Source organism: Cnephaeus nilssonii (genome assembly GCF_951640355.1).
Source record: "Cnephaeus nilssonii genome assembly, chromosome: 24".
NCBI lineage: Eukaryota > Metazoa > Chordata > Mammalia > Chiroptera > Vespertilionidae > Cnephaeus > Cnephaeus nilssonii.
Window position 1 is genome coordinate 15,900,940 of NC_137095.1, and position 62,947 is coordinate 15,963,886.

The following is a 62,947-nucleotide window of genomic DNA, read 5'->3' on the forward strand; positions in this document are numbered from 1 at the left end:
GCTAGCCGTTACGGCTCGTGTCCACCCAGAGACTTCAGGTGGTTTCGGATGATGGTTGCTCTGTGGTTAAGGGGAGATGCCAGGACCGAGCTTACCTGCCCTGCGATCTTGACCAGAACCAGGAAATCCTTCGCACACGAACACTGTGGGTTCAGGGCAGGGGCTGGAGGAAGGTGTGAGACGTGTGTTTAGGCACAGGGAATGGTGTCACTAGGTTCTAAAAAGCTGCCCGCGCCTGTGGCCAGTGGGGGAGTGAGTGACACCAGCCAGTTTTCCTGGCAGCCGTGGGCAGACTCAGGCCCTCAAATGCAGGGTGGGGAGAGTCAGTTACGGTGGTTTGTATGGAAAACAATGGCAATAATACAAGAAGGAACTCCGTTTCTCCCCTGCGCAACCGTAAGCCTTTTGCTCCGCCCTACGTGAGCGTCCTTGCACATGACGCTCGGGGCGAAGAAGGGTCCCGTCCCCCCGCCTCGGGAGGCACGGCGGCGGCAGTGCCAGGCGGGCAGGGGCCCCGGTGACTGTTCCCTGCCCGGCGGTGGAGCGGCCGGCCTGATCACTAACAACACTTCCTCTCAGAGCGTTTTTCAGGTCGTTTATTTTCCACTGTTTGTTCAGAGTCTACTCTAGAGCTGACAACCTAGACGCAATCACAGCACAAACGTCATACAGATGTCGTCACAGCAAGCGCGAACCGAGAGCACAGGTTTCGTCGCGGGTTCGTCACAGCCGACGCCCAGCCTCCTCACCGCCGCACACAGGCGAGGCGAGGCGGCTGCGGCCGCACGGGGTCCCTCGTGTCAGAGCCGAGCGCCCCCTCAGCAGGCCCATTACCTCCTCACGGTAGGGAAAGCATGTCCTCTTTTGCAGTAATGGTGGTGAAATGCCGCGGTTTTACCTGGCATGATGGTACAGAGCATTCTACGTCCATCGCTAAGGGAGTTAATTCTGAAAGACACCCTTTCCCGCCCAAGACTGGCTGTGCTGCTCCCGCCCGTTGCAAGCACAGCACCAGGTCGGTCTGTCGTCGTGATTGAGACGATCCAGGCACACGCCGAGCACGGCCCGCAGCTGCGGCAGAAGGACATGGCGTGTCTCCTCCGTTAACAAGACACCATCCTTTTGTTTTAAATGCCGTGAGAGAAACGAACACCATAGACACAGACTAGGGGGAAGCTACTCACTTCTGAACGTCCAATAACTTAAGCCTACTTGTACTCGCCGCGGGGCAGGGAGGGAGCACTAACACTGACGTCTCGGGGACACGGGACAGGACGGGAGCGTTCCCTCGCCTGCAGGCCTGCTCGCCGCGGCACTGAGGACGCTGTCCCTCCGGCGCAGCACCGGTCACGTGCCCGACGGCCGAGCAGGCAAGAGGAAGCCGACACCCAGGGAGGACTTTGGATTGTCTACTGAGATGCAGGTAAGAACTCGTCCACGTTTATTGTAAGTGCACTTCACATGCTTCGCGTTCAGACAACAAACTTCCTAACTTTCTTGCCGCCGGCTCCACGCACCATTTCTTTTGGCCGAATGCACTTTCCCCGGAAACTTAGGGAACCACAACCACGAGAACAAAAGCAGCCCTGCCCTAGGCCTGCCCGGAGGTGCCTGGCGCGGGGCGGGCGGGGCACACACTGGCACGGGGCGCTGGCTGAAGGAGAGTTCCGAGGTCTCCCTTCCATCTTTATTGATTCCAAGGTTTTGCACAGAAAGCTCTTTGGGGACTAGAACAGCAGCGAATGCATCACACTGTTTTCAAGACTTCAAGTTTCAAAAGCAAATTGTTTAAAAAAAATACAGTTCCTGATTGGAGTTAGATACAGGGACGCAGAGAGCACATACTTACTTGAAGGTCACATGGTCTACGGATGTGGCGCGCGTCCCTAGGGGAGCAGTTTGGTGGTACATGTTTTCTCAATACTCAAAAGGCTCAACCTCAAGCAGTAATAAACACAAGCAAAAGTGATTTAACAACCATTAAAATAAATATTCAGAAAAACCTCTCTGTACATACAGTGAAAGGTGAGGAACACTTCCACGCAGAAAAGTAAGAAAGGGTTTGTTCACAGGAGGAGCTGAAACCTGCCGTCCCCGCCTCAGGCCGAGGGAGGGAGCGCGGACACGGGGACTACCGCTCACCACTATCTGACCGCCGCCGCCGGACACTACACCACGGACACGCGGGACTCAGCCTGCACTTCCCTCCACGCCGCTCCTACAGCATGCCGAAGCCTTTGGCGTAAGTGATGGCCTTCAGCAGTCGCTCCTTCAGCTTTTCTTTGCTTGAATATTCCGGAAGTAAGAGGACGTTAAAGCAGGTGTGAGATGTGGGTAACCTGCAGAGAGAAGGGGGGGGGGGGGGGGCACAGTAAATCGTGGGAAAGCGCGCAGGATCACACGGTCCTCCTCCCCACGGTCTGTGCGCGGAGGGGCCGTACACGCGCGCAGCAAGTAGCAGGCGACGTGTGTTACGCAGAATACCAACAGGAGGGTCTGCATGTTGAAGCCGTGCAGGAGGATGCTGCCCGTCGAGGGTCCGTCCTCACCAGACCGTTAACTCACACGGTTAAGATGACGACAGCCCAGTGCTGCCCCCCCCCCCCCCCCAGCCTCCGTGTGACCGTCCCACAGGCCACAGACGGTGGCGTCCGGGGAAAGCGTCTGAGCCACAAGCGGGCTCGGGCCGGCGTGCAGACTTCACGGGCCCTGCAGAGGCTCTGGACCGGGCCGTGTTGGAAAATGTCCTCAAAACAGCAACAGCAGAACATTCTCTGACACGTGCGCGGGTGGCGTGGAGACCTCTGCATGCCCCCGAGTGTGCTCAGCGGCGTGGGACAGGTCACGCGTGCGTGGGGTAGAAGGCAGGCATGTCGGCGTGCCGGGTGCGGCCATTACCGTTCTGTGTCGGGGCCGTTCTTGGCGATGATCATCTTGAGCTTGCCGAGCCCGCCCACCGGCGCGCGGTCCGTGCCCGTGGTGAACTGCAAGAAGAGCCGCTTCTGCTCCTCGGTGAACGTGTGCACGATGTCCCAGAACTCCCTGTGGGGGAGAAGGGTGCCCGCTGACTGCCCGCGCTGTGAGCAGCATGGACTTCACTTCACGTGTCAGGAGAGAACCCAGGACTCCACGTAGCAACCTTTATCCCAAGGACATGTTTTAGACGCTTGTGTGCACTGTGACGTTATTTACACAGTAAAAGTGGGCACACCTACAGGACCAACACGAGGCGATAACTATGTAACCTGTGGCACATTCAGAACAAAAGACAAAACCCAAATTCCAGGACCAGGACCTTGATGAGGGCGTGCGCTGGGGGGAGGGAGCTGGTCTGTCTTCGCTCCCTGGCCTTCCCTCCAGGAGCCTCCCGGTGAGTCCGTGCATCAGGACCCTGTCGCCTTGCTCTGAGAGGCGCTCAGGCTGCCTGTGTGGGTGTGCAGGCAGCCGTCCATACATTCGGCAGATACACGAGTGTCACCCAAATGTGGCCTCTCTGTTAGCGCGACGCCGCTTCTGAGCGGCAGTGTCCGCGCTTCCCCAGCCCTCGGCTCCGCCCTCAGGACGGACCGCACGCAGGTCGGCTGAGCCCAGCCCCTGTCAGTCACCCTGGAGGGGCCTGGAGTGCAGGCGGCAGCCGACCAGCTGTTTCTTGGGTTCTTTCTAAAAAATTAGAATTATTTAGACAAAAAGTGGCTTCCACACGACGTGGTAGCGCATGGATCACGTCTCAGGCCCGCGTGGCACAATGACAGCGACGGAACGCGGGCATCCATCACCAGAGGCCCTGAAAGGAGAGGGGGCTGAAAACTGACATTTTTGGCAAAAAAAAAACCCCAAAACCCACACCCTCAGGAAACTAACCAAACCCCATAAACAACACTCCGCTTCAGGAACGAGGGGGAACGGCCGTGCCCAGAAGAGGAGAGCGGGGGCTCGTCACCAGCGCAGCTGACAGCCTGAACAAAGGAGGCAGATGGACGGGCAGGCGCAGGCGCACACCACAGACGCCCCCCAAGGGCTTCCAAATGGATCGGTGACTGACGAGCTGTAACCATTAACAGCGTCACGTTCGGGCAGGCAGCCGTTTAAAGGGGGAAAGGAAGAGCTGATGGGAGCAAGGCTGCCCGCCCCTCCCGCAGAGACGGCGGCATCCGCCGCAGATGCAGATGCAGCAACGCCCACACCCACCAGACACTGCTGCACAGGATGCACAGGACGGCATCGAGGGCGCGCGCGCACACACGCACACACACACACACACACACACACACACACACACACACGGGACGGTCGCGTCCATCAGACCGGAAAGAGAGCTGCCAGGCGTGAGGAGGGCCTCGTGCAGCGAGAAGGGACCGGGCACAGGCGCACAGGGCCGGGACTGCACGTGGGCGCTGACCCGGAGAGAGGAAACCGGCTCTCAAAGACCTGCCCACGGTACGTAGGGGCTTCATTGCCAAGGGGGGGGGGGAGCACCCCAAGGGCCCTGGGACGGGTGGAGGGTGACGCCTGTGGCACATCCGTCCCAGGACAGCCACGCAGCAGGGGGTGCGAGGGCTGCAGGGCACGAGCTGGCCGGGTCTCGAGGAAAGGAGGCTCAGAGAAGCCTAGAGCTGAGGTGGCCAACTGGAGGTCCGAAAGGTCAGCGGCCGCTGGCCCGGAGGGTTCCGCTCGGTGACACCCGCCCGATGGAGAAAGACACCCTACGATGTCACTTAATGTAGAATCTAAAAACCAACTCACAGACACACAGAGCCAGCTGCTGGCTGCCAGGCGGAGGGGAGGGGGAGGGGGAGAGGAGGAGCAGGGAGCTAGGAACGGCAAACCCCCAGGGACAGTCACGGGGTGAAGTGCGGCCGGGACCCCGCAGGAACATACTAGTGACTGGACGGGGGTCCCTGTCAGCTGAATGAGTGTCTAACCGCCAGGCTGCACGCCTGAAAATGACACAATACGTGACAACTGCAATTTCTAAACGTGAGCATTTTAAGTAAAACGATAGGGATTAAAAACTTTTTTTTTTAAAGCAACTTACCTAATCAGAACAGAGTCCCTGGAATAGCCACCGTCATATTCTGTGGTTTCTTCCAGCGCCTGGAAATCTAGATTCTGCAAATGTTTAAAAAATACATCTTAGCACCCCCTCAGCGCACCTGCCACAGCCACGCCACACGTGCGCTTCTCAGACCCCGCGTTCTTACCCGGCTCCCGCATATGAGCAGCTCGATTTCCTCCGGTCGGAACAAGTACTTCAAGGGGGATTCATTGGTCACCATATGGAAACCTCTTCGAAAAGCCTTGAACTGTTTTTCTACTGATTTATTGAGAATGTAGTCAGAATAGAGATTGACAAATTCCTGCAGAAAACATTAACCACAAGAGCTCCTTATATGCTGTACAAACCAAACACCACAAGCTACTGGGCTGCACAGCTTTTAGAACTATTTTTATATTTATATTCCCAAAGGAAGAATATTCAAAAGTATTTTATAAATCAAATCATGTACATGCCAAGGAATACACCTTAACGATTTCACAGCTGTGATGCGATATTAACCTGCAAAGAGGCCATGTACGGAAATCAATAAAGAGGTTTCAGTTCTGACGTTAAACTAAACTCAATATAAAAGCTGGGCATCACCAGTGTGAGGTTCCCTCAACTACGCAGGCAAACAGGAGACAAGAGCGTGCAAGGCAGTGCCCAGGAGCAGCCAGGAGTCTCATGGTCTCTAGCCAGAATATTTGGGAAGCGGCAAATACCTTTGTGAATTACAAACTTCTTGCTATGTTCTGGGTCATTCCCTTGTTTCCAGATGCTTACATTTTGGTCAACAGATGTGATTTCAGAATACTTCTGAGAAGTGTATTTAAGCCACACACACGTGCACATTACATGTGGTTCTCACTTGTGTGGGGCCCGGCCTCCCTCGCCTCGAGGCTCTGCAGGAGACCTCTGCCCCCGCTCTAGATCACCCACAGCGCCTGGCTCCCTCCCCCGTTTCTGAGGCCTTTAGTGTTCACCTACAGGTTCTCACACCACCTTATATCCCAGATTTAGAAAACGGTGGCTCAGTTACTTGACTTCTAGGGCTTTGCCTGGACTGTATTAGAAACTGCTTTTAAAACTACAAGCACTGTATGTTTTGAAATTCTGTTCATAGAGACAAAAAAATAATGCAGCAACAGGCACTACCTTCCGGTTCTCGTTGGTGATGGGGATTTTGTCACCGTTCTCCTTCAGGTCGTACATCATGGGGTTCCCGAACAGGTCCGTCTGGGAGATCTGGAACGTGATCATCATGTCGTCTTCCACGCTCCCCTCGTACTCCAGCAGGTCCTTCAGGCTCTGGAACAAAACCTGACGACAGAAACGGGACGTCAGGCTGCGCGGCGGGAGAACACACTTTGACCGTGAGATTAAAACACAGCGCGCTGGCCGGCCCTGCTCAGTGGTGAGAGCACCAGTCCGCACACCGGAGGGGGGAGGGTTCGGTTCTCTGTCGGACGGGTAGCAGGTCCGATCTCTACCCTCCGTCAGGACATGTGTGGGGAGCAACCAATTGATGTGTGTCTATCACATTGCTATTTCTCTCCCCCTGCCTCCGCCTCAGAAAAAAAAAAAATGGGAAAAATATCCTCACTTTTCGGGTGAAGATTAAAACAGTTCACAATATGGGAACTAAGATTGCCGGTGATGACCACTCTGCTCAGGAGCCCAGCCTGAGGCCACGGGGGTCCACTGGGCTGGGTCTCGGCTGGGAGGACGGGGGAGAGGAAACACACGCCAGCTGTGGCCACCACGCCCTTCTCGTGGCTTCCCCTGGTAATCACGGAGGACTGAAAAACACTTCCTACAAAGTCAGTCCTCCAGAACCTGCTTGCTGACAGCGACATCTAGAAAGAACCCCCTGAGGTTTTAAAGTGCTCGCGGCACTGGGACAGGAGGCAGGAGGCAGCGGGTGGTGCTGGGCGGAGGCCCTGCCCAGGCCGCAGGCACAGGCTCACCGGGTGGGAGTCGCCCAGGTCCCGGAAGGTGCCCTTCTTGCCCATGAGCTTCCGGTAGACCACCATGGGGAAGTGCACGTCCAGGATGCAGTTGTTGTAGATCGCCAGGCCCAGCACGATGCCGATGAGCGTGAACTGACCCTCCGTCTCGAAAGAGGACGGATTGAACCAAAACAACTTTGTGTTTTCGTCATAGGTGAACATGCCTGTAAGAAAAGGTTTTGTAAAATACAAAATATTAAAGACTGATAAACAATACAAATGTAAAATAATTACATAGGTAAACATATATAATAGGTATACAAAAATTCTTATCTGTTACATTAGCACCTAAAGCTCACATGTATGATGGATGATTGCAAATTGTGGCAAAGGTAATACTGTATGTAATTTTAAAGAAGCCAAGGAAACAAGCAATTTGGGGCCATTTACCAAAAAGTTAGATTCACGCTCTCTACTCCTCTACACAAACGAAGTTAATTTGCATTCATACTTTATCCACCAAATGGTTGAAAAATGCAAAAAAGAGAGCAAAGGCTAACCCATGTTGAAAATGGTTCACTTTAAGGACATCTGTAGCCCACACCCTGTTAAAGCAGTTCTGGATTCGTGAAGTCTGTTTTCCGGAAGTGCACGGGGGCCGGAAGTGTGTGAGCGCCTTTCTGACCAAGTCACATGGTGCCGAGTCCACACCCTTAGATTCTAAAGGCTCAGATGAACTTGATACACGCAGATTATGTCTACAACTCAGAGCTGTTTCATACTCACACTAATTCTGAGCCAGTAAATAAAAGTTGTTCCTATACCCAGTCCCCTTCCCGTTTTTATGGTCTTCACTATTCAAAATCCAAGCGTGGAGACCTTTTTTTGTATCATTCATTTAAAAATATAAATCTTTGGTTTTGCCTATCTCAGTAACCATTACTAAGGCAGAATTGCCTTCTTCCCTTTAAATGAACATCTAAGGACAAGGTTAAACAATCGTGTAATTGAACTTACAATATTTTATTTTACTAAAATGTTTTTCAGTTGCTATTGAAAACTAAATATAGTTTAAGAATTAAATCTGGAGCCCGGCTGATGTGGCTCAGTGGTTGGGCACTGACCTATGAACCAGGAGGTCACAGTTTGATTCCTGGTCAGGGCACATGCCTGGGTTGTGGGCTCAAACCCCAGTGGGAGATATGCAGGAAGCAGCCGATCAATGATTCTCATCATTGATGTTTCTCTCCCTCTCCCTACCTCTGTGAAATTAATATATTTTTTTAAAAAAATCTGGAAAAAATGGATAATTTCAAGAAAAACAAACTTTCAGAAACCAATACAGCACATAAATAAATCGTAAGATTTTTAAAAGCCTAAAATGCTTCATTTTCAGTTCGCTTGAGTTAAATATAAAAAGAACGCCTAAAGTAAGCTAGGACATTTTCCAATACAATGTTATGTTCATGTACAACAGTTTGAATACCACCCGTTTACACTTGAATGTCACATCTCTTCAGGTCCAAAGGAGCACACCTTGCATGGCATGCTAAAAGCTCCCTTTGGTCATAAACTCAGTATTGACAGGGTCAAGCCAGTCTACAGTGCTTGCAGTTAATTAACCAACTGCATGACATCTCACCAGTGGATGCCCTCGTCTCTAAAGCAGCCACTGCGGACGGCCTAGCGTGCACACGGGCGGCGGCCTCGCCGTGCAGGAAGGTGACGGAGAGCCAGGAGATGCGCTTGGCACAGCGCTCCCGGGGCTCGGGCACCAGGAACGGCCCCTAAACCCAAGGGTGTGGCTCTTCGGAAACGTCCTTTTTGGCTATTTCTCTGACCGCGTTGCATTCACCCTACATCAGGTAGAACGTGTCACGTACTTTTTTCTTAGTAGTTCTGCAAAGAATGGAAATATGTAGCTAATGTCTAACATTTCTAGGTACACCAGAAACTAGTGCTGAGGTTTGCCAAGCCTAGGAAGCTTACAAATTAATTTTCTATCTCAAATAGAGCATGATTTTGTGTGTCTTAGAGGTTTACTCTGAACACATTACTCACAAATGACACGGCTTCTATGAATTCACGACCGCTATAATGCAGATGGCCTTCCCACACCTGTGTTGTCACGAACTCCGTGTCCGTGCCGTTTGCACGTGCACAGATGGCAGGCTAAGCCCAGGGCCAGGAAAGCCAGCTCCGTGCGCACCGGAGCCCACAGGCAGCCCCTGCGGAGTCCCCTGCGTGACTCTGCGCCCCACCTTCAGGATCGGAGGGCACGTGAGTGGAAGCCTTGCCCTACGACTGTCCTGCATTCCATGTGACAGCGAGCAACTGGCCTGGCCAGTGTGGCTCAGTGGATAGTGTCGGCCTGCGGACTGAAGGGTCCTGGGTTTGATTCCAGTCAGGGCACAGGCCCAGGCTGCCGGCTCCATCTCCGGTAGGGGGCGTGCAGGAGGCAGCCGATCCATGATTCTCTCTCATCACGGATGTTTCCATCTCTCCCTCTCCCTCTCAGAAATCGATACAAACATGTTTAACAAACAAACAAGAGTAAGCACGTGGTTGCAGCGTGGACACGGAGCCAGTTCAAGAGCTGTCCGCTCCCCTGACTCGGAGAAACTCAGACTCTCCCGCAGGCAGCTCCGACGTCCCCACACTGTGCTCAGGGGAACTCTCCCGGGCGGCAGTGACCATCGGGTGCGGGGCAGGAGGGGCTTCGGGGGCTCAGAGTGGGGACTGCAGGGCACAGACCCAGCTTCCGGGGACCAGCCAGCTCCCACCCCGGCACGGGGCCCTCACTGGCCTGTGACACGTGTCTCAGAAATGCTGTGCGTCTGCCGATGTTTTAGACGAAGAGCAAAGGCCTCCCGTGTGCCCCTCTCAAGTGTGTCCCACGTGATTTACCCGAGAGATTATCCCCGTGTTACACGGGTTGGCCGGGTGATCTAAGGAAGAGCCTGATGAGTGAGTGAGGTGCCTCCGTCCCGGGAGCCCGCAGGCTCTGTCGGGGTTTGTGAGTCGAGGTGATTTGCTGCTGCTGTTCCTGCGTGAGGACACGGACACGCCCAGGAAAACAAAGTCTCCATCCCAGAAGACGGCCCCGGGGCACGGCGCGGAGTCCTTACCAATGTCAGGGTTGAAGATTTCCTCCACAACCAGCTGGAAGAACTCTTTGGAAACCCCTCCCTCGTCAACTCCTTGTTCTCCTTCAAACTCCACGTACAACTGTTTCTTCAGGTCAGCAGGGTTCTCCATGGCGATCATCTCTAGCTGGGGGCGAAAGGGAAGGAGCAGGTGACTGCGGCGTCAGGCACAGCAACGTGCAAACAAGGAGACGCAGACGCAAAGGAGGGCGAGGCAGCAAGGACGAGGCCCTGACTTTGGGGGAGCTTCAAATGGAAGGAAGAAGCCAGTGAAGGCAGACTTAGGGGGGAAATGAGACAGAAAAGAACCCTGCATCGAATGGTGAGAGGGCTCCTTTCTACTGCCTGACGGACGGACGTGAGCATACAGTAAGATTTCCTGTTCCTCGTATGCAAGACCCCTGGGCTATAGGTTAGGACAGTGGTCGGCAAACTGCGACTTGGCCCCTGGAGTGTGGCTCTTCCACAAAATACCACGGCCTGGGCGAGTCTATTTTTGAAGAAGTGGCGTCAGAAGAAGTTTAAGTTTAAAAAATTTGGCTCTCAAAAGAAATTTCAATCGTTGTGCTGTTGATATTTGGCTCTGTGGACTCTAGAGTTTGCCGACCACCGGGCTAGGACATAGAAGTCCGCAGAGCTCAGTCCTTACACTACTCACACTAAACCATTTCAGCAAAAGCAATGAAATACAGACGTTTGACTCCAAAACTGTTCACTATATAGTTTTTCACATTATAATACAAACTCAAGCATTAAGCCACAAGTGCAGTGAGTTCCAGTTAAACCACGCGCGCTGAGTAGGAAAGCCACTGACCTATCTGGCACTCGGTGTTACTCTCCGGTTAGAACGCAGCCCACGTCCACTCCCTCTTAGAAGAAGAAGCGACGCGCGCTTGCTCATACCCTTCTAACTTCTCACGTTATCGAAACCTACCATTTCCACTATCAACCTTTCCCAATATTTCTTTGTATATACTGAGTAAACAGTCATTATGAGATGAATCATAAAATCACACTAGATTCTTCTCTGCTCTCCCCCCAAAAAAACCAAAAACCCACTGGATTCTAATGTAAAATATTTGCACTGCAATTTGTTGTTTTATGTATCTGAAATTTACCAACAGCATGCCTAACGTACTAAATTAAATGCCTTCTGCTGTTAAAAACATTTTTTAATTTGCCAAGACAGAATATTGAAGGGTTTTCATGTTATTGGCAATTATTCCAACTAGAATTTTTTTTTAATTTATTGTCTAAAGTTTTACAAGTCTCCTTTTTCCCTGATTGACCCGCCCCAACTAGAATTTTAAGAATATTTCTGAGCAAGGCCACCATCACTGGAATAAGCGCACTGGGGTCCTAAAGCGACTGCTTTAGGTTAACAGCACCAGTTTGGCCGTTCAGGTAGCTGTACATACACCCACAGTAATGGTCGGGTCAGGGGCCCTGGACCAACGTTTCTCAAACTGCCACCTGCAGCTCGACAGTGGGGAGTGAGCCCACTCGGGTGTGCGACCAATGTGGGGACAGCATGCATTCCACACGGAACGGCACCTACTGTCTTGTGAACCGGTGGCTGCAGTTCTGTGTACGGAGAGAACAAAGACCGAAATGATGTGGGAACCTTCCCCTGTTGGAGACTCCGACTGTGAGTTTAGACTCTGGCGCTGAGGAGTGTGTCCTGTCAGCAGCGCTCCCTAACGTTCTGCCAGTCGGAAGCAACATCACTCACTCACTTCTGAGACAGCAGCTCTCGGCTCCCGTACTTGCCCCTCCCCAAGGACCGGCAGTCTTTTTAAACATCAGGAGTGGCTTTTATTTTCTTCTTTAACGCTTTCCGGTATTCTAACTTTTTTTTTTTTTTTTACAATAAGTCTATGTTACTTTTATAATCAGGAGCATTCAAATGTAAATATGTAAAAAGAAGTATTTGAAAACCAGGCAGCAACTGAATTCTGCTGGTGAAAACTTCCCATATTATCTGTCTCAGATTATCAGTCCGGATATAAATAAATGGGTCTGTAAAATACTGTACATTTACATACCCATGGGTAGCCTACCTTTAAAAAATTTAATTTACTTTTAATAAATGTGGCAACAAATAACATACCATAAAATTTAGCAACAAGCATTTAGACAAAGACCATTATTATGTAAGAGACTACATTTTTTACTTTTCTTAAAAGTAACCACTTTCAACCCATTGTTCAATTAGAGAATAATTAAAGAATTAAATTGTAAAGCTGTATCACTTTTAACAGAGACATCAAAAGCTGTCTGGAATGCAGGATATTCGAAAATTGGAAAAATTTGTCAATGAACATTCTGAAAAGGACAATCTGCTTACACCGTGAAATGAACTCAGCGTGAAATACACAGACCTGGATCTTCCTCTCTAGGTTTGTTAAAGCCAGGTATGTGTCACGTTAATTTAGTAGGGAGCCTGGCAGGAGAGTCTCCTGTGGAAACTAAGAGGAGGGAGGGGTGCGATGACAAGTCCCAGGGGAAGTAGCCAGGCCCACATGGGGTGGGGGAGTGCTTAAAATGACTCCGGCATCTATTTCTGGAAAGGCAGCTTATATTTTATTAGATTTCAGTGATCCTAAAATTCACATTTCTGTTTTCACATTTTAACATCTCTGAAATCTGGACATACAAGTGGCAGCATTTTTTCTTGTTTAGTAGCAATAAAATAGTGTGTCCTGCAATCAATGGTATCTTAGGTCTAATAAAATGCTGTAAAAACACAAATCCTTCTGCTGACATCAAAGACAGTTCCTCTAAGAACTCCAGCCAGGAAACAATTTGCTAGTCTAGTGTGAATTACATGATACATGAGAGCAGTGAATACATCGTCGTCTTCTTAAAATAATATTACTAGCGGCCCGCGGCATGAATTCGTGCACGGGTGGGGTCTGGCCCGCCCGCCCAATGGGGGCCGGGCCGGCGTGGGGGAGAGGCCGTGGGCGGTGGGCTGGCCAGCCCCACCCCCTGGTCGAACTCCCCCCAACACCCCAATCAGACAATTTGCATATTAGCCTTTTATTATATAGGATGAGTTGAAGTTCCTACCCATTCCTTTTCCTCCAAGCTTGTCAACCTATAATCAGTGACTGAAAAGACAGACCCAACAGAAAACATGCTCAAGGGCGTCACGTGCGTGGGCCTGTTCCTGGGCCTTGTCTGTCAGCAGTGAGCACACGGACACCAGGCCTTCGTAGCTACTGAAGGCGAGGGTCCTACGGCCGTACCTGCTGACGCTCAGTCTGGAGCTCACTGCAAGTGTCTCGTTTCCTCTGGTCTTCCCGAGTCCACTCCATAGTCCACAATTAACAGATCGTACAAGAGTGGTCAACAGGTTTGTCTGTCCAGCTGTGACGTAAGATGGAGGCGGCGGCTTTAAAAAGCCAAGCGTCTCCTTAGGGAGCAGGTGCCGAACACCCATGGGGACTTTGGACAGCTCACCTGAGAGGAGGGCCTTCTCCCGTTTGCTGTAAGCCCACTTCTTGTTGCTGACGCACACTGACTAGCACACCCTGGGAATCTCTCAGAGAAGCAAACGGGCCACTTAGGAAGGGAAAGGAGGCCGTTAGGAGTAAGATCTGAGATCTGCTCGGTGTGGGCTCCAAGGAGCCTGAGCAGCTCCCCGGGGCGGGCGGGGGGTCCTGGTCCGTGTGCACAGGTCACTTCTTAGCGAAGCGCCCCCCCCCCCCCCCCGACTCCAGGAGGGACTGCTCCTGGGGGCACACCCAGTGAACACTGACCGACAGCAGACCCGCTCACACTCAGTTTGGACGTATTAAGTAGAACTCATGTTTAAAACAACCTGTGAGCATTTATTTAAAAGCTCAATTCATCTTACCCTAACACCTGCTGCAAATGGAAGGCCTTCTAAACCAAACTGGGTAACTGTTTCCTCAAAATCCAAAAAGCCGTGTGAAAACAAAGCAGCACACCGATGAGAAAGTGCCTAAACTCTGCTGGCGCTTCGCGTAGGGGGGGGGGGGGGGGGGGGGAGAGGCTGCGTGGGCTGAGGCGGAGGGCAGACGAGGAGGGGACACCCCTCTAAACTCCGGGGGAACCCGAGGGCCCTTTCAGGGGGAGGTGCGGTTCTGCTCTGACATGACAACGGAAATTCAGAAAGAACCTCACTCGGGTCCGTGCACCACACCCTACACCAGCTTCCGACGTACAGCACTGCCTGCTGGCCGAGGGCTCCGTGACGCAGCTGAGCTGCGCGTGAGGCGGCGTGGGTAGCACGCGCTGCTCAGCCGGGTGCTTTGCTGCGACACTTCTCCCCGCCAAGGTGGCCGGACTCCTGGCCACCTCCACGCGGCCCCTGGTCCTGAACTCATCTGTCCCCAACATCCACTTCTCTTCTGAATGGAGCCACCTTGGGGGTTAGTGACCAAGCTTTAGAAAACCTGTTCTTTTTTTCAAAGAGAGGGGGGTCGTTATGAAAGACAACCAGTACTTTGTGGAACACAAAGTATACTACTTCTATTTACAATTTTTAAAAATGCCCGAGACTGGACTTGGGGTAGTGAACACACAATACAATCTACCAGGGATGCATTCTAGAACTGTATACCAGAAGCCTGTCATTTTACTAACCGACGTCACCCCAATAAATTCAGTAGAAAGGAAGAACATGCCCGTGTGTCCCCTTCCCTTTGTGTTTCAGGGCCACCTGTGAAGTGCGTTCGATCGAGTGCTGCTTTCCATCCACCAGCCCCACTTACCCGGACAAGCGCATCGTCTATGATATGGTCACGTCTGACTTTGAGCCTCAGGTACGGGTTCAGCTGCTGCCCCTGCACTAAGCTGTAAAGCACAGTGATTCTCCGCTCGCTGTACATGCGAATCCTATTGTCATAATACAGGCCCAGGTTCTTGGTGACAGCATTCAATATGAAGGGACAGGTCATAAAGGAGAACTTGTTCTCGGTCTCCACTTTGAAGAAAGTGTAGTCTTTGTCCATTTCCAGAACGTCGTTCAGCGGCTCGTTGATGAACTCCTCGAACGGGATGAGTGGCTTCCGGCAGTCCAGGGTCTTCACGCCGAGCTCCGTCTCCAGGGGGTCCACCCGGGGCCCTTTCTTGTTCCTCCGCTCCTCCCCCAGCAGCTCCTGCAGCGTCAGCTCGCTGGACTCCGGGAGGGGCTCGTCGTCGTCCTCCTCGTTGTGGTTGGTGTCCACGTCCCCGCCCACCACGTTGGCGTAGTAAACCATCTTCAAGCACTTGGAAGCAGCAACGATGGCATCGTCGTCATTCACGAGGTTCCTCTCGCTCCCTAGGTTCCGGTTGTTGAACTCGTTGCTTATGACCTTGTAAGTGATCAGCTGCTGGAACGTCTCCATCATCCTCCGGATCTGCTCGGCGCTGTACTTGGACCACAGTCTCACCAGCTTCCCTTGGGCTGCCAGGGGCAGCTTACTCATGGCTTTGCAGAAGAGCGGCAGCGCCATCTCCAGATACTCGGGGCTGTGGAGGTTCCTGTTCTCCATGACGATGATGAACAGATTCAGGTAGTTAGCATCTCGGGAGTACACGTTGTGATACGTCAAGTCACATTCCACGTTGGGTGACAAATACACAAGTGCGTTGAGAAAGGCAGTTTCTACTTTTTCGTTGGAGAGCAGCCTGCCGTAGACCCTCCGAATGGCCTCGATGTCCACAGACACGTCCTCGGGGCCCAGCCTCTGGGAGCTGCCGCCCGCGGAGCTGCCGCTCGTTCTGGAGGAACAGGCTTCGGAATCCTCTTCCATCGCGGCGGCCGCGGCGGCGGAGCCCGTGGCCTTCTCCTTCTCGTCTTCGTCTTTGTCTTCGTCCTTGGCTTGGAGGGACTTCAGTTCCTCCTTGGTGTGCTGCTTGACTTTCCGGAAGCTCTGCACCAGGGCCTCCGCGCTGGAAAACACTCGCCCGATCACCCGGATCAAAGGGGAGTAATCCTCTCTCTCTCTACATAATTCAAGAATTTCATATACGATTTCTTCGGTCAGGAAAGTCACATCTGGAAATTGGAGGGGAAAGGAGAGAACATTTATGTAGGTGTGTTTAGTGTCTTAAATACCGTGCGTTCAATGAACACCATTTATGACTGACAATCCTGTTAAAAGACTTCGACAAAATATTATGCTGACCTATTTTTTTCCATTTTTTTTATTAAGGTATTATATGTGTACATACCTTACCATTGCCCCCCCACACCCCACTCCCATACATGTCCTCACCCCCCAGTGTCTTGCGTCCATTGGTTATGCTTATATGCATGCATACAAGTCCTTTGGTTGATCTCTTATCTCCCCCACCTCTCCCTAACCTCCCGCTGTAATCTGACAGTCTGTTTGACGCTTTACTGCCTCTGTATCTATCTTTTTGTCCATCAGTTTATAAAGTTCTTTATTATCCACAAATGAGTGAGATCATGTGGAATTTTTCTTTCATTGACTGGCTTATTTCACTTATATGCTGACCTATTTTTAATAAACTGCTGGCACCCACACCTCACCATCTTTTCCTTCCTTCAGTACAACCTCACTGAGCTCCGCAGCTCCCCAGTCACTGTACACCGAGCGAGGCCCTCGCCCTCGCCACACACTGCCGCCTCTTTCACTCCTCTGCCCTCAAGACCCAGAGGGCGTTAGGAAAGGTCCCTTCAGCAGCCCCTTTGGAGCCCCCTTCTGGTTGCCCCAGGCGGGCATTCTGTGGGGATGAACAAGCTGAGGCTGTCAGACATGGCCACCTGCGGCCAGCCCTCAGGCCCGAATAAAGCGGCGCTCTAGCTCCTGTGTCCTGAGCCAAGAGCTTCCTCTTCTGAAATACAGTCACCTCTGCCCAGCAGCACGGCTCAGTGGTGAGAGTCGACCTATGAACCAGAAGGCCACGGTTTTTATTCCAGGTCAGGCTCGGGGGGGTGTGTGTGGGGGGGGAGGCGCCAGGAGGCAGCCTATCCATGTTTCTCTCTCCTCATTGATGTTTCTATATCTCTATCTTCCTCTCCCTTGCTCTCTGAAATCAATAAAAATATACTTTAAGAAAAAAAAAAAAAAAGACCTCCAGGGGCAGGCGATGATTCTTGGCAGCGGCGTGCCAAATGCCTGGGGGAGGTGAGCAGAACAAGGGAAGAAAGTACTAGAAGGGAAACAGAGTGACTTCTCGGGTAACTATTACGTTTGCCCTGCCTTCGGAAATAGACCACCCACCCTCCTTCGCCGCACCGTGCTGGGGTCCCACGCTCGTGCCAGATATGTGGCCTAGTTTAGGAGACGAGCTACCACTTAAGTACTACCTTTCTCCCACTGGAACATGTTTTCAAAGTTCCCACCACTCCATTAACAAAGACCCTGCTTCTCTAAGAAACCATTACAGCAGCAAACAGTCCAACCGCGGCTCAGTCACGGCCACAGGGAAAGTTCCCACCATGCTGTCCCTCCCGTCCTCGGAGTCACACAATGAGACCACACACACACACACAGCCCGACACATACTGAAACCTCCACGCTGGTTTTCAGTCAAAATTCCCCCTGGAAACGGAGCCCCGTACCTTTAAAATCATTTCTTGTTGCTAGTCCGTCCTTCTTGTTCATTTTCACGTCCGAGCAGGCGTTCGCGGCCCCTTTCGCGTTTCCCAGGTAAGCGGAGCTGGCCCCTTTCTTGGAGGGATGAGGGTCACAGAGTTTGGCATTGACCTTATAGAGCTCGAGGGCTTTGATAGCTGCCGCATTGTTGTCCATGCGCAGGAAGGACGGGCAGGAAGCGCAGCACTCATTCGTGCAGGCCTCGTTCCCACAGCCCTCGGTTAGCTGGTGGTAGTAGCGCTCTATCAGATGCTTTGCAGCGGCTCGCTTCCTGTCCAACATTCAAACAGTAAGCACAGTGGTTAGTGAGCTCCCCCCAAGACAGCGCCACAGACACCGGCAGTTAGTCAGGCGCGGGAGTCACGAACCTGCAGTTCGATGCGCTGTAAAAATGGAGACCCACTGACACAGGCTCCCTAACAGTGAGACAGCTGATGGCCGTTTCCTATGAGACTGACCAAGACAATGCCGACCAAAATCACTGCTTCCATAGAGGATGTTGTCCTTTGGTTTAAAGGGGGAGCTTGTTTGTTGGTAAATATAGTTAAACTGTTTATCATAACTGGTGACAATCACAAGGTTTATGGTAAGAATTTTAGTATTTTCTCACTTTAAAAATTAACATTAAGAAATGAGAGTCTAGCCCTGACCGGTGTGGCTCAGTGGATAGAGCGTCGGCCTGTGGACTGAAGGGTCCCAGGTTCTATTCCGGTCAAGGGCATGTACCTTGGCTGCGGGCACATCCCCAGCAGGGGGTGTGCAGGAGGCAGCTGATCGATGTTTCTCTCTCATCGATGTTTCTAACTCTATCCCTCTCCCTTCGTCTCTGTAAAAAAAAAAATCAATAATATATATATATATATTTTTTAAAAAGAAATGAGTCTATTTAAAGTATCAACCCAACTTTCCTTTATATAATCACCATGTTATTTCACCCATTTGTACAATACCTGCTTTACAGTTAACAGAACTTCTATCTAGAAGAAAACGTGTTTTCCCCTATCTTCCCTGTGGGGACTGTAAAATGAATTTGTAAGTGAAATAGCCAATACTGTGCTGTATCACACACTCTCGAACCTGAAACACGCTGTTACACTCCCTCATTAACCTCTGGCCACAGGCACAGGAAGTACCGTCACTCCCCTAGGCAAAGCCGGCTGCTCCTTCCCTTTGCGTGTGGATGAGGGCCCCCCCGTGACGGTCCAGCAGAGCCCCCGGTGACACTGCAGAAGCCCTACTCCAGGGCTGGCTCGGCCGAGACCCAGCACCATCACTGAAGCAGAGGCGGCTCCTGGATCAACAGGAGCTACTCATAAGCTTTTCCTTCTGGTCCCAAGTGCTCATACACAGGAATAAAAACCACCAAGAAAAATCAAAACCCTAAACAAATTTACCTAACTTAATTCTCAAACTGTTCCCATGATTATCTTACTACAATGCAGGACTTAACGGCCAATGGCATTCGAGTTTGCGTCTTGTTCATTGTGAGATGCATCTTGTTAATCATGACAGACTGAGCACTCACAGGAAGGCAGAGAAGCAGCAGGTAAGGGAGGGACACGTTAGTAAGTCCAATTTTCCCACAAAAGTAGGACTTGGTCTGAAACTGTCAAGGTGGCAAACAGTAACAATGCAAACACACCCTATTCATTCTGGCACTTCTAGTCTCCAACGTCCTGTACAGATTCACCCCTCACCATGCAAACAGAGAAAGACACACAGCCCCACACACACACACTTAAAAACGACAGGCACGTGACGTCAAGGGTTTTATTATATACTAGAGGCCCGGTGCACGAAATTCGTGCACGGGGGAGGGGGTGTGTCCCTCAGCCCAGCCTGCACCCTCTCCAATCTGGGACCCCTTGAGGGATATCCGACAGCCCATTTAGGCCCAATCCCAGTAGGATTGGGCCTAAACAGGCAGTTGGACATCCCTCTCACATTCCACTCACTGCTGGCTCCCAACCGCTCGCCTGCCTGCCTGCCTAATTGCCCCTAACTGCTTCAGCCTGCCAGCCTGATCACCCCCTAACCACTCCCCTGGCAGCCTGATTGATGCCTAACTGCTCCCCTGCCAGTCTGATTGCCCCTAACTGCCCTCCCCTGCCGGCCTGGTTGCCCCTAACTATCCTCCCCTGCAGGCCTGGTCCCCCCCAACTGCCCTCCCCTGCTGGCCCAGTCACCCCTAACTGCCCTCCCTTGCCAGCCTGGTCGCCCCTAAATGCCCTCCCCTGCAGGCCTAGTCACCGCTAACTGCCCTCCCCTGCAGGCCTTGTTGCCCCCAAATACCCTCCCCTGCAGGCTTGGGTCCCCCCCCCACAACTGTCCTCCCTGCTAGCCTGGGTCTCCCCCAACTGCCCTCCCCTGCAGGCCTGGTCCCCCCCCCAACTGCCCTCCCCTGCAGGCCTGGTACGCCCCCCCCCAACAGCCCTCCCCTTCAGGCCTGGGTCCTCCCCAACTGTCCTCCCCTGCAGCCTGGTTGCCCCCAACTGCCCTCCCCTGGGGCCATCTTGTGGTAGCCATCTTTGACCACATAGGGGCGGCCATCTTGTGTGTTGGAGTGATGGTCAATTTGCATATTACCTCTTTATTATATAGGATAGCTATACACAAGCCCATTTTTAAAAAGTAAAGATGACTGTTCTACATATATTTCCATGCAAACTATGCAAGTGACACGTGCCAAGGAGAGAGGGGCTCTGCACGCCAGTCCTCAGTCAGGGCGGGCGGGGGCTTTCTCTACGAGAAGGGAAGCGGTGTGTACCTCCTTTCGGGAGGAAAAGTAGGGTCCGTTACCAAGGTCTTCAAAATAACCAGAGCGTGAACCATGCGAGTGAGAGATCCCACTTGAGGGAAATAATTGGACAATTTTTGGAAAATGCAGTCTCTATGAAATCTGAAGAAAATCAACATGCCTGCCAACAGATGATTACTTAAATGCTTACACTCACCCCGCAGAGTAAATAAAAATCACAATGGAACACAAAAACTTGGCGAGGAAGTGTTCCTCACACATCGCGAGCGAGAAGGCGGCAGGCCGGGCAGCCCGGGGACCTTAGCCGCCCTGCGGAACGGTGCGCACTGAGAACCGCGTGGCTGAGGAGCGAGCGAGTCGTGTGGTGTGTAGACAACAGTGCGCAGGGGAGGAGTCAGCCGCTTCCTCCTCACGTCGTCACCCCTCCTCAGTCTGCAGATGTGCACAGCAGCCTCACGTCTCATCAGAGATCTGACTCCAAACCTGGCCTGGTAACACCTGAGGAGGAGGGGGAGAGCTAACGCCGGTCCGGGAGGAAGAGGCCCAAGGACTTGGCTCTGCAGCTCCACTCGACGGGCAGAACGGGAGCCCGCCAAGCTGCCTGGCCATCGATGGGTCAGGCCTAGTGGGCGTTCTCCCGTTCTCCTCACTCGGGTGACACCCCAAATTACCTGTGTGCACTTCTGTACCCCCTCCAAGGTGGCGCATACCAAGGACCTGACGTGGGGAATGAGTGTGACACTGACAAGGACGGTGGGTAAGGAATGTACGAGGTGGATTCCTCTACAGTAGCAATCGTCAAATCACAGCTCGGGGCCATCTAGCCCCACCACCTGTCCTCAGCGCCTGACAGCTAAGAATGGTTTCTCCAGTTTTACATGGTGGAAAAAGTTAGGAAAAGGAACATTTTGTGACCTGGGAAATGACATAAAATCCACATTTCAGTGTCCAAGCTCATGCGTGCCCCGACTGTCCACGGCTGTGTCCACACTGCCACAGAGACACTGCGCGGCTGCAGAGCCTAAAATAAACCCCACCTGGCGCTTCACGGAAACATGCCTCAGGTCTTTATTTAGCGCCCTGCTCTCTGCCCTCCAGTGACACTTCCATCCAATCACACAGCTCCGCACGCTCTTCCCCTCCGCAAATCAGTGCAGCAACCCGGACGCCTTTCCCCAAATATAATCAGAGACAAAAAGGACAGGGAGGAGGGGGAAGAGGAGGGAGAGAGATCCACGCGTCCCAGTACTTAACGACGATAAAAAACAAAATCCCATCAGCCGTAAGGAGAATGTGAGAGCTGTAAGTGATGGTAACTACGCACACAACTCGCTTCACCGTCAAGGTGACACACACTAGGGAGTATGCTTAACGCCCCCCCGGCCCCCCGTCAATGGCCAACCACTAGGGCTAGAACCACAGAAGTAAGTGGCTGCCAACCACAGAGGAGGTGGCAGTCAAAAAAGATCTCAAATTGACTGTAATAGGCGGTCGGAAAATGAGCGATGAGCACAGGAACGAAGATGAGCCGTAAAAGCAGCAGCTGTCAGAGAGCGAAGACGTGTCAGTGAGTAATGAGCAAACAAGATGCAAATCAGAATTAAAACGACAGGAAAGAAACTGACTGACATGCAACATAAAAGTAATGGTGGGTAAAGCAGAGAACAGCAGAAGCTGAAATGGCGAAGTTCAGGAAGAGTGTGTGACTAAGGGAGCAGGGGCTGTAAGTGGAGACGCAGGCGGTGAAGTGGTGAGGACCGAGGAGCCGAGGGGAAGCCGGGACAGGCGGTGGGTCTGTAAAGGGATCGCAGCGTTGCCCGCGTTCTCCACGCAGGGGCCTCTGTTCCCTCGGGATGCTGCCTTTGCAAACACACCACCACCGTATTTAACGAGTCTGGAAGCGTGAGCAATGGCACCCTACATCGTATCAGGCCTGAGAGGAGGAAGCCCTCGGCCCTCTGCCGCAGCGCCGTGAAGGCTGGCCTGTCCCACCACGCGGAGTGCGCTGAGTGAGCTCCTAGGACCCTCGTCCGGCCAACAAGACTGAAACTAGGATGTAAGGTCCATTCTCCACTTAAACTTTTTAAATATGAATCAGTAATTTTACTGTTTGAAGTATGTTTAACAGAACAATAACCCCTAATTAATGACTTAGTGAGCTTTATAACCCAGAGTGCTTGTTACACAGTAAATACAAAATAAAATTATAGAACTAAATATGTATATAAAATCATTCACCTTCAAAAACATGTTAAGGTGTCACGTTTTACATTAGAATTAGAATTAAGACATGTACATATGCATCTCTCTCTCCAGCGCCTCCCTCACAGAGTACAGTCGGGGTAAGTGCTCGTGAAGACGTGGGGTGCCTCTCTGCGTGCCCTGGGCTGTGCACACACAGTGAACCCACGAACACACGGATGGCAGAGAATTCCTACGTGTCTGAAAGGGGATTATAGGGGCAGAAATCACCATTAGTGATGCATTCCCTCTAACTGGTATTTACCCATCTCTGCAGGCCCTCTCACTAGGCTTCCGTGCTAGTACGCAGTGAGCCACACAGACGACAAAGAACCAACCGGAAGCAAGTCAACTGACAGTCAACCCCGTGGAGCAGATCCAGGAGGGGGAGGGGCGGAGAAGAGAGCTGACCCTTCTCCGATGAGCCCGGGTCAGGGAAGGCCTCCTGACGAGGCGCCCCTCGAGCAGAGCCCTCGGAAGTGAGCGAGGGAGCCTGTGGCATCCCAGGGAAGGAAGGGCCCAGGACATCAGGCCGATGCAGACGAGACCAGCCGGAGAGCAGGGACGGCAGAGCGGGCGGGCGCGCGTGCAGGGCCTCGCAGACCTCAGAGGGGCCCGTGAGGGGGTGGGAAGTCTCGGAAAGGTTCAGAGCACCAGGAACATGATTTCACGCGACCGAGTTCACTGTGAGGGACAAGGAGGCAGCAAGACCCCTGGGACCAATCCCATCTTTTTGGCACAAGGTGACAGCGGTCATCAGTCACAGAGGAGAAAGGGTGTAACACAGGTGGTCACATTATCGGTGTTGTGAGGGTGGAGTCAACAGGACCTGCCGATCATCGGAGTGAGACAAGAAAGCCAGGGTCCTTCCAAAGCTGTAGCTCAGGGCGGGGAGCGTGCGGCCCACGTGTGAGGCCCATGAAACCATTTGGCCCGGCCCTGCCACGCATCGGAGGTGAATTTCACAGGGCAGGCTCAGGTCTGAGCTGACTGTATAACTAAAGAGTCAGCAGGAAAGAGGAAAGGTTAGGTTTTCTCATGAATGGAAAGTGCACTTACAGCCGTCCCGGAGGGCCACAATGCGCGTCAGCGCGGCAAGGTTTCAGGAGGAAAGGAGCTCCTGTCCGTGTGGGGCCACGAGCCCTTCTCGAGCAGCGCCGAGCCCCGTGACCACAGGGCAGACCTCCTCTCTCCCTTCGTTAGGGCCGGACTGACCGCGACGCCCCCTCTCGCCTACAAGCACATGTAACATCACCCCCCCCCCCATCTCTACCCCCCTCTTCACCTTTCAGAAGACGAGGGGGCGGGGGGGGGGGTCTCAGTTCTTATTCAAGAGCAATCCCTACACCTACAATCTTCTCTCCAACCCTTATGCCTCAAAAAACTTGCTTTAATAATTTTGGCCTCTCCTGTATCTTAAGCTTCTTAAATTCCCACAACTCATCACCAAAGCCTTACCTATTTCACTTTCTAAATATTTTTCTTACACCCAGACAACCCTACCTTGAATTCCCATTCTACCACGGCCCTAGATAAAGCGCCCTTGACTGAACCACCGAGGTCACCCCACACCACACATTTCTCTTCAGTCCTGTTTCCCTGCTGCCCAAGTTATTAAAAATGAGTCTAGCAAGGTTACTGCCCTTACTTACCAAATTCCTTCCTCACTCCCAAACACGGTCAGAGACAGGCCACGGCCCTGCACGGAGCATGCAAGGCCCCATGCTATCTCAAGTCTCATCTCCTGCACTTCCCGGCATTCGGTCGGCATGTGATCCAAAACTCCTCCGCTGCCCGCCCTGCGATACTCACGGTGCTGCTGCAGAAGGCGCTGCTGCATTACTGCCCGTGCGTCTGCCCAGCACGGCCTGCCCTCGCTCCAGCCACCTGCCTCCCAGTCACACTCCCAGATCTACCTCGGCCGCTCTGGCCACCCAGCTGCCCTGCCCTCTGGGCCGGGTGTCCTGCCTGCCTGAGTGCCCTGGGCCTCCTGGATGTCCCCGTCCCCCTCGGCCTCCTCCCCCCGACAGTGACGGAAATCACTTGCTCTGTCTTCCCACGGAGGAGGCTGCATTTCTGCAGGCTGGGAACGAGTCCTCACGCCTCTCCGTGTGCCTGGCACACAGCGGGCACGCAGCCCACGACCGTTACACTGAACTCGCTCCACACCACTCTCACCTCCCCACCGCTGCTCGGGGAGCAGGAAGACCTACGAGTCCAGGAGTGTGCGACTGCCCACTGAGAAGCAGAAATCTAGCGACACAGCACCACGGTTTGGAGGGATTTATTTGGTAGGAAAGCAGCGGATGCATTTCTGTCTCCCGGTTTACTTGTTAAAGCACCGCCCTCTTTGAGCGGAAGGTCCTTCCGAATGGGAGGCCCCTGAAGTGACCCAGAGCTCGAGGCGGGGCCCCGCCGCCCACTTACATTCGGCTGGCTTCAGTGTCGTCAGACTGCGCTTCTCCTGGCGATCTGTGAACGCAAGTGGGGAAAGCTCAGCAAACGCTCCACGCTCCAAAGGGGCAGGTGTTATTTGGGGAGACAAGTTTGAAAACAACACTTAATCGTTAACAGTTTTAAAAGGAATTCAACATGAGAAAAAAGTGGTCAGGTCAGATTGCCATACAACACATTTATTTAGGCCTGACTACTAAAAACTCAGTGCGTTTTTTTTTTTATCAAGGAAAGGAAACTGTAAAAACACTACATTTAGATACCAACATATAAACCAGCAGAATGTCCTCATTATTTCCCAAGTCAAATACTTTGGTGAAAACGTACAACATGAACTTTCTACCGCCAAGTTGGTCATCCGCCATCTGCACCGCCCCTGCGGGTCAGGGTCAGCCCACTGCTGCCTGGGGCAGGGCAGGGCAGGGCCTGTTGCCCCGCGGTGCTGGCGCCCCGGGGCCCACGGCCTTACAGGAGGGCTCTGCTGTGATAACCACCCGGAGCTCACATCCACCAGGAACTGCTGCAGTTACGTCCTATGCTGCTCTCTCATGGAGCAATTAAAAGCCCTCAGACACTAAGCTTGGGGCCTGACCCGATGCTGCCCGCCCGCCCCCACCTACCCACCTACCTACCTACCTACCTACCTACGCTGCTAAATTAACCCCTGCCACCCCCTCACTGTTGCAAACAGCATCAGTCAGTGTATACTAAGGTGGATCAACAGAACACTGGTTTCTAACACTTTCAAATTCTCAAAATAAGTAAAACATATTTTAGAGTTCAAAAGCTAAATGTTCACAATGACATTACAAGAACTTGATTTCTGAATTTATCACTGACTTGAGACTACAAATTTTGAACAACTTCAACAAAGGAATCTTAAAATCAAAGCCACCAACAAAAGAATAAGTGCTATACATATTTCTTGTCTTTAAAAAACTCATTTCTTTATCAGACTTTCAAAATTACCCCTCTCTACAGGTCAGAGTCTGGGGGGAAATTTGGTGGAAAAGGGACTCCGGCAGCTCAAGTATTTGTTTTAGATTTTCTCTGCAGTATATTTACATTTTCAATTTCGTACAAAATTATATCAGAACTAAAAATTGGGACATGCTGGAGGTGGCAGTGACTTGGCAGTGACACAAATGCAAAAATCTCACTCCACCCTCTCCCCCGGGGAGCAAGCAAATCACCTTGGTGACACACCTGGTCTCCACCAGCCTTGTGGGTAAGTACCCCAAGATTGCTTCCAAACTGGTATCTCTCAGACAGAAGAGCTAAAAACTGGTGATAACCCCATGTGCCAGCTGACTCATTTGTGAAAGTGCGACCCTCCAGCATCAGGTGTCATACTGTAAGGAGGCAGAGCAGGCTTGCAAAACAAAAAACAAACCTGCTGGCACTAAGGGAAGAGAGGCAGATTAGAAGCTTTCAAACATGGAGGTGGCAAAACTTTCAAATTAACAGGGAAGAGGAGGGGGATGAGGACAGTGACAGGAAAATTAAAATATGACAGCAAAAGGGAAAGACACAGCGAGAAGGCAAGTCCGAGTCCTGGAAGCACAGTGTGACTGCCGCCAGGTGGAGAGTCTGCAAGGGACAGAGGTTAGAGACATCGTCACATGTAACCACATCCCACTTCCCAAGTTCTGATCCCTCAACACGAGACTGTGCATATTATAGCATCGAACATCCCCCAACTATGCAAATATACTACATTGTCATGTAATATTAACAGGGTAAAGCAAGCTACTCAAAACCATTATAGGCAAACCAAGTGATTTAAAACAATTCAGTCTAAAAGAAAAATAAAATATTAAAAAAGATTGCAAGACTATTACCCTAAAGCAGATCTATTCTAGGTCTTATACATGGTTAACACAAGCTGTTTTCACTCAACATGGAAATTGTTCTTTAATCAAGAGAAAAGTGAATATACACAGAACTAGCAAAAATACTTTCTAGCAGAGAATAAGTAGCAGAACATATCTAATGAAATTTCTAGTCATTCTTTTTATAGCATATTTCTACAGTATTCTAAATAATTTACCAAAAAAATATCCCAAGGTTAGGATTCCAAACTCTCAAAACTATGAAGTATCTAACATCTCCAGACTTTATTCTTTACTGCCAGGTTTTTGAAAGTCGGGATCCAACACATGCTTGAGATTTCACCACATTCAGGAGAGATAATCAAAGGAAAAACAAAAACTACTGACTCTGTTTAACTTGCAGTTTGTTAGAATAACATCAGAAACAAAACTTTAAAACTGAAACAATAAGCAGGGAAAATTAAAAAAAAATAACAAAACAAAAATAAAGCTCGCAAGAGTCTCACTTTTAGGTCTTGATTTGGATGGCAGAAAATGTGGTCCCCAACCACCCACTAATCTGAACATAGAAAATCCCCATGGAGGCTCACTTGCAACCCTACTGTGTGCAGCTTCTCCAGCCTGCAAGACACGCTGCTACCTCCACTGAAACTCTCTAGGAGAGAAAAGTATACTCGTTTCATTACAGTTGTTAAAACTTCCAGAAACGTTCAGTTAAAACTCTCATAAAAGGCACACTTTAAAATGCATATTAATAACTTTTTCATAGTTTTTATAATGTTCAAAATAAAACGTTTATTAACATTTTTGAGAAGCATTTTCCTGTTTATTCATACAGACAAGTCTGGGGGAGAAAAAAGCATGAAATATTCTAGAAAGGATTTTAAGTGGAGAAGCAAATCAAGTTTGTGGTCCACTCTTCTTAGCAGTATATTCCTACCAACTACACATTTTCTTCATTTATTTACAGCCCACATTTCACTCTACAACGACAGCCTTTTAAAGGCTGTAAAATAACATTCAAAAGTTACCTTTTACAAGCTGTGGCCATTCGTTGACATCAGGGGATCACAGCTTTGAGTCACTGATTAAAAACAGGTTGTCACACCAGTCTAGCTGCTAACTTGGTCTGAGCGTAGATTTAATAACTCTAATAAATTAAACAAATCTTTAGTTAGAACACTTTAACACACACACCCGATTCACTGTTCAAACGTCATCTTCAAAGCTTCCAATTAGGTGTCAATGCAACATTCATCAGAGGAGTAATTACAGACATTGTTTAAAGGCTATTTTCCAGAATTTACTTTTCTTAAGTGATCTCTTCACGGGAGAAACGTGGCAACCATCCCTTGCACTTTTATGGAGCCTCAAGTTGACAAACACAGTCAACAGCATCTTGTTTGAGTCTTTGTGACAACTTACTTAGGCTCTCATCTAATCAGGGCAAACAGGATGGTGAGAATTTAAAATAAATAAGCAAGCAGCCTCAGAGCGATTAACGGACTTGCCCAAGACTTCAGGTTAGTGGTGAAGCTGGGACTAAAGCCAGACCTGCTGGCGTCCCACCAGGGTTAGAGCTGTCTGGCTTGTCTCATTCTCCTACACAAAGTCTCATCACTGAAACACAGGTAAATGAGTCAAGATTTACAATACGGACTGGGACCCACAACCTTGGTAATATTTAAATGGGACTAATAGTCGTACAGCTTCCCGGGTAGCCGGATGCTTAGGGGGAACAGTTACGTGTGTGCATATACACACAGTCACCGCGGCCCGGCCCGACTTCCTCTGTAGAGTAACCGAGCGTGCCACGTGCCAGCTCTGTCCCTGCTGTGAACGCCCTGCCCTCCCAGCCCAGGGTCTCTGGAGCCCTGCCTTGGCCTCGGCTCAGCGCCTCGGACAGCGCACCCTGCTGGGGTCGCACAGTCAGTCGGCTGAGGTCCAGGACCAAGGGCTCATTTCGTGCAACCAGTTCTTCCCTTGACGACTTCCCTAAATCTGAGAAGCCAACTCGGGAAAGATGGGCCATCAGGAGGGAGACAAAAAGGGTCCTGGCAGTTCCCGCCTTCAAGTGAAGGCCGGAGGTGGTTCGCAGCAAGGATCCAGACCCCGCTCTGAAGAAAGGCCAGGTGCCCGAGAGCCCACTCCTCTGCGGCCTATCAGCATGGGCTTCACATTCAGATGAGGCGAGGGCTGGCCTCAGGAGTGGGATGCAGAATCCCTGGAAACCACGCCCTTCCCCAGGTTTTCCTGTCACAGCTACCTGTCTCCTACTGCGAGCCTGGACATTCCTGAGGCCCGGGGGCGGGGGGGGGGGGGGGGGGGGGCGGGGAGGGGAATCCAGGGCGGTCCCCCTGCAATGCACAATGTTCCCTCTTGGGCTCTCATAGACGGATAGTCCATTTGGATTTAGAAGGTTCAGCAATTCTAACTTTCCCACCTGTCAACATAAAAACGAGAAAGCCACCCTACCCTTTGATTGATTAACGGAGGTGCACGAGCTCACTCAAGAGCGGCGTGGAGCTGGGAGAGGGCGTAGCCGAGTGAGTCCTCCCGTCCAGCCCTCCTCACGAGGGCCAGTGCGGGACCGACACAGCTGCGGGCCAGCCTGCACTCCCCTCCCTCTCTCACCTGCGGGCTGGGGCGTCTTGGGCAAGTGACTTAATCTCTCTGAGCCTGTTTCCTCGTCAGCAGAACCCAGACAGCTAGTCCCGGTGTCAGAGACTTCGTGGGGATGAACGAACGAACATACGGACGTTCAGAACTGTGCCCGCACACAGTCAGAGCTCAACAAATGGAAGCTATTTTTAACTCACAGCCTAACAGCCAAAGCCGCCTCCTCCGTCTTCCTGGGCACAGAGCTTTACTCCCACAGCACACTGGCCTCCTCTAGGCTCTCTCAGAACCCAGGTGGGCACCTCGTACAGGCTACCTGGTAGCACGGTGGCTTAGCGCCGAGCACGATGCTCTAACACTGACTGGCACCCCAATCTGCTGAACACATGTGTCATTACTCTAACCAGACATTCACATACACGTGCAATTTGGAATTCCAAAAAAATAAAATAGAAACATACCATATTTCGCCAAACTTCTGAGGAGCTGGTGGATTCTAAAATCAGGATCTTACAGCGTTTTAACCTAAAATAGAAAACACCTCACTCAGTTTTTTTTTTACATAGACAACAGGATAAACTTCCAAGAACATTTTTCTTACCATTTTTCCTACCATTCACTACAAAAGCAAGTTCATCCTTTGTAACGTTTATGAGCATACACACACACACACACACACACACACACACACACATCAAGCGACAGGGCCCAGCTGCTGCAGGAGGGCAGCACGGCGGTGAGGCCCGCGGCTCTCAGCTGGCAGACCCAGGGCTCCTGTTTGCACCCAGAGCTCAGTGCTGGTCCTCTCTCCTCCTACCTCCTCCACCAGGGCTGACGGAGGTGACAGCTAGCTGTCCTTCTCAGCAGCCCCAGGGCCTTGAGAGACCGACCCAGCCCCTCCCACCAGAGTGAAGACAAGAGGCCAACCCTGGGGGCATGCAGTAGAGTACTAAGGGCCCCGCCTCGTAGTTAGTGACCTCCAACTAAAGCCTTCTCCAGACACACCCTAATACAGCCTCGCGCGGATCAAGCTGACCAGAAGTGACTGCGCTGGCATCTAAAACAGACAGACACCAACAAAACTGTACAACATCCAATAAGAAATTACTAAAAATGCAAGTAAGAAATTTTGGCGCATAACTATCAGAAAAAACAATCAATAAAAAATCCTGCCCTAACCGGTTTGGCTCAGTGGACAGAGCATCAGCCTGCGGACTGAAAGGTCCCAGGTTGGATTCCAGTCAAGGGCATGTACCTTGGTTGCAGGCACATCCCCAGTGGGAGGTGTGCAGGAGGCAGCTGAATCGGTCGGTATCTCTCTCATCAATGTTTCTAACTCTCTGTCCCTCTCCCTTCCTCTCTGTAAAATATCAATAAAATATATATTTTTAAAAATCCTGAAATGAAAGATGGAATCAGGAGACAAGGACTTTCAAATTACTATAAACTCGCTCAAGGATTCAAAGGAACATCACATGAATAAAGAAAGAGAAAACCTTAAAACAAATCAAATGGAAAAACCAATCCAAAGAAATAAACTAAAGTACCTGAAGTATTGACACCAGAGGGAAAAGAACAGTGAAGGAGAAGACAAAGCAAAATGCAGCACAGAGAGAAAAAGATCAAACATAACCTGTCGATGGCCCGAGGACAGCATCACGTGGTCCAACATACATGTAACTGAAGCTCCATGAAGAGACAGCACAGGAGGGAGGGAGGTGATAGACGTATGTGTGAAGAAATAATGATTGACACTTTTCCAAATCTGATGAAAGCAAATTCACGCATTTTAAAAAAAAAAAGGAAAGAACTCAACAAATCCTTATCAGGATAATCACAAAACCAGTGATAAAAAGATCTTTTTTAAAGGGTGTAGAAAATCTTTTTTAAAAGATGTGTGTGTGTGTGGGGGGGGGGAGACGACTTTTACTAAAGGAAAAGAAAAAAAAGCACAGCTTTTCCTCACAAACAAATGCTCAAAGGAAAAGCAAGTAAACCTAGAATTATCTATCAAGTGAAAATACCCCTCAAACTAAGATACACATCGACCTCCAGGCTACTTCACAAAGACTGACAGCCCCAAGGCTGACCAGGATGTAGGGCACCTGAGCATTGTTGGTAGGCGTGTAAAACAAGGAACAGATTTGGGGGGACCATCTGCAAACGTGTCAGAACTGTCCTATAACCGAATGATCGCATTCCCAAACACATAACCAACTTTCACACTGTTCACTGCAGCTTTACTCGTAACGCCAAGCACTGCAACCGCCCACGTGTCCTTTCATGGAAGGAAGGTACACGCTACTGACACACGCATTAACATGGATGAACCTCAAAAATATTACGCCGAGTAAAAGAAACCTGATACCGCTAAGTACTACGACACAATGTATATGACATTCTAGAGCAAGCTACCCCCACCTAAGGGAAGAGAGATCAGGACACAGGCGGGGGGGGGGCTGGGGGGGACTGACGAGGAAGGGGAGAGTCTGTAACTCGTAGGGTTTGTGCTGCGAAGGTGTGCACTTGTCAGACTCAGGAGCTGGTCTGTGTGGCAGCTGTTCCCACAGACGGCCACACGATCGGACCGTCCACATGACCTTCTGAGGCCAACGTGGCAGCCAGTGACCTACGTCACAGCTTCCACTCCTCCGTTCGAGAACCTTCCCTGGCTCCCATGTGACCAAATGATCCGAACCCCACATCCTCTGGCTCTACTTCCCGCCGCTTCCTTTCCTAAAGCACACTGGCCACCTCGCTGTTCCTCACCCCGGACGCTCCCGGGAGACACTGCCCGAAAGGCTTCCCCACTCGGTGGCCCCCTCTCCTCAGTTCTTCACTCAAGTCACCCCTCAGTGAGCTTTCTCGGGCCACCCTGAAATCTGCACACATCCCTCCATCCATACACACTTTATATCCCATTTCCTTATTTTTCTCCTTAAAAACACCATGCAATACACAATATATTTTACACAGCGTGTATATAATACCTCTTTCCCTACCAAGTGTAAGTCCGTGAAAACAGGGGCCTGGGTGGGCTTTGTGCACTCGCATCCAGAAAGCCACCTATGACACAGCAGGTGCGCCATATGCATCTGCTACGGCGACGAGGTAGGCGCACACGCAGCCACCCACACCCAACACAGAGAGGCTCTGTAACCTGGTACAGAAAGTTATACACAAGCAATGAACAATCTGAAAATGAAATCATGTAAACAGTTCCATTAGCAATAACTTTAAAAATGAAATACTTAGAAATATATTTATATTTATATTGAACAAAAGTGTTGAGAAATGTACATTAAAAAACAAAAATTTTAAAAAATAAATGGAAAGACATCCCATGTTCATGGGTCAAGACATAAAATTAAGGTAGCAATACTCCTTAAATCTACCAATTCAGCATGACACCCAATCAAAATGCCAGCTGCCCTTTTTGCAGAAAAACAAACTAACCTTAAAATTCACAGAGAAATTCCAAAAACCCTAGGGAGCTAAAATAGTCTTGAAAAATAAGAACAAAGTTAAAATATTCACCTTTACCAATTTCAAAACTTACTACAAATATATAGTATTCGAGACAGTTATGTCGGTGGCTGAAGAACAGACATAGAAATCAATGGAAAAGAAAGACTCCAGAAATACGTTCTTACACTTACGGTCAAATGCTTCTCAACAAGGGTACCACGACCACCCCATGGGCAAGCACAGCCTTTCAACCCCTGCAGCCCCTGGCGCCGGAAGAAGTGGGTCTCCCTAAGTAAGAGGATGAAGCTGGCGCCCCCCCTCACATCACAGCACAAAATCTACAGCTCGTGTACTTCAAAGCACACAATTCATGCAAGTGCAAAGGCAACCTAAAGGATGGGAGGGGATATTTTGAAATCATATTATTTGACAAGGCACTTATGTCTGTAACATACTAGTAAGCAACACTTAAAACCCAAGATTTTTTTTAAAAAAAAACACCCCAATTTAACAACAGCAAAAGATTTTGAATAGATTTTCTGCAAAGATGGCGAATCAGCCCAAGAAATGACATCACCATCAGTCATTAAGCAAATGCCTATAAAACGACAGAGATACTTTCACACCCACCCAAATGGTTAAAATAAAAGGGACAGGGGTCAAGGGCACGTAGAAGGTGGTGAAGGGAAGATCAATGGTGATGGAAGGAGACTTGACTTCGGATGGTGAATACACAATACGATATACAGACAATGTACTATAGAATTGTATGCTTGAAACCTGTGTCATTTTATTAATCAACAAATTCAATAAAAATATATCTTAAAAATAAAAGGGACAGATAATAAGTTTTGGCAGGGAAGCAGAGAAGTCAGAAAGAACCCTCATACATTGCGGATACAACTATAAAATAGTGCCGCCACTTTGGAATGATAACAAGGAAATTTATAACCAAAAACTGGAAATAATCCCAACAGTTGTGTATACTCACACAAGGTAACATATTCAGCCACGAAAAGGAATGAAGTGATGTGAAATGCTGTAACGTGAGTGAACCTGGAAGAAAACACTGTGCTAAGTAAGAAGAACACCGCCTTTATGGCTCCATAAAGGCAGGCAGATCCATAGAGCAAGAACGCAGATGAGCGGCTGCCAGGCGCTGGAAGACGGGAAAATGGGAGCGACTGCAGGGTTATACAAGGGCTTCTTTTTGGGATGATGAAAATACCCTAAAATTAGATAGCAGTGCCGGTAGTGGAAGTGAACACACTAAAACCCACAGAGGGTCCACTTGAAAAGGGTGAACTTTATGGTATGTGAATTGTATCTCAATAAAGTTGGAAACTATACCAAACGTATGGCATGATTTCTGTGAACCACCCCCTCAGTAAAAAGGAAAATAGCTCCATGTATCTGTACTTACACAGATACGCCTGGTATTTGCCAGGCAGTTTTATGTTTTTCTAGACTTAATTTTAACAACTGTTACCTTAGAATTTGGGTAAAGAAAAAGAGGAAATTGTTACTTTTATACTGAAAAATACCCATTTATTTATTTTCTATATTTCCTCTAGAAAATAATTAATTCTACACCAGCATCTGCAGGTGGAGGGGGCAACTAACCACAAAACACAAGAGGCTCTCTGGAAATGCATGCTGCAATTCCTGGTTCCAGGACTCAGGGGAATAGCCTAACAGTCCCGACACCGGGCTGCGCTGGGAAACCCAGGCTGCGGGGTCCAGACCGCTGCGCCCCGGAAGAGAACTGGGCTCTCAGGGGACCTTGGCCCGCCCTCCCCGCCCCTGTGTTCTCTGACCATTTCAGAAAGTAAGTAACGATTAACCGCAGAAGGGAGGTTCAGATCTGCCAATACTAAAATGCTCTCTTTTACTATGTGGAATCTGATGTGAGTGTTGATCTAAAGTGTCATCTATGGAGATCCTTTAGAAATTCCAATTTACTGTGCCAATCTCCTCTCTCGAATGACAAATCACTCATCCTGGTCAATTCCAGAAGCACGTGCCACACAGCCCCGACCCATTACCGTGACAGCGCCCTCGGGCTCCCTCCGCACTGGGGCTCACTGGAGTTCCATCTTCCAGAGCAGAGCCCAGGGGCAGGCGAACCCCGAGTCCTGTCCTGCGCCTCCTCTCTAAAGCAGCCCTGGCCTGACGAGGACGCAGTGCACCCATCCAGCACTTGCAAGCATCTAAAACTGCACATGAAGAGAGAGAGACAGACAGACAGACCAACCGACAGCAGCAATCTATTACTGTCCTCACAGAACCTTCAGTCCAGAGTAAATTCTCTCACTTTGCTCAGGTAAGTGACCCATCTACCCTCCGGCTGAGGTCCATCTATTTTTAAGCTCGCCCTCCCTGCCTTTCATCTAGCCCAAAAGATGGGCATGTTCAGGGGGAGGGAGGGAGACCCCAGATTTCACTTTGTCGTTCTAAAGGTAACGTGAAGTACAGTACCCTGGGCTATGATTAAATGTAAAGAAATATGCGATGACCTGATTGAAATGCTGAAGTCTAGTTACCCGTGTGATTTCCCGTTTCCCCTCCGGATTGACATGCGGGCGTCCCGGTCCGTTCGGGCTGCTGTGACGACAGACACCGGCTGGGGCTCACCAACAGAACCCTTCCTCCAGCTCTGGAGGCTGCACGTCCACGACCACGGCGCCCGCAGCTCTGGCGTCTGGTGAGGACCAGCTTCCGCGTTCACAGACAGTGGCCTCGGGCTGGGTCCTCACGTGGCAGGAGGGAGGGAGCGCTCTGGCGTCTTGGGTAAGGGCACGGATTCCTGAGAGTTCATGGGACCCACCCATGCGGCTCACCGCCCTCCAAGGCGGCACCTCCTCGTCCCCCCCATGTGGGTTTGGAAGGACTTGAACACTCAGTCTGTAGAAATGTCACTGACGTAGCAAAATGTCCAAGAAACTAACATATGAAGGAAGCAACCTGAGTGATTAGGAAAACTTCTCTTGGACGGTATAGTTTCTATTACCAACGTGGAATATGACAGGTCATCAGCTCACCTCAGAAAACCATGAGATAAATTAATCTCTGGTGAAACAGGACTTATCCATTAGGACACGTCACATACAACAGGTGCCCAAGGGACAAGTACATTTTAAATTCCCTAAAGAAGAAGTTTAAACATGTACCAAAGATCAATACTTACGTCCTTATTATGGCGCACGGTAAGGTTATCAACACTGACACGTACTCAAACGCAGAGGCACGACAACGCAAACCCCCGAGAAAAAGTACCGAGATGGTTAATAGGCTGGTCGTGGCCCGCACCGCTCCCATGACCATCGGCTTCAGGGCGACACTGGGCATCTCACCCTTCCCTCCGAAGAGGCAGCGGCGCTTTGCCTCTGAGACAGGGGTGCGGGGTGCTTGCTGGCAGGAGGACAGGCCTGGCGTGGCACCTGCAGCACCAGAGCCCCGGGCCCAGAGGAAAACCACACCAGTCTCAGAGGGAGCGCGAGTCCCAGGAGGTGACAAACCCGTCCACACCTAAGGGTGAGCACATGGCTGCTATCCTGTCTGTCTGTCTGTCTGTCTAATATGGGGGAATTCAGAGCGCATTCTTCATCCCAGAGAACATAAAAACAGCCCTAGCCGGGTTTGCTCAGTGGATAGAGCGTCGGCCTGCAGACTGAAGGGTCCAGGATTGCGGGCTCCGTCCCAGTAGGGGGCGTGCAGGAGGCAGCCAATCAATCATTCTCATTACTGATATTTCTCTTTCCCTTTCCCTTCCTCTCTGCAATCAATAAAAATATGTTTTAAAGGACATATGAAAGCGTGAGTCAGGATGGTGGCCACAGTCCCCGAGGGTAATTCTAAGACCGCCGTCTCCCATTGGAGAGGCAGGCTCCGAGCAGGACGGGCCAGAGGCGTGGAGTGCAGCCCGGTCTCGGACGTGAGAAGGGACCCGTGAGTCACTGAAAGCACCTACAGCGGGCACACATTAAGAACTAGAGAGCTAGCAGCCTGCACACCACACAGAGACAGGTCTAAACACCTCCCATGCTTTATTTCTGTACCAGAAAGGGATCGATCTACCTGTGCGTGACTACCCTTGGGGGATCTGGAAGGCACAGAAGAGCAACTTCTGGAACACAGTGAGCTGCTAGGAGTCGCCCACCACACGGGACACCCCACGGCCAGCGCACGTTTCACTGAAGGGAGAGGTCATGCTGCTTGTGTCACTCAGGGCGCGTAGCCACCTCCATGCTTGTATTTGCACACGGGTACCGCCTCTCATCAACGAAGTCTCACGTACGAACGGTTCTCTTCTGGGGCCCACACACAATGTCGTGTGTGCGATTCCAGCAAATTCCTACAAGTGCGCTTCTGAAATAATCTTATCTCGTAGATCCTACATCTCCAAAACCGTTTTTCCTCCCAGGTCAGCCTTATGATTCACGTGCCATTTACCAAATTACCAGCAGAGGTCAAAGGTAAAGCCACTCCCAGAGGGGGTCTGACTCTGGGTTAATAACACTGAATAATGCATCACCAACTATTAAGGCCCACTGTTTACTTCAAACGTAGTTTCCAAGTTTAAAATACATCTGCCCTGGCCAGGCAGCTCAGCTGGTTAGAGCATCGCATCTTCCTGAAACGTCAAGGTTGCAGGTCAGGGCACAAACAAGAATCAACCAATGATGCATAAATAAGGGGAACAGCAAACCAACTTCTCCCTCTCCTCTCTCTAAAGCGAATAAATAAAATGTCTTAATTAAAGAAATTCACACTAAATATTTCCCCAAACACTTGTCTGTGAGAAGGTTAAAAATGTCGATGGAGAAAGCAGGAAAATACACCAAGGTTCCAATCCCGTCTACCACTAACCTACGTGTTTTCTTGGGCAAGTCACTAAGTCCGTTTTAATCCATTTTTTCGAGAATGATCACATTTGAAAAGCATAATCCTCTGAAACAGACAAAGCAAGCAACACCTTCGCATGACAGAAGGAACAGAACAAAGGCTGAGCAGCTAAATGACCTGCTCGTCACAGCGGGGGCTGAGGAGGAAGGAGGGACCCACAGGATCTCCTGACACCTCCACATTAGCTGCTGGGGCTTTTGTTCACTGAACCTGTTGAGGCCCTGAGGCACTTAAAATCTTACATATAATCTTCCCAGTTCAGTCACCAGGCTCAGAATCCAGCAGTGACAACTGTCAGCTGCGTGCAAATAGCAGTATTTAAAAGAAAAAGCACTAGCTTTATTTCATTCTCCGAGAGGCCTTAATAATCTCCTTGACTTGTCATCCACAATGGTATTTACTTGTTAAAGGCAACTTAGACGAAGCACTACAGGGGACATTTCTGACATTAAGTGGGAAGGAAAGCTCGAAAAGAAACTTATGTATTTATTCATAAGCAATTTCATTTGAAAATCACTCTCACAGCACCTTGAAGCATTTCAAACGTCTCACGCTTTAGACATGGGATGTAAGTTTCTGGATTAACCCCACTGCTATTCACTGTGATTTCACCTCATTTCCTTGATCAGAAAAGAAAGCCCTACCTCCTGCACTGACTGTCATGGTCAGGAGAGGTCCCCGATGGCGCCCGGTGAAAGCTGCCTCCCCGGAGCGCGTAGGGAGCACGCATCTCCAGCAAGGAGGCGGGCCAGCTGCTCCTCCTCCTCCAGGCAGCACACACCAGGAGGTGCGCAGAGAGAGGCCTGAGCTCGAGCCCAGAGACTCAGATGTAAAACTTCGACGAATAATCACACCTCAGAAAATATCCGGGTATTTACACGCAGCTGTTCAATGTTTTTTAGTTTTACAGACACAGTGTGCCAGACACGGGGTGGTAGAGCTGGGGCCGCGATGTGGGGATACGAAGCACCGGGCGTGTGTGAGACAGTCCTATAAAGGAAAGGGGTAGAACAGATTCTGCAGGATGGCAGCTGGGGGTGGGAGGTTTGGGGCCCACAGACTGGGAGGGAAGGGCGCGGGAGAAGGAGTCTCCCTTATGGGATGGGGCTTCACCAGGACAGTGTGCGAGGAGTCACCGACTAGCAGCTTCCCAAGCACAGGGCCATGGCACCCGTCTCGGAGCCCCGACCCCGGGGAGCTCAGCTCAGGGACCTCAGGGGGGACCTCATCAAGGTTGTGTGCCCACTGACTGACTGGCAGGAAACAGTCCTGCACCCCACGCTCTGGAGACACGCTCTCGTGAGCACGGGCAGTCCTGGCCCGCAGAGCGAGTCCACAGCAGGGCAGAGAGAAGGCGACACGGGGATGATGCGTTAGAAGCCCCTAGGCTGCCGATGCTCTGAGATCCCTCAGGAAACCTGGGCCGGAGGCCGCAAAGGGTGACCCTGTTTATTAAGTGCGTCTGTGCTCAACGCTTTCCATACGCTACTCCTCGCAGCAGCTCTGCATCAGCTTCACAATCCCATTTCACAGATGGAAACACCTGCAGCTCACCAAGATGAAGTAACCTGTCAAGGGCCAAACTACCACAGAAAGGGCAGAATTAAAAACAAAATCTAACCGAAACCGGTTTGGCTCAGTGGATTGAGCGTCGGTCTGCGGACTGGAAGGTCCCGGGTTCGATTCCGGTCGAGGGCATGTACATTGGTTGCGGGCACATCCCCAGTAGGGGGCGTACAGGAGGCAGCTGGTCGATGTTTCTAGCTCTCTGTCCCTCTCCCTTCCTCTCTGTGAAAAACCAATAAAATATATTTTAAAAAAAAATAACAAGATCTAATGCCCAAGCTATTCCCACTGCATCTCATGTCTTTCATTTTTATATTTCAACTTAACATTTGCAGCGGGGGAGGGGGCTATCAAAATCAGCCAAAATTCTGCTGTCCTGCATCATATCATGAAGCGAGTGTCTAAGGCTTTCCCCAAAAATTTTACTGGAAAAATCACTTGTGAAAATTTGTCCTCAATCATAAAAATCAGAAAACTAGTTCTTAACAGCTGCATATGTACTTTACGTTTCTACATTTTAACTCACACAGGCCTAGATCTAAACAAACTGCAAACACCACTGAAGACCATAACCAGCAATCATTTTTTTCAAAATATAATTTTTTATTGACTTCAGAGAGGAAGGGAGAGGGAGAGACAGACAGAAACATCAATGATGAGAGAGGGTCATGGATCGGACGCCTCCTGCACGCCCCCTACTAGGGATCGAGCCCACAACCCGGGCACATGCCCTGACCCGGAATCAAACCAGTGACCTCCTGGTTCATAGGTTGATAGGTTGATGGGCAACTGTAGCCCGGCCGTTGTGGCTCAGTGGTTGAGCATCAACCTATGAACCAAGAGGTGGCGGGTTCGATTCCGGGTCAGGGCACGTGCCCAGGGTTGCGGGCTCGATCCCCAGTAGGGGGCGTGCAGGAGGCGTCTGATCCATGACCCTCTCTCATCACTGATGTTTCTCTCTCTCTTTCTCCCTTCCTCTCTGAAGTCAATAAAAATATATTAAAAAAAAAAAAAAAAAGACTGTGACATTGTTTAAGAAAAAAAGAAATGGGGCGACTATAAACATCATTTCAAGTGCTTGGGTTGTGGATTGTCCCAGACTGTGGATCGAGAGGAACAGCAACTTGTCTTCTTTTGGGGGCTGCGGGTCGGAGGGTGTTTTTCGAGGGGCGAGAGGACAATTGCATGTGTATTTAATGTACAGTGTGTCTACATTTTAACCCCATACAAGCCGAGAGCTAAACAAAACTGTGCAAAAAACCACTGAAGGACACCACCAGCTCACAGAGCCCCGGGACAGGAAGCACACACGGACCGGCCCGCCGCGCCCCAGGACCCTGACCGAGTCCAGAGGACGGTGCCGATGAGCCAGCCCCCGGGCCGGTCAATATTGACACAGCCAGACTGTCCCAGCTCACAGCCCAGTTCTGCCAACAGGGTCACTACTGCTCGAGTCCATTTCATATTTCTGTCTCGTCGTGATTATTCGTTCTCGCACAGGGCTTCCCGCCGCCCTTGATTAATATTGTATTCGGTTCATTAAAAATGCGGCGAGTAGCTCAGATTTACAAGCAGGATCCAATTCCAGCGTGATGTCCACTCAATACCCAGGACAAAACCGTCTTCCTTTTTTATTCCCCCCCGCCCCTTCTTCTTCCTAAACTCTGATTGCAGACCCATCTCTTCAGGAAGGCTGCTTCCTCCTCAGCCTCCTTGTCCAACCCATTCAGCAATTTCACCACCGGGCACCTCGCGTGGCTGGAACCTAACTTTTTAGCAGTCGGACTTGTATCCCAAACTTTAGGTCGTTTCCACTCCAAGCCCTTTCTTCCCCTTCTCCCCCCCCCCCAAAAAAAAAAAACAAACACCTGGAATCATCTGCCACTTCTCTCAATACTGCAGGCAGTGCAAGGAGACTCCAAATTAGGGGGGTCCATGCTTGGGGGGTAACTCCAAAAGGCCCACAGATGCTACCGGCTTCCATTTCCGCCAGCACCCCAGCACCTAACAAAGATGCCCCCAAAACAGACTCTGTGATGACAACCCTTTTAGCTGGCCCATCGGGACGTGGTTGTGTGTGTGTGTGTGTGTGTGTGTGTGTGTGTGTGTGTTTAAATAAAAATAAAAAATAAAATTCAGAGGCGAAATGATCTTTCGAGGATTGTCAGCTTCACCAAAACCGCACCTGTGTTCGGCGACTCGGAACCATTTCAAGGACTAAAGCGTTCGCCCTGCTCCATTCTGACTTGACCACCAAGAACAAAACAAAAAAACCAACAAAAAACACAACAAAAAACTCCCACCACGAGCGAGGAGGGAGTCCTTTCCATGTTCCCCATTGGAAGCGGGGGTGGGGGTGGGGGTGGGGGTTGGGGGGTGAGGGCGATGGTGGGGGTGGGGGTGGGAGAAAGGCCAACAGTTTGCGGGTTTGCACGGAACCGAGTCTGCCCGACGCCAACAGCCCCCCCCCCCCCGCCCTGTTTCATTCCAAAATCCGTGAATAATCGGGAAACACAACCCTTTGCCTTTCACGTAGGGCTCCCTCCGCGCTCCCTTCTTCCACCCGTCACGCCCAAAAGAAAAGAAAAAAAAGAGAAAGACACACAAAAAAAAAAAAGAAAGAAAAAGCCCCAACCCACCCCAAAGCACACGTCTCCCCGCTCCCCGCTCCCCGCGCCGACCCCGGGGACACCCGGAAAAGAGCGAGCTGTGCCCTTGGCCGGGAGAGGCCGCCCCCCCCCCCCCCGGCTGGGCCCGGGGGCGGCGGCCGGGGGCCCGGGGGGCGGGGGGAGGGGTCGGCGAGCGCGGCTCCCGGCGGGGCCACCCCCTCCCCGGGCCGGAGGCGCCCCCCCGGGCCCCCCAGGCTCCCTCCGCCGCCCCGGCGCTGACAGTTACGGCGGCGGCGGCAGCAGCAGCCGCGGCCCCCCGTGGCCTGGTGCGGGCACCGGCCCCCCGGACCACGCGCCCCAAACCCTCGCCCTGCGGGTGTGGGGGGCGCCCCTGCCCTCGCCGAAGCGGCCCCGAAAAGGGGCGCCCCGGGCGGCGGCGGCGGGGACCCGGGGCGCTGCCCACCCGGCGTCCCGGCCACGCTGACCTGTGGTCGCCCCCGCGCCGGGGCTGCGGCCCTCGCCGCTGCGGCCGCCTCGCTGGTCGTGGTCGCCCTCGCCCGCCGCCTCCGGCCGCCGCCGCCGCCTCGTTCCCCGGTCGCTGCCGCTGCCGCCGCCGCCGCCGCCGCCGCCCGCGCTCATGCGGGACCCGCGCTCCCCTCACCGGAGACCGAGGCCGGGACCGCGGGCGCCGAGGCCGCACGACAGCCCGAGCTCGGTGGCCAGCCGCCCCCTTCCGACGCCGCCTGTCCGCACCGGGGGCTGCGGGGCCCGCCTGGCGCGGCTGGGCTGCGAGCTGCTACGAGCGCGGCCCCGAGGAGGAGCCGAGGGAGGCGCCGCCGCCCGCGGCCGTGAGCGCACGCCGGGTCGGCAGAGGTGACGCACGAGCGGGGGCGGCGGGGGGCGCGAGGCCGAGGAGGGCGGCGTGGCGAGCTTCCGGCCCAGAGGCGGGGAGACGAGGGGCGGTGAGAGGAAGAGGCGGGGGGCCGCTCAGACTCGGCCGCCTCCCGCAGTCACCCGGGAGCCCGGCGCCACCATCTTGGGAACAAGGCGGATCGCGCGACCGCGGCCCGAGCCGGGAGGACTGCCGGGGCGAGCCGAGTATCCCGGCAGGCAGCGCGCGCCGCGGGCCTGAGGAGGGCTCCGGGCGGGGGGGACGCGGCGACGCAAGGGGCGACGCCGCGACGCCGCGCTCGGCGACGCCCCCTTCGCCGCTGGCCAGCGTCGCCGGCGCAGGGGCCGCTGGGAAGGGGAAGGGGCTCCGCGGCGCGCGCCGAGGCGCCCACCAGGGTCGGCCGCCATCTTGGGGCTGGGGCGGAGGGGGGGTCGTGCCTCTGGGCAGCGTGTGCTGCGCGCGGTCCGACCGAGAGGAGGGGGCGCGCTGTGGAAACCTCCCCCTGGAGTCTCCGGGAAGAGGTGGGACAGCCCCCGCCTTGCTCGGCCTAACCGCTCCCCGTTGTATTGGGGGGGGGGGGGGACGGATGCGGTGACAAGGGAGCAGAAGGGGACACGAGGTCTCCGACCGCCACTCCTCCCCGCCCCGCGGCCTCGTCAACAAGGCAGAGGCAGCCCCGGAGAGCCTGGGCCCCCGCGTTCAGGGGCCCAAGGTCATGGCCGGAGGCTCCTGCCAACACGTGGTGTCCCCGCTGACAAAAGGGAGAGCCGGGCTCCCGCCGGCCTGACCTTCAGGAGGCTGTGCTCGGAGGGGACGCGGCCTGCTGGCCGACCCCCGCGGGCGGGGAGGCTGCGTTTCGATCCGTAGGACAAAGAAACCCTCACAGCTCATCCCAAAGCACCCCTTTAACTTTTTAAAACACGTCTATTTATTTATTTCGGAGACAGGGAAACGTCCATGCGGAGAGAATCCGCGATGGCCGGCTGGGCTGCCTCCTGCATGGCGGCGGCTGCTGCCACCGGGGCAGGTGCCCCGACCGGAAGTGGAGCCGTGACCCCTGTGTGCATAGGTCAAGGTTCAATCACTGAGCCACACCAGCCAGGCCCAACGTCCCCATTTTCTTTAAAAGGATTCTTCCTTTTTTTTTTTTTCTCTCTCTTTTTGGTGTGACTCGGCCACAGCTCCCATCAAAGCTGGAATGGAGTCCCTCACAATGCCTTGTCTGCACAGCTTGCAGCGTCGCTGATAGAATCCAGAACATGCTAGCTGAGCTCCCGTTCCTGGCGGTCAAACTTCGGACAAGCATCGCTACAAAGTATTTAGCTGTGGTTCCGAGAACATGTTGTGTTTTTTTACATAGTCAGGGCTCCCCTACTATAGCCAACTATTTAAAAAAAAAAAAAAAAAAAAAACTTAACCAGCCCTGACCGGTGTGGCTCAGTGGATAGAGCATCAGCCTGCGGACTGAACGGTCCCGGGTTCGATTCCAGTCAAGGGCATGGACCTTGGTTGCAGGCACATCCCCAGTGGGGGGTGTACAGGGGGCGGCTGAATCGATGTTTCTCTCTCATCGATGTTTCTGACTCTCTATCCCTTTCCCTTCCTCTGTAAAAAAATCAATAAAATATATTTAAAACAAAAAAACAAAAAAAAAACTTAACCAATTATGCCCTAGCCCAGTGGTCAGCAAACTCATTAGTCCACAGAGCCAAATAGCAGCAGGACAACGATTGAAATTTCTTTGGAGAGCCAAATTTTTTAAACGTAAACTACTTCTAACACCACTTCTTCAAAATAGACTCGCCCAGGCCGTGGTATTTTGTGGAAGAGCCACACTCAAGGGGCCAAAGAGCCGCATGTGGCTCTCGAGCCGCGGTTTGCCGACCACGGCCCTAGCCGGTTTGGCTCTGTGGGTAGAGGGAGCCAGCGTCAACCTGCAGACTGAAGGGTCCCGGGTTCAATTCCCTGGTCAAGGACGCCTCGGACCTCCGTTACAAGCTCCATCCCCGGCCCCACTCTGCTCAGGGGTGGGCACCCCATGCAGGAGGCAACCCATGGGTGTGTCTCTCTCACATCCATGTTTCTCTGTCTCCCCCTTCCCTCCCACTCTCTCCCAAAATAAATGGGAAAAAATATATCCTTGGGTGAGGATTAATAAAACAAACAGCAAAAAAAAAAAACAAAAAAAAAAAAAACCACAACCCATTATAAAAAAAACCAAGCTAGAGGAATTGAAATTGTTCTACGACCGCTAATGATAAGTGACGGTATTAGATCATGTACAATTTTGACTCAGTTCCTTATTCTTCTATCATTTCCCCTCATTACAGAGCCTCATTTTGGAAACTAATTGCACTAATATTTTATGGGAAAGATTAGTTAAAATTACAGCCTTTTAAGGACTTATCTTCACAGATCATCAAAATAAGCAAATGAGAATGAAAACCTTTAAAGACTTTGAGTAATTGAAGCAACATGTTGCTACAGTCGCTAGCGTGTGACGATACTTTTATTCTTCCTCTTAAGCAGCAGTTGTCTGGGTAGATGAAATGTAATTTTATAAATAACCTGGTATCTCAAAATGTGGCAGAAATACCTGAATTCCGAAAGAGTTGCCTGAAAAAAAATCAGTAAAACCTGCTCTTGGGATCTGGAGAAGTCACCCTCAGCCCTTTTAGTTCATGAATATTAAATAGGTGTTCTCGAGTGATGTTAGTGTCAAACGAGGCGAGAACCCCTGCGTTCTGGGCCTTATCCATATTCAAACTTCAAAACGTTGCTGGTGGAAATGAGCAGCATGAATGTTGTCAGGAATTCTTACCATGCTAATAGTGTTCCATATCTCTCTCTATATAATATATATATATATATATTATCTCTCTCTCTCTCTCTCTCTCTATATATATATATATATATATATATATATATACATATCAGTTTTTATGAATAAAATGTTTCTCTATATCTTATATATTTATATACACATATATATGTGTGTATATGTATATATATACATATATATATATACATATCAGTTTTTATGAATAAAATGTTTCTCCCAAATCAGATGCATATTGTTCTTCATGGGTGTTTTCCCAGAAAAACACCATAGTATCTACAAAATAGTAAGGTTTTTTAGACTTCTGGTCAAAAATGAAACCCAGGTGTTTCTAAATAATTGCCTCATTGCCATGTAAGAAAGCAGTTTGATTTTATTTTTATTTTTTTGCATAATGCGTTAATTCCTCTAACAAGCTTTGACCTTTTACTATTAGCCCAGAATTGTGCCAGGCCTTGGGGAAACAATAAAAGATGGGCAATCCCTCTCACTGTCCTCAACGCAGCCCTTCGAGGAAGTCACACCTGTAAAACTGGACACGTTTTTGAACAACCCAACATTTCAGTGATTATGGGAGAATTCACTGACACATACATGCCTTCTAATACGCACCCTTTGCAATTAAACCTTTTGCCTCAAATTGCTGGTGAAGTTTTTATTTTGACAGGACTCTTTCAGTGCTCAAGATTTCCTCGTCCGTATGAGTCACAACTGGTGAATCAAAATGAAAAGAAAAAAAAAAAAACCCACACAATTTTTTATTGCCTTAGCATTCCCAAAGGTCAGATCAACTGTGAGCCCGGGCTGGTTTGGCTCAGCGGACAGAGCGTCGGCCCTGGGACTGAAGAGTCCCGTCCCGGGTTCGATTCCGGCCGAGGGCGCGTGCCCAGGTTGCGGGCTCGATTTCCCAGTAGGGAGCGTGCAGGAGGCAGCCCATCAGTGACTCTCTCTCGTCATTGATGTTTCTGTTTCTCCCTCTCCCTTCCTCTCCGAAATCAATAAAAAATACATTAAAAAAAAAAAAAAAAAAAAGACTGCCGGGGCGAAATTAGCTCCCTGACGAACATTGCGTGGCCTATGACGAGCCCTCTGTAAAGGTTGGCGCTTAGCAACAGTAATAGTGCGCTCCCCATCGCTCTTCAGGCACGAACCTCGCCCCTCCACCTTCCTCCCACGGACCTGCCTCCACTGGGGCGCCCCCACCTCCCGCCTCACAGGATGAGCCATCCTTCTACCTCCCCACAGCTCATGGCTTTGTTCTCTTTATTTTTTATTTTTTTTATTTTATTGATTTTTTACAGAGAGGAAGAGAGAGGGAGAGAGAGTTAGAAACATCGATGAGAGAGAAACATCCATCAGCTGCCTCCTGCACACCCCCTACTGGGGATGTGCCCGCAACCAAGGTACATGCCCTTGACCGGAATCGAACCCGGGACCCTTCCGTCCGCAGGCCGATGCTCTATCTATCCACTGAGCCAAACCGGTTTCGGCTATGGCTTTGTTCTTTTCGGTGGAGCGGGAGGGAGTCTTCTCGAGACTTGAATCCCACCCTGGCCAGTGTGGCTCAGTGGATAGAGCGTCGGCCCCGGGTTCGATTCCGGTCAAGGGCACGTCCTGGTTTTCTGGCAGGCTCCCGGCCCCGCGGGGGGGGGGGGTGGTGGTGGGGGTAGGGGGGAGCATGCAGGAAGCAACCCATCGATGTGTCTCTCTCCCATGGGTGTTTCTTTCTGTCTCTCCCTCTCCCTTCCACTCTCTCCTAAAAGCAATGGAAATAATACCCTCGGGTGAGGATTAAAAAAAAAAAAAAAAAAAAAAGACTTGAGCCCCTGTCCTTCCCTCTCCTGTTCCTAACTCCTCCTCTGCGGTCACCCGGTGTGGACGGTGTGGACACCAGGCTGGGGCCGGGATGGAGCTTGCCGATCTCCTCGAAGCCTCAGGGGTCTGAGCGGGGCAGCCTCCGGCGCCTCCAGCCTCCTCCTCCAGCCTCCTGGGCGGACGCTCTTTCCCTGCGTCCCGTGGGCCTTCTCCGTCCGCCCTGTTTCGCCGTCTCAGGCCTGCCCTTTGCAGCCAGGCGCTCGCCCTGTCCCCGAGGGACCACGCTGGGACCTGGAACGCGGACCTCACTCAGAAAGGTCTGGTCCCGTGGGATCCACGCGGGGTGCTCCGTAGGCACCTCCCACTCGACGTGGCTCACAGTGACCTGCTGGCCCCGGGCGGTGCGGCTCCGAAGGGTCCCGGGTTCGATTCCCGTCAAGGGCACGCTCCTCGGTGTGGCAGGCTCGATCCCCGGCCCTGGTTGGGGCGCAGGTGGGAGGCCACCCATCGACGTGTCTCTCTCACATCCGTGTTTCTCTCTCTCTCTCTCTCTCTCCCCCACTCCCTGCTACTCTCTAAATATCAGTGGGGAAACATCCTCGGGTGAGAATTCACAAAAATAAAATAAATAAAATGAAATCCAGCCGTTGGACCTGTCTGTCCCACATCCCACCCCTCCCCGAGACGGGGTGACGGCGGAGAGGAGCGGGCTGTGGACGGACAGGGACCTGGGCGTTGGGAGGGCAGCGCTACGACGATTACTATCGTCACCGTCAGCCGTGCTGGCCGCGGTGATGTCACCGCATCCGCTCCTGTCCGCAGTCCCAGCGCCCCTCCCTGCGGTGAGACCCTTCGTGTCTCTGAACGTGGACCGTGGACGTGTGAGCCTCAAAGCCGGGGGGCCACGGGCCTCATTCACGCCTGGCGTCCCCAACAGCCACGTCACAGCACTGCCCCCGGCACCTCCTGCCGGCGAAGGTGCCTGCAGAAACAGGGTCCCCTGGCCGCCTGGCCTGGCTCCACCCGGGCTCCGGACAGCTTTCCGGACCAGGCCCAGACTCCAAGGGCGCGGGGCCTTGCATGGGGGGGCCTGCGTCCTCCCAGCCCGGTCTCCACCCGCCCCCCACGCGGGCCCATCGCTGGAGCCCTACTTACCCCTCCCAGGCCTTTCGGCCACGTCCACGCAGGGCTGTGGCCGAGCGTCCGACCCACCACCCAGCACGTCCCCCCTCGGGTTCCCGGAGGGAGGTGAGGCCCTGGCCTGGCTTTGTGTCCCCAGCCCGTGTCTCGGTGGCTGGGAAGGTGTCTAATGCGTGAGCTCACGGGTGGCTATTTCACTTGTCAACTGTGTGAGCAGAGCGATCCACGCGGACACAATGTGTGTGTGGCGGGTGGCGGGGGGGGGGGGGTGGGTGGGGAGAGGAGACTCAGGCAAATTAATTCACTGCAGGAAATTGTCACTGGCTGTGAACGCCAGCAACTGCGTACGCAGCCACGGGCAGGACCTCAGCGCGGTGGTGCCTGGAATTCAGACACTGAACGAGAGGGTCCACCAAGTCCCCTCCAATCGATGATCCTCCAACCAGTCATTTCCACTAATTGCACCGATCGCCAAGACGGCATCAGAAGGCATTCAAGCAAAAAAAAAAAAGAAAGAAAACAAAAAACCCACAACCTGGAAGTCCCATCAAATTATGCGTTGACCTTGGCCATGGCGGTCTCTTTGTGCCTGCCCGCACCCAGCTGGAGGGAGGGTGGGTGGGAGGAGGAGGCTCACTGAACGCCAGCTGCCGCAGCCGCCCGCGTAGCTGAGCCGCTCGGAATAAAACAGCTCCCCGCCAATCAACGCAGCCACCCTTAGAAACGCTGCCTTCCGACCAACGCAGCCCTCCCCGGCCCTCTCTGAAATCACGCCCACCGCCTTTGTGTGTCTGAGGCCGCTTTAAATACCCATCACCCCGATTCTCCTAGGGATTCGGATATATATATATATATATATATATATATATATATATATATATTTAATGCACTAAGGAAGTGCATCGGTGAAGTAAAATATGTAAAATGGTGCAGAAAAGACAAAAAAAATTGGTGCAGACAGCTACCCTTTTTTCTCAGCTAAACATCTGGCGAGGGGAGGCTCATGAATCTAGTTGGTAAGCAACATTGCTTGTTCTTGCTTGACACTAAGCAGAGGAGAGGATCAACATGCTACAGCGGACTGCTGGGCTCTGTGAGAGATTGCTTCAAGCCATTTTTATCCCTAAACGTTGTCTTTTTAAATATTTTTGGTGTTTGTTTTTTTTTTTTTCCTGACAGTAAACCACCATTATGATTATACAAAGGCCAAAAGGTTATATTCACATAGTCATTTAGAGATTCAGGACATAAAATATATTGTTGTGGGTTTTTTTTTAAAAAAAAACACACATATTTTTATTCATTTCAGAGAGGAAGGGAGAGGGAGGGAGAAACATAAACATCCATGATGAGAGAGAATCATGGATCGGCTGCCTCCTGCACGCCCCACACTGGGGATCGAGCCAGCAACCCCGGCCCGTGCCCTGACCGGGAATCAAGCCCTGACCTCCTGGTTCCTAGGTCGACGCTCAGCCACTGAGCCACCCGGCCAGCCGGGCTGCTGATCTCCTTGAAGGAGATTTTGGAGGTTTCTTCCCTCCAAAAGGGATGCCGTGGTGATGATAAGCACCAGGACTGGACTCGGGGTACACGCTGACGAGCTGGCGGGCGAAGAGAGGCCCCCCAGGAACAGATCCTGAGACAAGGATCCGGGTGCTGGTGGTTTCTTTGGGGGGTGATTCAAGCACCTGTGTAGGAAGCAAGGACAGGGGAGGAGGGGAGGAGGCGACTAAGAAAGGTGCCTGTCCCACACCCACCGTGGGCCACTGCCGCTCAGTCCGGCCGAGGAGCCCCTGGGTGGCCCCTGGGGTTCTCTCTCACCCCTGATGCTGCTGGGGGGACCTGCTTCTCCCCCAGACACGGCTGCCCAGGCCCCCCAGGCCCCCCCCCCCCGCCCCCACTTTCCCACTCAGCCTTCTGATCTGTAATCGCTGCTGGAGGAGGACTCGGCTCAGCCACGAGCCAGCGTGAGTCACCCGCACAGAATAAGCCTAATTCCCCTCCCCGGCCTCCCGACGCGTTCGCTGGGAGCATTAATGAGGCTGATGATTGCCGCGGCGGCCCGGCGAGCCCCCCGGTGGGCCCAGACTCACTTCCTGCTGCTTGTTCACGCCGGGGGGGCCCGCACCGGGGCCGCAGAGACGAGGCCGGCGGCGCCTCGGACCTCATTTGGGTCGCAGGGTTTAGTCACACATTATTGATTCCGCTCCAACGTCCTCCGTCCGTCCGTGGAGCTCCTGGGACCAAAAATGAACAATTAAAAAGCCAGGGAGGCTGCTGAGGCGTCAGCCTCTGTGGGTGCCCCTGGCTGGGGCGCGGTCACCCAGGCCGCCCTCCACACCCAGAGTCCGGGTCTGTGGCTCGGAGGGGGGGGGGGGCCCAGGAATCTGCATTTGAACAAGACCCCCCCCTTCCCCCCAATGTGTCCTCGGGACCACGTGGTGGCAGAGCTCTCAATGAGCGGTGTCAGGAAGGAGAAAGGAGCCCTAAGGAAGACGTGGATGAAGAGAAAGACAAAAATGAAAAATGTGGGGAGAGGACAAGGACTCCAAGCAATCCCGCTTCTCACCCGCCCAGGGACATGGCTAAAGATGGGGCGGGGAGGAGGTGGGTGCCCCGGGGTGTCCACCTTGGGCTCATCTGCCTCCTGCATCCCGGCAGCTGGGACTCTGTCCTCGTCCACGTGGAGGGAGGGGGGGAAGGGCATCGTTAAGGCGGGGGGGGGGGGGGCGTGCGAGAGAAGACCAGGTCCACGCTGGTTGCGGCCAGCGTCCCGCTCGTGTGCCCAGGACGATGCCGTGTTCAGATCAGTGGGCGGACACCCCTCCTCCCTCCACAGGGGTGCACGTGGGGAGTCTCAACTAGAAACGCTTAAGTGGCCCGGCCGGCGTGGCTCAGGGGTTGAGCGTCGACCTAGGAACCAGGAGGTCAGGGTTCGATTCCCGGTCAGGGCACAGGCCCGGGTTGCGGGCTCGATCCCCAGAGTGGGGCGTGCAGGAGGCAGCCCATCCATGATTCTCTCTCATCATGGATGTTTCTCTCTCTCCCTCTCCTCCTCCCTTCGTACCTGAAATCCATAAAAAATATATTTAAAATAATAATAATAATAAATAAATAAATAGCCCTAGCTGGTTTGGCTCAGTGGATAGAGCGTCGGCCTGCGGACTGAAGGGTCCCGGGTTCGATTCCGGTCAAGGGCATGTGCCTTGGTTGCAGGCACATCCCCAGCAGGGGGTGTGCAGGAGGCAGCTGGTCGATGTTTCTCTCTCATCGATGTTTCTAACTCTCTATCCCTCTCCCTTCCTCTCTGTAAAAAAATCAATAAAATATATTTTAAAAAAATAATAACTAAATAAGCTTAAATGTAATCGAATGCCTCCTGTACTTACCTATCCACCCACACCCGGTGCCTGTCACTCCGAGGAGGGAAGACAAGGCCCGAGGGGGGGTTTGCATTCACTGACGCATCCATCGCTTGATTCTTGTATGTGCCCCGACCGGGGATCGAACCCCCAAACTTGGCTGTATCGGGACGACACGCGAACCCCCTCCCCCCGGGCGACGTGGCCAGGGCTGTTGATTCACTATTGTATTATTTTCTACCCGGACCCCGGTAAGCGCCCCCCGCCCCCGTGCCCCACCCCGTGCGAAATGGCCCTCTCCCCGGGTTTGAGCAGAGGATGTAGGAAGCACGTATCTTAGGACGGAGCAGGTGAGGCCGTCCGGCGTGACACGTGGCTGGGAACAGCGCCCAGGAAATAAACCCTGACGTCACCAGGCGGCTCAGCTCCCCAGGAACGCCCCGCGTGGCCTTGGTCCTCGGCCAGGGATCGCAGCCAGCCCGGGACACGGAGACCGGGAGAGAACGCCGAGTGTCCCATGTCCCTCCTCCCCCAGAAGGAATCCCAAAAGAATTCCACCCGCCCCGGCCCCCGGCCCCGGCCCCTCGGTTGTAAGCTCGATCCCCGGCCCCCGTCGGGGTGTGTGCCGGAGGCAACCCATCAATATGTCTCTCTCAAATCAATGTCTCTCTCGCTCTCTCTCCCTCCCACTCTCTCTAGAAAGCAATGGGAAAAAATATTGAGTGAGGATTAAATAATAATAATACTTGGAATCAACCGCTCTCAGAAAAGGGAACTGAACCGAGGCGACAAGATTGCCCCTCAATGCATCAGTGTCCCCGTGCTTATTGGTGTTTTTTTTTATATGTTTTTACTGATTTTTAGAGAGAGAGGAAGGGAGAGAGAGAGAGGGGAACATCGATGTGAGAGAGAAACATCCATGCTTCTCTCTCTCCCTTTCCTTCTCCCTTAGTCTCTGAAATTAATACAAATATATTTAAAATAATAATGATAATGATAATAATAATAATAATAATAATTAATAAGCTTAAATGTAATCCAATGCCTCCTGTACTTACTTATCCACCCACACCCGGTGCGGGGTGGGCTGGAGGAGAGAAGACAAGGCCCGAGTGTGTGGGGGGGGTGCCCCGACTGGGGATCGAATCCGAAACCTTTTCGTGTGCGGGGCGATGATGCTCCCACCAACCGAGCCACCCGGCCAGGGCCACACGTGGTGACGGAGCCCGTGGGACGCGGCGAGGGAGACCGGATTTTCGTTTTGATTTGACTTTAAGTCATTTACGTCTAAACAGCCGGCCACACGCGGCTACCGACTGCTGTTCTGTGAAATTTTTTGCCTCGTTTTTTACCAACAACAAAAAAAATGTTTTCATCCAAGATTGCCAGCGACACACGACGCTACGGGCAGAGCCGTGTCCCAAGGTGTTCTCCTCCACCGCGAAGGGTGCGCGAACGAGCAACACCCCCGGGTGCCTGCCCTTCCTTCTCCCCGGGGGGCAGCGAGACCCCGGGAACTGGTCTGCCAGCCTGCAGCTCGCCAAACTGCCCGGTGTGGGAACTGCTTCTGAAAACGATGTTTTTTTCGGGGTGTGTGCGGGAGGCAACCCACACTACAATCACACGTGTAGTCCTACATCTTCTTTCAAATACACGGTGTTGCCGGCGGCTTTTAAAACTCGTTCTGCTTCCACACACCCGGGGATCCGGGTTATCTCTCTCCCGGCAGGAAGGCTTTTCCGCTCCCAGGAGCACCCATCCGAGCAGCAAACACCTCCAAACCCAACTGCGTGTGGGTCCAAAGAGAGCTTGCACCATCACCCGGTACGCCGAGCTCAAGGCGCTGCGGCGAGACCAGTGACCGGCCACAGCTGCCAGGCTGGGCGCAAACGGCTTGATGAGAAGCCCAACGCGCCCACCGAGGTCACGGGAGAGCACCCTGTTCTTTTTTTAAAATATGTTTTATTATAGAGCATCGGCCTGAGGCCTGAAGGGTCCCAGGTTCGATTCCGGTCAAGGGCATGTACCTTGGTTGTGTGCAGGAGGCAGCTGATCGATGTTTCTCTCTCATCGATGTTTCTAGCTCTCCATCCCTCTCTCTTCCTCTCTGTAAAAAATCAATAAAAAATATATTTAAAAAAAAATAATAAAACTAGCCAGAGAAGGAGAGCGGTCCTGCGTTCAGCAAGAAAGAGGGCCACAGCCCTGGCCGGCGTGGCTCAGTGCTTGAGCGGTGACCTTTGAGCCAGGAGGTCACTCACGGTTCGATTCCCAGTCGGGGCACATGCCTGGGCCACGGGCTCCATCCCAGCCCAGGTGCAGGAGGCAGCCGATCCACGGTTCTCTCTCATCATCCATGCTTCTATCTCCCTCTCCCTTCTTCTCTGAAATCAACACAAATATATATATATATTTTAAATACCCTGGTGGGTGGGGTTACTTAGGGGTGGGATTGATGGATCCCTCACGCCTGTCGATGCGTGCGATCGATACGAAGAACACTATCCTGCTGTGCTCCATGGTTACCAAGGCAGGACCCACGTGACCCCGGGGAACGCCCGGCCTTTTGTAGCTGCTAAAAGGCATATGTGTCTGTAAGTCCCTGCTGCCCCCCCCCATTCCCCCCTCCCCTCCCCGCCCCCCCCTCCCCCCCCTGGTTTCATACAGAAGGCTGCCATGAATCACAGAGATGTGGCTGGAGCAGAGTCTTCCTTCTGTGGTTCCTTCATTGATTTTTTTAGAAACCATCGATCTGTTCCTCCACCTACTTATGCGTTCATTGTTTGCTTCTTGTACGTGCCCTGACCGGGGATCGAACCCTTAAACCTTGGCGTCTCCGTGGGACGGGCCTCCGACAGGCTGGGAACCCTGGCCCAGGGCCTTTGGCTGCGATTTTGTCCCGTTTTGGTTTTTTTTTTTGTTTTTGTTTTTGAATTTGAATTTTTATTTTATATTTTACGTTTCCATTACAGTTGACCTTCAATATGCTGTTAGTCTCAGGCGTCCAGCGCAGGCGTTCGACGGTCCCGCTGACATTCCCAGCACCCGCCGTCCCGTCCCCGAACCATAGGTGTTGTTGGCTCTGTGTTAATCTTTGCACCCCCCACGGCGGTTCTGTAAGGACCTCTCACACCCATCTCCTTTTTCACCCGCCTCAAGACCCCTCCCCTCTAGCAGCGAGGAGTTTGTTCTCCGGGTCCCTGGGTCTGTTTCTATTTTGTGTGGGTTGCTTTTTCACTAATCCCTCACCCGAGGGTGTTTCTCCATTGATTTTCTAGGGAGAGTGGAAGGGAGGGAGAGAGAGAGAGAGAGAGAGAGAGAGAGAGAGAGAGAGAGAAACATCGATGTGAGAGAGACACATCGATTGATTGCCTCCCACATGTGCCCCGACTGGGGCCAGGGACGGAGCCCGCCATTCAGGTTCGTGCCCCTGACCCTTGACCTGAACAGAACCTGCGACCCTTCCGTCCGTCCGTCCATCCGTCCGTCCGTCCGTCCGTCCATGTGGCCGTCACGCTATCCACTGAGTCGAACCGGCCAGGGCCCGTGTCTATTTTATTTGTCTCGTTCTTTGGGATCCTCATACTAATGAGATCATATGGTGTTTGTTTTCTGTCGGGCTTGTTTCTCCTCAGCATAATACCCTCTAGGTTTGCATGTGCTTCCAGAGAATCTGTTACTGATGGTTGAAACATTTCCCTAACAGCTGCGTTAAAAATCCTGCTCCGACGACTCCAACATCTCGTTCCCCCCTGGGCGTTAATGTCAGCTGGCTGTCTCTCCTCTCTGGAGTTCCGGTCTTCTGGCTTCTTGGCAAGGCCGGTGACGTTTTAGTGCATCCTGGATGCTTTGTCTATGGAGTTAGGAGACTCTGGGTCCTGATTTAAAAAATATATATTTTTTTAAACTTTATTTTATTGATCTTAGAGAGAGAGAGGGAGAGGGAGAGAGAGCTAGAAAACACCCATCGGCCACCTCCCGCATGCCTCCCACCAGGGGATCAAGCCGGAAACCGGGGACCGGGAATCCAACCGGGGACCCAAAATTTTAGCAGGCGCCCCGTCTGTTTAGGTTGAGCCCTGACTGCCTTTTTTTTTTTTCCTGGCCAAGGTTCCTAATCAGTGACAATGGAGAGCTTTGGTCCTACTGATGTAGCTGCTGCTGTGGAAAGGTTTCCCCAGGTTGGGCCACCGAGTGTCTCCAAGGAGGGGAGTCCGGGGCCCCCCGGGGGACAGTGAGGCTTCTTGGGCAGGGACAGGGGTCTCGGTGGCACCCCTCTGCTGACTCTACCCCCCTCCCACCCCCCCCCTCAAGGTATGTCAGGGGCTCTCCGCCTAGCGGGGTCTCTCGCTGGCATGTTGCTTAGATTGGAAACCCAGAGAGGAAGGAAGAAAAAAAAACACACACAAAAAAAACACACAAAAACCCCCCACGAGGCCGGCCGCGCCATTGTTCTCCAGCGCCCGGGGCGCGCCTTTGCCACGCGGCCCATCCGAGCGCATCCCCGGCTCCTGCGAGCAGCGGGGGGCTGCGCTCTGTCCCGGCCCCCGCCCATGGGGGTCTGGGGGTGGGGTTTGGGGGGGTGGCCCCCGTCGCAGTGCGGGGCTCGGGCTGGGGGCGCGGCGCGCGCGTGCCGGCGGCGAGGGGCGTGGTCCGTCGCCATGGCAGCGCCGGGCCTCTCCGTGCGCGCGCGGCCGGCTCGGGAGGAGGCTCCGAGCGAGGATCTTTGTCCGCATCACCGAGGCCCGAGCGGGTCTCCCTTCGGCGTCGTGTCCCCTAGTGAAGCGGAACGAATGGACTCTCCCTCCGGGGACACGGGGGGCGGCGGGCGGGGAAGGGGTGGGGGTGCGCGCGCGCGGCCGGGCAGCCCCTTTGCGCGGGACGAGAGCGCCCCCCGCGGGCGGCGGCGGCACTGCAGGCCGGCGCGCCTGTCCGCGGGCGCGTGGCGGGGTGCGGCCCGCCCCCCGAGGCGGCTTTTGTCTGCGGCCGCCGCCGGCTGCGGGCAGATGGTCCGGGCGGGCGGGGGGAGGGAGGAGGGAGGAGGGAGGAGGGAGGAGGACGCCCTGGTAACGGCGGCCGAGGCGCCCCCCTTCCCGTGCGCCCCGCGGGGAGCCAGGCAGCAGGACGCTGGCGCGCGCGCCCCAGCAGAGGGCGCCACCGGCACCAGCCTCTGGGCACCCCTCCTCCCCCGCCTCCCGCCCCGCTTCGAGCCGCAGCCCCGGCCCCGGGCCCCGGGCACCGGGCACCGGCGGTTCTGCCGTTTGCAGCCGCCCGGGCTCCGGTTCGGTCAGGACGAGCTGGGACACCCCCTCCGGGCGGACGCCAGCCTCAGGGATCGGGGGGCCTGCGCCCTGGCCCGCGGGGCGCAGTGGGTGGGAGAGCGCCCGGCGGGGGAGGGCACGTCCCCAGGCTGGGGGTTCGGTCCCCCGGACCGACGTTTCTCGCTCACATCACTGTCCCCCCCCCCCTCCCCCTAAAATCAATTAAAAAAAAAAAGATGTAGTGACTTCGTGGCTCTGGGCTTATCTCCCCCCCCCCCCCCCCCCCCCAGTTTTTGGCAAGTTGTGGTCGTTTTCTGTTTTTTTGGGGGGGTGCAAATTTCTGTCTCCATCTTAGAGCCTTGTCCCGGGGTCTCCATGGGTCGGTAATGGGACCCATTCAGACCATCAGGACAGCCCCCAGGTCTGAACGAGGCCACAGGCTGGGACCCTGGAGCCCATGTCTCTCTCTCTCTCTCTCTCTCTCTCTCTCTCTCTCTGTCTCTCTCTCTCTCTCTCCCCCCTCTCTCTCTCCTCTTCCTCTCTAAAATCAGTAAACATATCCTCAGCTGAGGATTAATAATATTATTACTAATAAAATAACATGTACAAATTGAAAAATAATACTTGAATTTTATTGATTTTTTTTTTTTGAGAGAGAGAGAGGAAGCGAGAGGGATAGAGAGAGAGAAGCGTCAATGATAGAGCAACATCTTCGATCTGCCGCCTCCTGCACGCCCCACATTGGGGGGGTCGAGCCCGCAACCCCTGCACGTGCCCTGACCGGGGATGGAACCGTGACCTCCTGGGTCCTGGGTCGATGCTCAGCCACGGAGCCCCGCCAGCCGGGCCAGGGGCCCCTATTTTCACACAACAGTTGTGATGTCTGATGCCAGGTTCACGGCTAGGGGGGCGGGGGGGGGGGGCGGGCAAGGGTTTTGTTTCCCTTGGGGCTCGAGCCACAGGGCGCGGCTTGGCATCGGCGGGCGCAGCCAGGCTGGCCGAGAAGCGCACCCTTCGGGCGGCCCTGCGTGGGGGCCGGGAGGCGGGCTGCTGTGTGGCTCCTGCCATTCGCTGTGCCCGGCGGCAGCGGGGTGGGGGCGGCGAGGCGAAGACAGGGCCCCGCGGGCGTCCGTCTCCACGGCGGGCCGTGTGTCCTCGGCCTCACACCCTCTGTTCCCCAGGGGCCTCGCTCGCAGCTGTGCCAGCCAGACAGGGATCGGGGTGGGCAGAACCAATGGGGGGTGCCTGGACGCCCCTCAGCTCCCACCCCGGGGACACGAAGCAGACAGCTACCCCGCGAAGCCAGGCGACCGATGGACCTGCTGACGGAGGCCTCAACGCACGGCCTCAGGGAACTGGGTGCTCCCGGGGAATACTACTCGGCCGTAAAAAAAGAAAATAGCCCTGGCTGCTGTGGCTCAGTGGATAGAGCGTCGGCCTGTGGACTGAGGGGCCCCAGGTTCGATTCCGGTCAAGGGCACGTGCCCGGGTGGTGGGCTCGATCCCCAGTAGGGGGCGTGCAGGAGGCAGCCGGTCCATGATTCTCTCTCATCATGGATGTCTCTCTCTCTCTCTCTACCTCTCCCTCCGTCTCTGAAATCAATAAAAATATATTTAAAAAATAAAATAAGCCCTAACTGGTGTGGCTCAGTGGATAGAGCGTCGGCCTGCGGACTGAAGGGTCCCAGGTTCGATTCCGGTCAAGGGCATGTACCTTGGTTGCGGGCACATCCCCAGTAGGGGGCGTGCAGGAGGCAGCTGATCGATGTTTCTCCCTCATCGATGTTTCTAGCTCTCTATCCCTCTCCCTTCCTCTCTGTAAAAAATCAATAAAACGTATTAAAACAATAAAATAAAATAAAAAGAAGAAGGAACTCTCACCCTTTGCGGCAGCCTGGATGGAGCGGGAGGGACAGGAGTGCGTCGGAGAACAAGGGCCCTGTGATCATGGGATTTCACTCACACGCGGAGTCAAACGAGCAACATCAACGAACAAAGCAGAAACAGACTCGTAGATACAGAGCGAGGGGTGGGGGATTGGGAGGAAAAGGTGCCGGGATTGAGTAACACACAATCTCACTCATTTATGGATAATAAAGAACATTATAAACTGATGAACAAAAAGATAGATACAGAGGCAGTAAAGCAACAAACAGACTTTCCAATTACAGGGGGAAGGTTAGGGAGAGGTGGGGGAGATAAGAAATCAAACGAAGGACTTGTATGCATGCATATAAGCATGAACAATGGACGCAAAACTCTGGGGGGTGAGGGCATGTGTGGGTGTGGGGTGGGGGGGGTAAGATATGTACACATATAATACCTCAATAATAAAAAAAGTAACACACACACGCACACGTACACGCACACGCAAAGCATCAGTCGGGTGGATGCCAGAGGGAAGGTGTAGGGGAGGGAGAGGAGGGTGGAGGGGGAGCCATGGTGAGGGGAGGAGACTTGGCGTTGGCGGGGTGAGCACACAGCACCGTATGCCGGTGGTGAATTCCCGGATGGTACCCCAGTTTTTACCACCCCCGTGTCACCCCCATCAATGCAATAACAATGAACGTGACACACGCCTCGTGCCCCTCCATTGCGGGATGCTTCCGAGTAACACTCCTGTGGGCATCCGGGATGCTCTTCTGTGCTGGGGGGGGCCTCCCCAGGGGCCTGTTGGGGGGTGTCCGCGGGCCCAGAAGGCCGTGATGGACAGGAGGCCCCCAGACCTTCACGCCAGGTCCTGCGTGGAGAAATGTGTCTCCGTGCTCACCAGCAGATGGCGCCGCTCACCTAGAAAACAGAAAAAGCCTTTTTTTTCCTCCCTCTTCGTGTTCTAAATCAAGGCAAGCTTATCCAAGGTGGGTTTTTTTTTTTTTTTTCCCTCCAATAAGGCCTTATCACATGGTCCTTTTTCCTTTTTGTTCTGGGAAAGAATGATACTGTTCATCCCTTTAAAGGGAAACTGTGTACGCGACGAGACGGGCTCGCAAGAGACACCCACCCGTTCCACAGCGTCCGCCGTGCTGTGAGACCCCGTGAAAACCTCACCGGCTGGCACCGGTGTGTGTGTGGGGGACAGGGGCATCCGGAAAGAGCCGAGGGCCCCGGCCGGCGGCGCAGGGGGTCCGAGCTCCGTCCTGCTCCGTCCAGGCTGCAGGTGTGATCGCCGGTCAGGCCACATCCAAGCATCCACCACCCGTGACCCATGTCTCTCTCTCTCTCTCACGGAGGTTCCTATCTCTCGCTCTGAAATCAATCAAAATATATTAAAAAAGAAAAAAAAGAGAGAGACGCCACCAGTGAATGCGTGGAACAACATATCTCCCCCCACCCCACCCTACCCCCCGTCTCTTTCTCTCCCTTCCTCCCTCTCTAAATCAAATGTAAAATGAAGAGATGAAGACCTAACCCTCAAGGGCCTTAAAACCTTTTTTTTTTTTATTCTTTGGGGGAGAAAGAAGACATCAATGACACAGCACCTGAAGGCCTGGGAAAGTGAGAGCTCAAACCACTGGTAAACGCCAGTGCCATGCCGCCTGAGGGGGCTGGGAGGTCGGGGTGGGCTGGAGCCGGTGGGGACCTCATTGGCTTGGAGACAGAAGGTGCTGGGTTGTGTGTGTGTGTGTGTGTGTGTGTGTGTGTGTGTGTGCGTGTTCTGAGCAAAAAGGAGGAAGCATTGCTTTTGGAGGATTCAGCCGACAGACAGCACGGAGCGGGGGTGACAGGAGAGCATCGTGGACTTGGGCGTCTGCATCCTCGCGCCCCACGGGAGGCCCGAGGCAGGCGGAGGCTCCGTGGGGACCTGTTGAGCGCATGCACACGCACACGCGTGGGTCACCGCGGTCTCCCCAAAGCGAGGCCTGGGGCGTCCGCGGGCAGATAAGACCCCTGAGCCACGCAGAGAACCGTTTCGAAGGCACACGAGGCTTGTCATGGGGACGGCTCACCTCCTGAATGCTGTGAGGAAGGGCTCTTTATTAATTATTATTATTATTATTATTATTATTATTGGTACTGTTTTAGGTCCCGTGTCCCTGGGGGCCATGCCCACGTCCCCCCGCCCCCTGTATTTGAACGTGAGTTCACAGCACCCACAAACCGGCGGGGAGCAGGGCCCCGCGTGTGGCCGGGGACACAGGCAAGCGGATGGACGTGGCGGCCCCCACCTCCATCCCCATCCCGTCCCCATGGTTACCAGATCGTGACTGCTGGGCAGGAGGCAGCTGCTCCACCCGGTGCTTCGTCAGCGTGGGCGGCCCCCGCAGGGCGCGGAGGTGAGGCCAGCTGCCCCGTGAGGGGCTCGCAATCTCCAGGATTTTTGTGTTGTTGTTGTTGTTCTTTTAAATACAACAACAACAACACAAACAACAACAACACCCCTTTAAAGGGATGAACAGTATCATTCTTTTCCAGAACAAAAAGGAAAAAGGACCATGTGATAAGGCCTTATTGGAGGGAAAAAATAAAAAACCCACCTTGGATAAGCTTGCCTTATTGATTTCAGAGAGGAAGGGAGAGGGGGAGAGATCGGTCGGCTGCCTCCTGCACGCCCCGCCCCCCCCTCCTGGGGATGGAGCCTGCCACCTGGGCATGTGCCCTGCCTGGGGAATCGCACCTCCTCGTTGGTAGGCCGACGCTCAACCACAGAGCCACGCCGGCCGGCCGGGCTGGGGACCGCCGGGGGTTGGCTCTCAGCCGCCCCGGGGACTGTGAAGACGTCCGAAAAGCGTCTGTCCGACGTGAGCACTGTTTGCAGAGCCTCGGGCACGTGTCCTCCTGTCTTTGAGGGAACCCTTCCTCAATGTGGGGCGGGGGGGGGGGAAGCCCCGTCTGCTGTCGGCTCCGATCTGATCACAGGTTGGCCATCTCGTGCCCGGGGGGTTCGAGGGCCGCGGGGGACCAAGCAGTGAGGGGTGCTGGCCTTCACGCCCGACAGAACCCGGTTGAAATGGGGGCTCGAGCCCTGCCTTCCCCGCGGACTCGCTCTCTGGCCCCCGCTTCTGAATAGAGCGGGGCCTCGGTTTTGCTCAGCTGCAGAATGGGGAGAACAAGGCCTCTCTCTCTCTCTCTCTCTCTCTCTCTCTCTCTCTCTCACTCTCTCTCTCAGCAAAGGGCCCGGTGGGTGGTCGTGCACCTCAGCACCTGTCCCCCAGTGGGTGTGGGGACGGCTGTGGCCTCCGTCAAGGGACGGCAGCTCCCAGCGCCAGCGCCCCCGCGCCCGGCATCACCGACGCGCCATCTGACCCGAGACACACACACACACACACACACACACACACACACACACACACACGGGCACGAACGCGGCCGCTCTGAGCCCGCCGCCCACCAGGGCCGTGCGGGGAGAGGCGGGGTCTGTTTTGCTTGGAACCCACTTTGCCTTCGGAGAAAGGTCACGGAATGTCCCGGGCCCGCGGCGCGCGAGGACCCAGGATGCCGGCGAGGCCGGGCCATTAATCACCACACAGCAAAC

General features: G+C 53.0%; 1 protein-coding gene and 1 long non-coding RNA gene across 7 annotated transcripts; one reads left to right on the plus strand and one right to left on the minus strand.

Moving 5' to 3' along the window:
- Positions 1 to 2,200: 2,200 nt before the first annotated feature.
- UBE3A (ubiquitin protein ligase E3A) lies at positions 2,201 to 43,242 on the minus strand. Of its 6 annotated transcripts, none has more exons than XM_079763914.1 (13): positions 42,651 to 43,242; positions 30,079 to 30,142; positions 28,030 to 28,148; positions 25,140 to 25,184; positions 17,680 to 17,984; positions 14,876 to 16,146; positions 10,116 to 10,260; positions 7,006 to 7,211; positions 6,194 to 6,358; positions 5,202 to 5,357; positions 5,036 to 5,109; positions 2,899 to 3,042; positions 2,201 to 2,339 (listed from the first exon to the last, which is right to left on the minus strand). In XM_079763914.1, exons 3-13 carry the CDS (start codon positions 28,047 to 28,049, stop codon positions 2,219 to 2,221), a joined length of 2,652 nt encoding a protein of 883 aa, XP_079620040.1. In that variant the 5' UTR covers positions 28,050 to 28,148; positions 30,079 to 30,142; positions 42,651 to 43,242; the 3' UTR covers positions 2,201 to 2,218. The 6 variants fall into 6 exon arrangements, with proteins under 6 accessions (XP_079620040.1, XP_079620041.1, XP_079620042.1 ...); XM_079763915.1 differs by lacking the exon at positions 42,651 to 43,242 and adding an exon at positions 35,629 to 35,686; XM_079763916.1 differs by lacking the exon at positions 25,140 to 25,184.
- LOC307094842 lies at positions 3,038 to 14,953 on the plus strand. The gene is made up of 4 exons (XR_013813135.1): positions 3,038 to 4,437; positions 6,242 to 6,452; positions 12,395 to 12,547; positions 14,818 to 14,953. It is a non-coding gene; the product is annotated as an uncharacterized lncRNA (long non-coding RNA).
- Positions 43,243 to 62,947: the final 19,705 nt, after the last annotated feature.

Bases quoted from the DNA above. Each gene is read 5' to 3' on its own strand.
- UBE3A (XM_079763914.1), bottom strand. From the start codon at position 28,049: ATGGCCACAGCTTGTAAAAG. The intron at 25,185-28,029 runs GTAACTTTTGAA...TTGCGTTCACAG, and splicing joins ATGGCCACAGCTTGTAAAAG to ATCGCCAGGAGAAGCGCAGT. The intron at 17,985-25,139 runs GTAAGTGGGCGG...AATGTTGGACAG, and splicing joins GACACTGAAGCCAGCCGAAT to GAAGCGAGCCGCTGCAAAGC.